Source organism: Gracilinanus agilis, chromosome 4 (assembly GCF_016433145.1).
Source record: "Gracilinanus agilis isolate LMUSP501 chromosome 4, AgileGrace, whole genome shotgun sequence".
In the NCBI taxonomy this organism is placed as follows: Eukaryota; Metazoa; Chordata; class Mammalia; order Didelphimorphia; family Didelphidae; genus Gracilinanus; species Gracilinanus agilis.
This window is the reverse complement of record NC_058133.1, coordinates 450,462,742-450,534,830: the sequence shown is the minus strand read 5'-3', so window position 1 is coordinate 450,534,830 and position 72,089 is coordinate 450,462,742.

Genomic DNA, 72,089 nt, shown 5'->3' with positions numbered 1-72,089 from the left:
TTTAAAGACTTCCACAACTTGACTTTAACTTAATTTTCCAGACTCTTTGGATATTGTTCCTCCTACACTCTGCAATATAAACAATCTACTTTATCTTTTTTCTTAGATTAAGCTCCATCTCCTATCTCTATGTCTTGGTACCCACCATCCCCAGTGCTACTGAATGCATTCACTTTACCTTTACCTCAAAAAATTCTCTGCCTTCAGGATGCAACTCAATCATTAACTTCTACATGATTCTTTCATTATCTTCTCTGATTGCTAGTGGTCTTCCAAACTATTTTGCATTTAGCTGCTTTGCATTCATTAAACAAAATATTTGCAAAGCACTTAAGATAGTGCCTAATACACAGTGCTCAAAATAAATGCTTGTTCTCTTCCATTTCTTTTATTTCTAATTATTCTCTTTACAGTTATTCTGTGTATAACTACATATGTCCTCATTTTCCTCATACTCTTTTGCCTGACACTAGGTAATGAATTAATAAATGTGTTGGTTGTCTGATCAATTGTAGTATAGAGGAAAAGCAAGTTAACACGTTTATTGTCTATACTTTCTAATTGTTTCGTGTATGTCTTTTAATAGCTCTAATTTATTTTATTTATATATAAAATTTATAGAATTATTAGTATTTTCTCTCTCTCAGTAAATCATTAGTTCCTTGAGTGAGGTAACAACTATTTTTTGTCTTTTTAACTAGCATTTACCATTTTGCCTGGAACATAGCATAATAGGAACTTTAAGCTTATTGATTTGACTTGTTATAGTCATTTTCATTTCTTTTGTTTTATTAATTATACATTTTTACTAGTTAAAATGGTTTGTTTTCTGATCTGGAAAGTTTGATTATATATATACACATACATACACATATATGTATATATTGTTTCTGTATTTACTAGGAAAAAATTAATTCTCTGATACAGAACAGGGGTGTTACATTATGAATGGACAAAGAAAGAGAATAAATGAAGCTTGATGATGATGATGATGATGATGATGAAAATTTAGGAAGAAGGAGGTAGAAAAAGAGATTAAAAATGTGAAATGAAGATGAAAGGCAGGGAAATCTTTGTTTACACCATCATCTAGCCAACAATCTTAAGTGATTGTAAGAGGTAAATTATAAATACCCCAGTAGGAAGTTCAGATGAAATTTAGATTGAGGAATTGAATGAGAAAAGAAAGGGGTCAAAAGAATTGAGATTAATTGAAAGGGCAAAGTATTCCAAAAAGCATAAATATTTATTTATTTTTCTGAACACACACATACACACATACACGCACACATGAATATGGACAAGCAGTAGATGCAAAAGAATCTTTGTCTTCATAAGTGTCATTGTCACTTTTTAATAATGTGTATCAAGAGTTAAACTCAAATATGCTGTTACAACTGACAGGAATAGATCTTGATAGAAATACAGTTGAATCAGTTCCATTTGAAGTCTATTTTTGACCTCATTTAACTTACAGGTGCTCTTGGATTAGATCTCATGCAAAGTTTTCACTAAGCTCTTTTTTCCACTTGGATGGTTTTCACTGTGTTGTGAGGTGATATTGGGAGTGCAGATGATGTTGAAAAACACTTTATAATGGTAAGTCTATAACAAGAAAAAATAGGAAAGAGGTAATGAGGGAACACATTTTGAGAGGTAAGAGAATGAAGTCAAATCCAATCACTTTCAAACCATTTGACAAAGCTTCTCTCAGCACTGAAATTGTTTAGTCATTATTTCTTGATGTATTTATAATATTTTTCAGAATAATAACTATACTGAAATAATATAATCCTTTGGTATATAATTACAAAGTTGGGCCTTGACAATTTGGAAGACAAAGTGAATGGCAGGTACTCCATGAAGTTTACTATAATGTCCCTTCTCACATTCTCCTCAGGTGAAATGCATATATCCATTCAGATATATTCATAAATATATGCATAAACTATGAAGATACACAATGTAAACATATATAATTTATTTCCCTCAGTCTATCAGTCAACTGGTTATTCATCAAGTATTATAGTTTGCTTTTTGTCAGTCATCCAAACTAAGTATTTTAAATAAAAATACAAGCAGAAAGAAAGACAGTTTCTGTTCTTATGGATGTTACATTAAAATGAGAGGGATAAAGAGTTGAAGGTACTTGAGGAGAAGTAAAGACAAGTAATGGAGGAGAATCAGGAACACAGCCTGGAGAAGAATGAAGATATGGATGGTCTAGAGATCATCCTTAAAACGGAGTTTCTGCAAGGAACCAAAGAAAGAGAGGTAGGGCACACAGTGGGAGGAGGTCACTTCCAATATGTGAAATCCAGGGCTTAATTTTTCTTCCAAATGGGGGCAATTCAAGAGCCTTATTGAGAAGGTCCAGTAAGGAGAGGGAGAAGTGTAGCATGGAAAGAGAATAAAATAATATAATTAAACAGTATGTCCAAGGGCATAATTTTGTATAGTAAATTAATTTGCCATAAATTTACACACATAAAAGACTGCCTAAATGAGATTCACATTCAAAGAAAATGACCTAGCCACCCAGAATAGGGGGGGGAAATAGAAAATAACGTAATATTGCCCAGATAATGGCATGCCCCAGAAAAAATATACTATTGAGCAAATTCCATCAGGATGTATATCTTAGGCAATGTAGATGAACAGTGTAGCTGAGCAAAACCCGAATATGGATACATAAGACTCAATCACAATTTGGAAATTGTTCAGTATTTTCAATGATTCCAAGCTTACCACTAATGAAACAACTAATCACTTTTTTTAAATGTCATTATTTCCTTGGTGATGTTATTTGACTATAAATTATAGAATAATATAATTTAAACATAATAAAAAATTTAAGAGACTCAAATGGCATTCATAAGTGTTATGATGGGAATAAGTAGGTTTAAAGGTATATATTATTCAAGATGATATGTACACGAAAATTGTATAAAAGTTATTATTAGGGATGGAAAAGGAAATGTGATGGTCATAAAATGAGAGAAAGGGATACAAAATTGGTAACTAACTTCTATCAGAAAAAATTAACAGAACCAAGGAATAGCTTCAGTTTCTATTCATTAAACATTAAGCCTCTTGAAAAATAATGACTACCTACTATCCACCCCAAAGCACAGTCCCTGGCACATAGAAGACACATAAATATTTACTAATTATTGATTAAGCCGGGAGAGGATATATACAAAACTATCATAAAGTTGCCCTCAAGACTTGAGACTGAATTTTAAGTTAACAGATAGAAGAATGGCAGTGTTAAGAAGTGATGTCATCTTCAAGAAAACAAGTTTATAGAGTCATATATTTGGAGCTAGAAAAAAACACATATATTCCATCTAGTCCAATGCCTTCACTTCACATATGAGGAAATTAAGGCCCAGAGTGACTGCATTGCCTACAGTAACACAAGTAGTAAATCAGAGGGTCCAAAATTCCTCCTCTGAAAATTTCTGTGTGAAATTCTGTGAAGTTGGGAAAGTCACTTAACTTCTCCAAGCAATTGTGTAAAACTAAATTCCTCAAAGTTGCTGCCATCTTTTATAAAAAAGAGGTTCTCATCCAAGAAATCCCCCCCAAATAAAATCAGAATTGAAAACACAGGCTCTATTCCAATTGTATTTGAAGAGAGGAAATGAAGAAACAATTTATGAAATGTCTTCCAGAAAAAAGAAAACAAGATGAAAAGACTTTATGTACTATATTTTAACTTTGCACAAAGAAAATTGCCCAGAAATATAGTGAATATATGGCATCATATGGTTCTAGAGAATTTGCAGAACCTCAACACAAAGTTACCTTAATTTTATCACATTAAGAAAAGCAAATCTTCATACATCAGAATTACAGTGAAGAAGGAAAAAAAGAATGCTCTGATAGAAAAGTCAATCATAATAATATATGATTACTCCTCTTTATACAAACCAAATGAAGGGAAACATGATATTCTGCTATCTCTCTGAAATTCTGACAAGTCATAGGCAACTGAGGAACCAAGGAAACCTACATTCATCAAATGCCTCCAAATCCTAGACTTTATGCTAGGTGTTACTTATAAAAAAGACAAAAGGGAAATAATCTCTCATCTCAAGAAACTCATATTTTTGTGGGAGAAACAAAATATGAATACTAGGTACTGATATACCAAAAACATGTAAATACACAGTGTCAGTTTGAAAGGGATGCACTAGCAGCTAGAAAGAGTAGGAAGGTCTCTTGGTAAAATTTTAGTTGAGTTTCCAAGAGGAAAAGGTAAAGAGGAACATTGGTGCAGCGTAACAATTTGGCCAAATCAATGTAACAGGCATTTAAATGTACTTGTTTTGTGTTAGACACTGTTCTGTATGCTAGAAATAGAGACATTAACAAAAAGAAAGAAAACAAGAAAGATCTAGCCCAAAAGATGCTAGCATTTAAATATAAGAAGATATATATATATAAGAGAAGACAGAAAAAGTTGGTTTGGTTAGGGGAGGAAGTACCATTCAGGGGAATGGGGAAAGAAGAAATCCAGAGAGCTAAAGATGGAGCAGGAGAAGAATTCAGATACAAATACAGTTTTCCTAAACACTTTACTTTAAATAAAAGTTTTGTGAGGAACTGACCAATTCATCTACTAGGGTGAGAAGACATTATGAATAAGATTGAGTTACTGAGGCAGGTGGAAAAAGCAACAATGAAGAGATCAAAGATACGTGTGAAATGACCTATTTTTATAAAGATTTTCACTGCAGCTCTTTTTTGTGGTGGCAAAGAATTGGAAACTGAAAGGATGTCCATCAATTGAAGAAAGGCTAGACAAGTTTTGTTATAAAATTGTAATAGAATACCATTGTGATTTAATAAATGAAAAACAGGATAATCATAAAAACAAAAACAATTTGGAAAGATTTACATGAAATGATGCAAAAATAAAGTAATCAGAACCATAATAATATTATACACAGAGACAGCAATACTGTATGATGACCAAATTGAACAACTATCAGCAATACAAGAATTCAAGATAATTCCAAGAGACTCATAACCAAAACAAACAAACAAACAAACAAAAAGAAAACAAAATGAAGCTAAAACAAAAACAAAAAACCTCTCCACCACCATAGAAGGAATTGATGGACTATAAGTGCAGGTTGAAGCATACCATTTTTCATTTTTATCTCCTTTGAATTTTTTCTTGTATAAGTGGTAAATCTTTTCTTTTACAGCATGAAAAATATGGAAGTATGTGTTGCATGAAATCCCATGTATAAACTTTATCATATTACAAGTCATCTCAGAGTGGTAGGAGGAGAGAGAAGGAGGGAGAGAGCATGGATCACAGGATGTCAGAAAATGATTATTAAAAATTATACTAAAATTTCATTGATGTGAAAAAGTAATGATGTTGATGATGGATAAAATAAAATAATTTAATTGATATTAGTTAGCATGGATATATGTGATCATGGCACAAAAATATATAATCCATTTATGTGAAGATTTTCCTCAGTCTTCCAACTTTTCCCAGAGATACACTGAAAAGGTAGCTGAAGCAGGTATCCCAGGTTTGAGGAGTCCTCACTCATTTCTTTGCTTTATTTAGGACTCAAATCACAAAAGATAGGTTAGTACATCAATTAATGAAGGAGGTAAAGTTCTGTCATTCAGTTTAAAACTTCAGAGTACTATGTATTTCTAAAGAACATTATCCTATGACATTTCTACATATAACCTCATTTTAGGTTTCCATTTTATTTTAAGTTAAATTATTGGCAGTTCAAGTGCCCTGGGTTTCTAATTGATATAATTGGATTAAAAATGAAAAAGTAGTTTAAAAGGAATAATTTATTTTAATGTTTAATAGACAAAACATTGTTCTGACATTTTACCTGAGTTTAAATTCAACCTCAGACACTTAATAGCTGTGTAAGTCTGGGGAAGTCACTTAAAACCTTTTTATTTTAACAGCATCTACCAGTTATGAAGATGAAAGGAGATAGAATTTTAGGTTTTTAGCAAGTGTCTGGCATGTAGTATGTGTTATATAAAATGCTTATTCCCTAACATTCCATTGCCCAATCAAGAGAATGTGAGCATAGGATGTAGAACTAAATAGAGACTAAATTATTTCTTCAAAAATGAAATCAATGAAAAAAATTAAAACAATAAATATATTCAGGAAAATGGTATCAATTAGTCAACAGAATTAATTAATGTAACTATTCCATAGAGATTTATCTCAGAAAATCTATACTAAATAATAGAGAACAGGATTAATGGATTGATACTGAAATTGTAAAAGACTAGAAATTAAACAAATTAATCAATACAAAATAATTCTAAAATAAAAAAAGATTGCTATTAGAAGAGTATTAGATGAACTTGAAAAAATGTAAAAAAATATTAAATTATATAAGACTGACAAATTTAAATGCTAAAAAATGTTATAAACCTGACAAAAAAGAAAAGAAAATTATAAAGATAATGGTGGAACAAGATGAATTCATTATAGAAAGGAAATCTAGAGCGTTGACAAAAACTTCCTTATGTAATTATATGCCAATGAGAACAGAATTTTTTAAAAATATGAAGATTTGTGTTAACATATATATGTATATTTATATGTACGTGTGTAAATATATACGTAGTGGTTATATATGGTGACATATATGTACATATATGTGTATAATAGGTATATAATGATGTGCATATAGCCCTAATTAACAAAGTATGTACTCAATATCTTACATAATCCAGTAAAATAAAGAGTTGATCATAGCATAAATATATGAATAAAGGAGGGGAAATATCTGATTCAGATTGATTTAAAATTTTTTCTAATTCTGAAAAATCTAATTATATATATATGTATGTATGAAAATTATTATAAAATGAATAATCAAATCAATTTATCAAATATTTTATGAGAATAATGTTTCTGATATCAAATGAAGGAAAGAAAAGAGAACCATAGGCCAAAGTCACTAATACATCTATTTTATTTTATTTTATTTTATTTTATTTATTTTTTTAAAACCTTACCTTCTGTCTTGGAATCAATACTGTGAATTGGCTCCAAGGCAGAAGAATGGTAAGAGCTAGACAATGGGGGTCAAGTGACTTGCTCAGGGTCACACAGCTGGGAAGTGTCTGAGGTCAGATTTGAACCTAGGACCTCCCATCTCTAGGCTTAGCTTTCAATCCACTGAGCTGCCCAGGTGCCCCTAATATATCTATTTTAAAAATGCTTTTTCTATTAAGGTTTTCAAGATGGAAGCAGAGTAAACAAACACTGAAGAAGTGTGAGAGGAGTAAAAGAGATGGAATCTTACATTAAATGGAGAAAGAAAGGCTTCTCCACCTTAGCACTCTCTCTCTCTCTTTCTGTCTCTCTTTCTGTCTCTCTTTCTGTCTCTCTTTCTGTCTCTGTCTGTCTCTGTCTCTGTCTCTTTCTCTGTTTCTGTCTCTGTCTCTGTCTCTGTCTCTCTCTCTCTCTCTCTCTCTCTCTCTCTCTCTCTCTCTCTTTCCTCTCTCTCTCTCACACACACACACATACACTCAGAATTTTATCTACAAATACAAAACATAAACATCAATAAATTGAACGCAAAGTTTTTCAAGTGTTATGGTATACTCATAAAACACAGATAAAGTTAAAGAAAATGACCAAAACAATAATTAATACATTAACATAGTAGAATAAAATTATTAGCACCTACATGCATTATTAGAAGTAAAAAAAATATTGAAAGTAATTACAAAATGCTCAAATTTGTCAATAAATCAATTTATGAATATTTCTATTAATTTCATTAAACATATTTAAATAAATATAACAAAGAGAAATATCATGTCCCTTAGTTATAACATAGCAATATTATTAACATAACAAAATAAAATAACTTCCCCCTTTCCCAGGTCCACCAAATTAGCAAGAATTTGATCTATTGCACTTTAAAAAGGGGGGGGGGGAAAGCAAAATTCATTTTGAAGAAGTAAAGGTCTATCCTCCAAAGGGCAATAAAAGAGCCAAACTATGTGTAAATGAAAAACATTACTAGAACTAAAAATAAAGCATTAAATTATAATGATTCAATGCTAGTTTTAAAAAGTAGAAAATAGGTCAACCCATTGGCATCATTAACTAAAACCAGGAAAATATAAAAAGTCATAGTCAAGTATTGAGAAACCCAACATAAATTACTTGGAAAAGGATTATTTATTGACAAGAACTGCTTGGTAAATTTGAAAGCAGTTTTGTCAGAAATTAAATTTAGACTAGCATCTTACATGATTTATCACAATACATTCTAAACGGATTTAAGACTTGAATATAAAAATTCATATTATAAACAATTAGAGGATACTTTCCTAAGCATTCTTAACCAATAAAGACATAAAAATGATCATTGGAAGGCAAATTCATTTTAATTAAATCCAAGTTTTAAATAAAAATCTTTTGTACTAAGATGAAAGCAGAATAAGGATGTAAATTGTGAGTAAGTAAAAGCCTTTTACCAAATATCCCTGATAATATCTGATATCACATATGTGTAATTGATACAAATTTAGAAGACACATAGTTACCTATGGGGGAGAAATGTATTTTTAAAAATAACAAATTATAAATGTTCCAATGAAAACATGCTAATATAAGAAACATTAATTAAAATAACCCCAAAGTGCCACTTACTAGTCAGCAATCACATAAGCATTCATTTAATAAAAATCCAAAAATAGAAGAAATTCAATGACAAAGAATTTTTAGAAAGACAGGCACACTACTATACAACTGGTAAAACTGAGAATTGAACCAACTTAATCTGAAAAATTATTTGTAATCATTTAAAAATAATTTTTATTATAAAAATGTTTCATATTACCAATTACATGTAATAAAAATGTTCATGTTTTATAAATTATATGATCAAAATTATCTCTCTTTCTTCCTTCTCTTGCCCTCCTATAGTTTGAAAACAATTTAATCTGTGTCATATATTTGTTATCATTTTTCCACATTGTTTATTTTTGTAAAAGAATACTCACATAAAACAAAAAACCCCAAATCAAAACCCAAATAAATTAATGTGGGACATCCTATGCTTTGATCTACATTAAGATTCCAACAGTTCTTTCTCCAAGGATGGAAAGTATTATTTGTCATGAGTGCCTTAGACTTGTCCTGGATCATTGTATTACTCAGATTAACTAAATCTATAATAGCTGATCATCACACAATATTCTTTCTGAAACCATCCTGTTCAACATTTTTTACAACATCCATAACCATCATATCCCACAATTTGTTTTGCCATTCTCCAATTAATGGTCATCTCATCAGTTTCCAATTCTTTGCCACTGAGAAAAGAACTGCTATAATTATTTTTCTTCAAGTAGGTCCTTCATCCTTTTTTTTTAATAATTTCTTTTGGATGTAGACCTAATAATGGTATTACTACTTCAAGGAGTATGCACAGTCATAGCATACTTTGGGTAGGGTTTCAAATTGTCATCCAGAATGGTAGAACTATTTCACAATTCCATCAGTAATGCATTAGAGTTCCAATTTTGCCAAGTCTGCTCCAACATTTATCCTTTACCTTTACTTTCATGTTGGTCAATCTAATAGATGTGAGGAGGTACCTCAGATTTGTTTTAACATGCATTTCTATAATCAAGAGGGATTTAGAACTTTTTTCATATGATTATTGATAGCTTTGATTTCTTCATCTGAAAACTGCTTATTTTTATCCTTTGAACATTTGTCAATCAGTATGGCTTGCGTATTTTACTTAGTTCTCTATATATTTGCCAAATGAGACCTTTATCAGAGAAATTTGTTATAAAATCTTCCCCCATTTTGTTGTTTCTCTTCTAATTATGGACACACTGGGATTTGTTTGTGCAAAGCCTTTTTAATTTAACATTGTCATAATCATTTATTTTATGTCCTGTGATGTTCTCTATCTCTTGTTTGGTCATAAATTCTTCCCTTCTCCAGACATCTGACAGGTAAAATATTCCATGTTCCCCTAATTTATTTATAATATCAACTTTTATGTCTAAATAATATACCAATTTTGCCCTTATCTTGGTAAGGATGTGAGATGTTGGTCCATAGCAATTTTTACTATGCCATTTCCCAGTTTTCCCAGCAATTTTTGTCAAATACTGAGTTATTAACCCCAAATATGGTAATTTTGGTTTTATCAAGCACTAGATTACTAAGGTCATTTAACCCTAATCTATTCCATTGATCCACCATTCTATTTCTTAGACAATACCATGCTATTGTAATGATTACTGTTTTATATTTCAGTTTGAGATCTGGTATAGTGAGGTCACCATACTTCATGATTTTTTTTTCTATTAACTCCCTTGCTATCCTTGATCTTTTCTTCTTCTGGATGAATTTCTGTGTTTGTACTGGCATACAGATTTCCAAGTATTTTATGTTGTCTAGAGTTGTTTTAAATGGAATTTTTCTTTCTATCTCTTGCTGCTGGGCTTTTTTGGAAATATACATGAATGCCAGTGATTTATGTGAGTTTATTTTAGAGCCTGAAATTTTGCTAGTAATTATTTCAAGTAGTTCTTTTTAGTTTATTCTCTAGGGTGTGTTGTATTTAAGTATTCTATTTCCACTTTTGTTCATCTGAGCAATTAATTATTTTTAGCATTCACCCATTTCAGCTAAATTTTCAGATTTGTTATCATATCATTGTTCAAAGTATTACCTAGTACTTGTGTTAATTTCATCTTCATTGATGGTTAATTCATTCTTTCAATATTTGATAATGAAAATTTATTTTTCTTCTTTCCTTTTTTAATCAAATTAGCCACTGATCAATTTTATTTGATTTTTTTAGAAAACCAATTCCTAGTCTTATTTATTAGTTTAATAGTTTTCTTACTTAAAATTGTATTAATTTCTCCAGTCATTTTTTAGGATTTTCGATTTAGCCTTTAGGTGGGGATTTTTAATTTGTTTTATTTCTAGTTTTTCAGTTGTATGCCCATTTCATATGGTCTATTTTATTGATATAGGCTTTCAGAGGTATAAATTTCCCCAAAGTACTGCTTTGGCTCTGTCTCATTGGTTTTGATATATTATCTCTTCACTGTACTCTTTTAATGAAATCATTAATTTTTTCTATAATTTGTTCTTTGGCCCACCTCTTTTTAGAATTAGATTAGTTTCTAATTAATTTTTAATTTGTCTTTTCATGAATCTTTATTGCTTATAATTTTTATTGTATTATGATCTGAAAAGGATACATTTATCATGTCTACTTTTTTGCATTTGGTTGTGAAATTGTTGATCTTTGTGTACCTACCACATACTACTGAAAAGAAGGTATCTTCTTTTTATTCCCATTCATATTTCCCCAGAGAGCTATTAAATCTAACTTTTCTAAAATTTCGTTCAATTTCTTTATTTCATGTTTTTTAAATAGATTTATCTAGTTCTGAGAAAGGAAGATTGAGGTCCCCCACTAGTATAGTTTTACTATTTCCTCCTTAAGCTAATTGAATTTCTCCCTTAAAAATTTGAAGGCTATATCATTTGGTGCATATGTTAAGTATTGATATTACTTCATTGTCTTAGGTACCTTTTATCACAATGTGATTTTCTTCCTTGTCTCTATTAATTACGTCTATTTTTGCTTTATCATTGAGATCATTGTCCCTCCTCCTGCTTTTCTTTTCAGAGTTGAACCCCAATAGATTCTGCTCTATCTCCTTATCTTTACTCTGTTTGTATCTACCAGCCTCACATGTGTTTCTTATAAACAACTTATTATAGGATTCTGATATTTAATCCACTCTGCTATCCACTTCTGCTATATGGATGAGATGAATTTGTCCAATTTACATTAACAGTTATGATTACCTTCTGTCTATCCCCCTTCATCTTGTTTTCCTCTTTGGAATTTGAACTCTCTCATTTCATTGTCTCCCTCCATACAAGTGTTTTGCCTATAATCACCTGACCCTTTCCCTGTGCCTTACATTACTCCCCAACCCACCATCATCCTTCTCATTCCCCTCCTAATTATCTAGAGGGATAGATGGAATTTTATCCCCGAAAGAGCCTGGTTCTTATACCCTTTCTGAGTCAATTATGTTGAGAGTAAGTTTTAAGCATTACCTGTAACCATCTTCATTCTCCTCTCTACTCTAATAGGTTTTTAATGCCTCCTTAAGGGATATAATTTACTCTATTTTATCTCCTGTTGGTTGGAGAATGGTTGAAAATCTACATAAGGCAAATGTAATGAATTGTAGAATCAGAGGATCCTATGTGAGATGTTGGGCAAGTCACAATCTCTCTGATCATTATTTCCTTATCTATAAAATTAACGGACTGGACTAATGAACTCTGACATCCTCTTCAGCCCAAAATATATGACCTATAATCTTTAGAAAAATGTTCTTTATAGCCACTGGAGATTCAGAGACTAAAATAAACAATATCTACTCTTAAGAAGCTAAAAATTCTACTGGGAAGATGAAATAAGCACAAATTTAATAAAAATGTAAATTGAGGAGGAAAAGGCAACTAATAATTTGGTGGATCAGCAACGGCTTCATAGATGAGGTGACTTCTGAGGTGAGCCTTGATTCTATGAGGCAAAGTTAAGGATGGAATAAAATATTGGCATAGAAATAGAAAACACTGGAACACTTCTTGGTCATGTACTAATAAAAAATTTTAATCCATTAATTAAATGAAATGATTCACCACATGCTCAAAATATGGAAAATTTTATTTTGAATCATAGCATTAACTTAAAATTTAGATGACTGAATCTATCAATCATCACTCTATCAACAAGAATTTTTTAGATCCTTCCAATTTTCTGGCAACTCTCCTTGGTTGTGGAAAATCAAAGAAAGCAAATGTAAAAGGCTATTCTTTCAGAGTGCTAGTTGGGAGGCAGTGTGTGCATATGAAATTATTTGTAATATGAATATATGCATAACATGGTCAGTAAAAAGAGTAGCAGTTTTAGATTTAGACAAACTGGCTTTAAATCCCAACTCTGGTTCCAACTATCTCTTGGGAAAAAACATTTAACCTTTCTGATTCTCACTTTTCTAATATTTAATGAAAGGGATTTGGATTAGATGACTTCTAAAGTCCCTTCCAGATCTACATCTATGATTCTATACATAGAATAAGTTCAAAATATGCAAGAAGTATTTGGATAAGGAAAGGTTTAGCAGTTTAGAGAATCGAGAAAGATTTTGTGTAGAAGATGGTATCTGAACCGAGTCTTGAAATTAGATATAATGGTAGTTAAAATTTCTATAGTACCTACTATGTGCCAATCACTCTACTAAGTGCTTTATATTTATTATATCATTTGATCCTTACAACATCACTGAGAGATAGGTGCTATTATTAGCCTCATTTTTCATATGAGGAAACAGAGTCAAACAAAGATTAAGTAATTGGCCCAGGATGACACAACTAGTGAAAGCCTGAAGTCCAATTTGAATGAAAATCTTCCTGATTCCTGATTCCAAGCCAAGTGTGTTCTAGCTATCCACTGAGTCACCTGGAGGCAGATGCAAAGAAAGAATACTTAATTTGCTTCTAATTGTTTTTCCCCAGATTTTAATAAAGAATAATTTCAACATATTTTTGTTTTAAATTTTGAAATTTGAATTTTCACCTTATCTATCTCTTTTTCTCTCTCACCTCCCTCTTCACTAAGACAGTAAACAAACCGATAAAGATTTTACATATGAAATTATGCAAAATGTTTTCCATATTAGTTATTTTGTGGAAGAAAACTCAAACAAAAAAATGAAAATGTGAAATACAGTATAGTTTGGCCTGCATTCAGTCTCCATCAGTTCCTTATCTGAGGGTAAATGGCATTTTTCATCATGAATTCTTTGGGATTTTCTTTGACCATTATATGGCTGAAAATAGCTGTCATTCACATTTGTTCATCATACAATATTATTGTTATTATTTACAATGTTCTCCTAGTTCTCACCTCACTCTGCATCAGTTTGTGTATGTCCAGTTTTTTTTCCCTAAAATCATCCTGCTTTTTCCTTTTTCACTATTTCCTAGGGTACAATAGTATTCTATTACAATCATCTATCAAAACAGCCATTTTCCATTTAATAGCCATCTTCTCATTTTCCAATTCTTTGGCATCATAACACAAGCAGCTATAAATATTTTTGTATATATAAGTCATTTCATTTTTTATCTCTTTGGGATATAGATTTAGTAATAATGTTGCTGAGTCAAAGAATATTTACTTATTTTTAACCCTTTGGACAGCAGCAAATTGTTCTCCAGAATTGTTGAAACAGTTCATAACTCTGTCACCAATTCATTAGTGTCTCAACTTTCACACATCCTCTATAACTTTTGTCATTGTCTTTTCCTATCACTCTGAAATTTATGAGGTGGTACCTCAAAGTTATTTTAATTTTTTTTTATTTAATTTAATTTTTTAATTCTTTTTAAACTTTTATTTTGAATATCTTCCCATAGTTACATGTTTCATGTTCTTTCCCTCTCCCCCAAACCTCCCTAACCCCCCTTAGCCAACACACAATTCCAATGGATTTTACATGTATCATTGATCAAGACCTAATTCCATATTATTGATAGTTGGACTAGAGTTATTGTTTAGTGTCTGCATCCCCAATAATATGCCCATCAGCCCATGTGTTCAAGCAGTTGTTTTTCTTCTGTGTTTCTATTCCCACATTTCTTCCTCTGAATGTGGCTAGTTTTCTTTCTCATAAGTCCCTCAGCCTTGCTCTGGATCATTTAATTGCTTCTAGTAGAGAAGCCCATTAAGTTCGATTGTACCACAGTGTATCAGTCTCTGTGTACAATGTTCTCCTGGATCTGGGTAGTTCTTGGGTATTGCTTGCCATTATTATTATGCTGTTTTTCTTTCTCAGTCAGAAGTCTGGGTAAGGCAGGCACCCTCTCTATGGAGCAGTGGAGCAGTTTTTGCCTGAGTCACAGAGCAGTGCTGCCCCTCTCAGCTTTATCCTCATGCCCACGGACTGCACTCTTTAGGCTCCTGGGGACTCAAGTCTAGCTGTTCTCAGGGTCAAGCCTCTTGGTGGTCCCCTTGCTTGCTCCTCTGCCCAAGGCTCCTTTAAGAGTCTCAGTGCACTGCTTCCACAGTCAGATACCCCTCCATGCTAGATCCCTGCCCAAAGTCCCTGCTGCTCAAGGTCTGCATTCAAAGTCTGAGTTCTTTAGCCTTTTGGGGTCTTAAGTCTTGCTGTTCTCAGGAGCAGGCAGGCCCTGGTGACCCCAGGTAGCTGCCAAGAACTTAATGAATGCCTCAGCTTGCTCTAACTCTTATGTGCTGGCTTTGGCATTGTAGGTGGTGTGTGTGTATGTGGGTGGCTTGATCAGCTCACACTTTAGTGAGAGCTATTTCACTCCCTTATAGCATGGAAATGCCCAAATCCCACATACCTTCAATGCTGCACCCTATTGTGGGGTCCCTTCCTTCATCTGGATTTGGTTTTTGTGTCCTTTTGAGGTGTCATTGTGTAGTTGGGTTAGGAGAGATGAGCGCCCTGCTTTTACTCTGCAGCCATCTTAACCCAGAAGTCCCTCTAATTTTCATTTTTAATAACATTTTAATAATATTTCACATAACTATAGGTAGTTTTGATTACTTTATCTGAGAACTGCTTGCTCATTCCCTTTGATCATTTATCACTTGGGGAATAACTTGTATTCTTATTCACTTGGCTCATTTCTCTAGATAGCTGAGAAATTGAGTCTTTATTAGAGAAAGTTTTAAAGGATTTTATTTTTTTACCATTATTATTACTGTGTATTGTCCTCCATACTATTTTGACTCTCTTTATCCTACTCTTTCTTTCCTGTCCATCCTTAAAAGTGTGTTGTTTTTGACTACTACCTCCCAGACATGTTTATTAGACAGGTATTGGGATATAAATTATGTTTGTGTTTCTTAAGAAAAAATAACATTCTTACATGCCTCCCTGCCTTGAGACAACATATCTCTCAGATCTACATATGACTTGTACTAGGTTTTATGTTAGATGTGATTAAGTAGATAACTTTGTTCAGTAGTCCCCTAAGTTCTGATAGCTGGGAAGGTGTTAACCAGAGAGGTCAATATTCTTCAAAGCCTTTTGTAAATGTATTGGAAAAAATCTCCCAAAAAAGGTATAAACAAAACAACAATTTCCTATTGAATAGCAATTTCTCCAACTGCTCCTCTTCATGATGATGTTATTATGCATTTCATATGAAGCTTTTTTAGTAAAGCCCTCATTACTGTACAGCTAATAAATTTAATTCAATTCAATGAATATTTATTGGTGTCTGCTATGTCCAAATCACCATGATAGATGCTAGTGATAAACAGGCAAAAGCAAGATATTGTTTACTCTTGCAGAGTTTATAATCTGTTGAGAATGTGAAAGAGATTGATCTAAACACCTTCACCCCACAATAGATTGCTATAAAAAAGGTATGTTTCCAAGATAATGAGGCACACTGAATCTCCACCATGATATCTCTGGGAAGATTTAATCAATCGACAAGAATTGCATGGAACAGAAAGCTGAGCAATAACTAATCTGCACTGTTGGAGGAAGTACCTATATTGATGAAAAGAGCAATCATTCAAAACAATGAAATACAAAAATTAATGACGTTCAATGAAACTAATTAATAATAGGGCAATTTTGGGGATCTAGGAATGTAGTTTTTAGAACTAGCTCATGCAACTCTTATAGGTTAGCTTCACTTTTATGCAATTCCCTTATCTGTAAAATGAGGATATAGGACACTGCAGTTCTGAAATTCTTTGATTCTGTGATTCTATTCATTAGATAGTTAAAAAGATTCAGTATATACAAGGTCAAGTACTGAAATGTGTATGTACTTGATGAGGTTCATCACCTTCTTTAAAGGAGAACTTATACTAAAATGTTCTGACTTTTCAAGGGCTGCAATTCAATCAAAATTGCTCAAGAAAGCATTGTCTGTCTCAATCTAGAGCCTGTATAGCCATTAAACTTCATTCCTTTGATCTTAACTATAATCTTAGAAAAACCCGCCATCAATTCTGCTAGAGTAGCTGCAGAAACTTTTATTCTCTGAGTGACTAGGTCACTTTTTATTGTTATCCTTCCACTTTCTTGGATTCATAATATGTTTCTGCAAAGGAGATAAATTAAATGCATTGTAACTATCCAAGAGAGGGAAATGAGCATTTTCCTAAGATTTTCATGTAACATTTTCCTAGCTTCTTTTCCAGCTCAGCAACATTCATTAAGTTAAATGGATTTTCTTTTACATACTTCCAGTTAGTCAATTACTCAGAAAGCTAGAGGTTTTATTAAAATATTAAGAGAAAGAAAATACAGAAATAGAGACAAGACAGAAAATTATTTAATGCTCATGTTGGAATCCTCATCAAAAATCATATTACAAATATGAATACTGTAAACATAAGAAAAGTTTTTTTTTAAATAATCACAACATTTTCCAACTGAAAGAGCTGAGTTTGAAAAAAAAGAACAAACAAATGAAAAGAAGTGAAAAGCCCAAACATAAAGGAAATATGCAAATGGTGAAAGTATATATACATATGTATATATACACACACACACATATTTGTGTGTGTGTGTATATATATAACTCCATCTGTCTATCTAAATATGTCTTTTGTTTATTCTGCTTACCTTTACTACCTTACCATATTTCACAAAAACACCCTCATGGAGAGACATTATTTAAATAAAAAATACATTGATTAGATTTGCTGGTTGTCTTTTTCAGAGACAATGTATCAATGTATTTTTTAATCTGAAAATATATTTAATGTTTCAGAACCCTGAATCTCTCACTTCTGCAAAGAATTAGACAGTTAATTTTATTCTCATGCCTGTTTTTTTTTTGGAGATTATGTTGTGTGTTTTTTAAATTTTGCAGTATTCTTTTTCCACTATGTATTTTGTAGTTATTGTGTTACCATGAAAATTGCAGCTATAAGTATTTTTGTGTACAAAGAGATTTTTATTTTTATTACTTTTTCAATGACTACCCCAGAGTTAATGCTTATTAGAAATTCAGAGTATAAAAGTATGTATATTTTAGTCATTTTATTTGGACAGTTGCAAAAAACTGTCAAAATGGTTGTACCAATTCTCTTCTCCAATAATGTACCAGTGTGGGAGGAAAAACAATTCCACCTACTTTCCCACATTCACCACAACCTGGCTTTCTCTGACTACAGTCTAAATGGCTATACTCAATGTAAGCTAGACATCTGCCATGAGCCTAAAAATTTCCAGTGCCCTGCTGTGCAACACCATGTAGAGGGCAGAGACAGGAGGGTATGTCAGTGGTCATCCAGGAAGCATGCAGCCTGTTCTCTTCCATGTTTGGTGCTGGCTCACCTTCTCTGTGAGCATGGCTAGGTGACCTAAATGGTAGCCATAGAATAGCAAGCTAAGTGAAGAAGCAAGGAAAGTAAGCTCTCTCTTTCTTTTCACCCTTTTCCTCCTATCTCCTTCGAACTAAATAAAAATAATTTACTCTACAGCCAGTCTCATTTGCCCATCACTGGTCTAGAGAATAAGTTGTGGTTCACTCAGATTGTAGTGGTTAAGCCAATCTAGAGAATGACCTTTTGTGATACACTTGAGGCACTAGAAAGTGGATGGTCACTCTAAGCATCATTAAGCCTGAGTCCTTAAATAATCTCATGATAATCCTTGATAATTCTTAGCACTGACAAGTATTTTCATGTCAGAAACATATATATGAAAATGACACTGAGCATCTGTTATACTAATGTATTGAATGAATCACTGGTCTTTTTATGACTTAGCTAAAATTATATGTTATCACCCCTATTAGAATATGAGATGTTCAAATTAAGAAAAGTATTTATAACAAAAACCTCTTAAAAAGGTCTAATTACTCAAATATACAAGGAGCTAAATCAATTGTACAAAAAAAATCAAGCCATTCCCCAATTGATAAATGGGCAAAGGACATGAATAGGCAAATTTCAGATAATGAAAACAAAACTATCAATAAGCACATGAAAAAGTGTTCTAAATCTGTTATAATGAGAGAAATGCAAATCAAAACAACTCTGAGGTACCACCTTACACCCAGCAGATTGGTTAACATGACAGCAAAGGAAAGTAATAAGTGGTGGAATAGATGTGGAAAAATTGTGACACTAATGCATTGCTGGTGGTGTTGTGAATTGGCCTAGCCATTCTGGAGGACAATTTGAAAATATGCTCAAAAGGTGTTAAAAGACTACCTGCCAGGAAGTAGCTGGGTAGCTCAGTGTATTGAGAGCCAGACCTAGAGATGGGAGGTCCTAGGTTCAAATCTGGCTTCGGACACTTCCCAACTGTGTGGCTCTGGGCAAGTAACTTAACCCTCATTGCCTAGCCCTTACCACTACTCTTTTTCCTTGAAACCAGTAAATAGTACTGATTCCAAGACAGAAGATAAGGGTTTAAAACAAAAACAAAAAAACTGTCTGCCTTTTGATCCAGCCATACCAATTCTGGGTTTATATTCCAAAGAGATCATAAGGGAAAAAACTTTTACAAAAATATTTATAGCCACTCTCTTTATGGTGGAAAAAAAAAGTGGAAAATGAGGGAATGCCCTTCAACTGGGGAATGGCTGAACAAATTGTGATTCGTTAGTGGTGGAATACTATTGCGCTAAAGGAAATAAACTGGAGGAATTTCATGTGAACTGGAAAGACCTCCAGGAATTGATGCAGAGTGAAAGGAGCAGAGCCAGAAGAACATTGTACACAGAGACAGATATACTGTGGAACAATTGAACATAATAGACTTCTCTACTAGCAGCAATGCAAAGACACAGCACATATTTGAGGTACTTGTGAGAAAGAACACTATTCACATCCAGAGAAAGAACTGTGGGAGCAGAAACACAGAAGAAAAACAATTGCTTGATCACATGGGTCAATGGGGATATGATTGAGGATGGAGACTCTAAATGACCATTCTACTGTAAATATTAATAAAATGAAAACAGGTCTTTATCATTGACACATGTAAAACCTAGTGGAATTACATGTTGGCTATGGGAGGGGGATGGGAAGAGGGGAGAGAAAGAACATGAAACATGTAACAATGGAAAAATATTCTAAATTAATAAATCAAATAAAATGAAAAAATGCGAGTTATTGTCTCATTTTTCAATTTAGATTTTCAGTGCTTAACATGTTTGTACATATTAAACACTTAATAAATGTTTTTATTTGTTCATTCACCTGAGAATATTTGAAATGAGGTTGAAGTACCATATATATAGCTGATCAACATTTTAAATATTTTTCAAAATTCCCCCTTTCCTCGTCACATTCACAGTCAAATTTGGAATAACCTTTTGATCAATAGAGTCGTTCTTCTTCTCTCTTTTCAGGCCTTAGGTAAAATCAGAATTCAAGATAGAGATTCCTTGGGGCACCTAGCTGTGCCATTAGATAGAGAGCCAGACTTGGAGAAAGAGATCCTAAGTTCAAATCTGGTTACAGATATATGCTAGCTGTGTGACCCTGGGCAAATCACTTAAACCCAATATCCTACCCCTTATCACTCTTCTGCTTTGGAAGTGATATGTAATATTGATTCTAAGACAAAAGGTAAAGTTTTATTAAAAAAAAAAAGAATAGAGCTTCCTTGAGGGCAAAGACTATTTCAGTTTTGTACTCAATAAATTTCCTGTCACATAATAGTTGCATAATAAATGTTTATTGAATTGAATAAAATTATTATAATATATCATCTCTTTTTATTATTTCCTTAATCAGCTATCATATATCTTAAACTATTCATATATTGGCAAGTTCAAAAATTTCTCCATCCTGAAAAATGTGTTGATTTTTCACATTCTTCTGACAACCGATTTTGTTCCTTCTTTCCTAGTCTAGCACTTACTGCTCTTCCTATTAATGTGAAATAATAATATAAGTACCTGCATTGAATTCATCATCCATTATATAAGTAAAACTATAGACGATGTTAAGTTTGTTATCTTTAATTTCAGTACTGTGGCTGAACAGTTTGTAGATAAATTCTTAGGACATGCATTAATTAGTATGAGTATTGTAACCTTGAAACTTGTCTTGTCATTTCTAAATAAAATCAGTACTTAGCATGTTGTTTCTAACATTCATCAACTGGCTAAGTAAAAAAAGCAAGCAGTTGACATATAGTAGTAGGCAGGGGATAAAAGATTTTTTTATCAAAAAAGATAATAGATATAAACCACCTTGCAAACTATAAAGTAATATATAAATGTCAGTTATCATTATCATCATCAATATTATTCTGGGAATTAGGGAAGCCCTAAATAATGAATAACGAAGTATCTATGAGAATATACCTATATACATAAGCATATGAATAGAAAACATATTAATAAATAAAAGCAGAAAGTCTAATGCTTCATGATACTAAAAACTAATATTTAAATATTTCTTCAAATTTTGAAAATCAGTTCTCTAGTTTATCTCATTTAAATCTCATAAAACCCCTTCTTAGGAAACAGCCATTTTACACATGAAAAAACAGAAGCTTAAAGAGGATAAAGGATTCTCCCAAACTTATATAGCTAGTAAGAGACCCTTTAAGGGCTGCTCATCCATCTTTCATGTCCAACTGGAAGTCAACTCTCATGAACCTGCAGTACTTGCAGGTGCCTCACCCCCAGTAAACCATCTGGACAAATGGACTAAGCCAGATTGAGGATAACTAATGTACCACAAGTGAGTTGGATGTGTCTACTCCATGTATGGGAAGATTTCCTCCACCCAACTGTGGAATGGATCTATGAGAGCAATTTTTTCCAATGGCAATGAAGGTGGTTGAAGCAGATGCTGTGAAGTGTTTAAAGTCTGATCAGATATCAAAGAAGACAAGGTCATCTTTTATCTTGCTATTAGATAACTAAGGAAAAGAGAGTGAGGCTGAACACTTTGTATAACTTTGCTTCACTTAAATTAATTTCCTGCACAATTCATGATATCATTCTGTGATGTCATTGCTCCTTTTTAAAAAGAACAATAATGAATGTTTATTGATTAATTTGGTACTCTAGTCACCATGTATGCACATAAGGAAGGGTTGGGACTTTTTGGAAACCAATGAGAGGTCTCAACTAGAAAACCTTCAGATAAAAAGTGTCTGCATTCTTCAGCTCCCAAAGTCTGAATTTACCTGAGCTCTTTGAAATGACATAAATTCTATGTGACCTAAGCAGAGTCAAACAAAAACTCAGGAAATGGAAAAGTTCACACTACTCTTTGTTTGGATTGATAAACCTTGGACTAAGTGAATTAATTATAGTAAATATCTTTCAAATATTTCAGAAATCTTAATAGATATTACTTGCTTTAACATGTCTTTTTATGAAATTGAAAGAGGAGCCAAAACAAATTTCACTGGCCCAGAGATATTCTCTTGGAGGATGAGTAATCATTCTAGAGATGAGAGAGCATGTTCAATCTCCACAGAAACCTAAGAAATAAGGCAATCATTATTCAGTTTATATATATATATATATACATATATATATATATATGGCCTATGGTTGACTTGGTATTAATCCACAGTAATGAAATGAACATGCCACAATAAAAGTGTGTCATTAGAGAGTTCTTCACAGTTTACAAAATATGTTTATAACATTCTCAAAGAGGTAGATAGAAGAAATGTAATTTTCTTTCATTTTCAAATAAAGTTCAGCTAACTAAGGTGATTTGGCCATTGTCACACAGCAAGTGACCAGGCTAGGACTCAAATCCAGATTTTCTGATATCAAAATTCTTTCCATATACTTTGTTCTTTTTGTTTTTGAACATCTGCTGCTGAATTAAATGGCCTTTTATATTTTATTTTATGTTTTTGTTTTTCCACTTACCTCTGAACATTTTCTTTTCTCTGTGATATTTCCAAAATGTGGCTTGTAGTTATCGAACCATATTTTACCCATTTTTAAATGTACTTTTAAAATACTTCTCCCTCCCCCCCACCCATAATGTTTGGGAATTATATCCTACAGCCATCTGAGCTGCCAAACTGTTATATAAGCTAAATTTTCCCTACCTGATTTTTCCTTTCAGCATCTTAAATCTGTCTTTTCTTTGGCCCTAAATCATAAGTTTCTGTTCTGATCCACAGAATTGTCATTGAAACAATTAATTTCTAGGCCATTTCGCTCCTAGCAAGTCATTCATTCAGTCACATATGATTCATAACTGTTTTAGCTACAAAGGTATTATAATTTAATTTCAGGTACTAAATTATTTAGCCCCACATTCTAATGCCATTAGTGAATTGTACCCACCTAAAAAGCAGTCCGCAGGCCAATGGAGTTGAAAAGAGAATCAATGCTTACTACTTGGCTGTCACATATTTGGGTCCCTGTGAAGTAAAAAAATAAGGTATAAATAATCACCTATGATCTTTTTTTTTTCAATGATTACTCCAAAAAGGGTGCCTGCCAAAAGTTGTGAACTTGAATATGAAAACATATTCTAGGAGATATTATGAATACGAGATGTCAATATGTGAAAACCATTCTATAGTAAACAAAGGAAACCAAAGATTTAGATATATTTCTCTTTCATCAATATCATGTTCATTTAAAATGTGTAGCAAACTTTGACAGGGAATTTTATTTATATGCAAGATTTATCTATTGCAAAAGAACACCAGTATATACTCCAATCCCAGTTCCTCTAAAACAAGAATTTAATTTAGTTTAGAATGATTCATATGGTTATTCTGACCATGGAGAGTTTGGGGGGGTCTAAGCAATTTGAGGGGTAAAAATTTAAAGGGTGACAAATATGGCAATTTTAAACCAATGGGGAAAAAGACAAAAGTCACCTGCTTTACCAATGCCACCTGCCTCTTTCTAGTCTTGCTTTGCAGTTGTTACATGATGAACAAGTCCATAATATGGTTTAATAGAATATGTTCATTATGACTCTGCCCACTGCTCAATGTAGTCCTCAGGATAAAATAAAGGAAAATAAGCTCCTGGGATGGGGGTTGAGTGGAAAATAGTGCTTGGAGCATACCTTAAGTAAACATTTTGACTAAGAGATCCAAATTTAAGGAGAAAAAAGGGAAATGATGATTTTGGGCTTTTCTTTCTAGCATTCTAGCTGGGCAATGGTAGCCATAGGTATTTAAAAAATGATAGGTGTATTTGGTTTCTAGTAATGGATTTCTTTCTGAAAATGTCTTTAGTAAATTAACTCATCATTTAATGAAATTATGTATTAATTTCTTTGGAAGATGAAAGTTCCTCTTAAACTCTAATTGCTGTTTTCCAAAGATTTGCTTCTATAAAATCCAGGCTTTCCAAACTTCCCTAAATTCAGGGTATGTCTAACAACAAAAATGTAACAAACTCTATTCTCTTCACCCAAACATTTCTAATAACCTGAATTTTTCCACACTCTATAAAGAGTTCAAAGGTTGGATAGAGATAAATATAAACAGAAATTAAAAGGGAACCAAATCTCTGTATAAATGGCATAATTGTAGCTGAGAAATTATAATGTACTGCTAACATTTTGCATAAGATAAACTTCATAATACAATAGATGCTGGGGCAAGAGAGATGTAAGATGCTATTATTTAATGATAACATAAAGAAAAATAATGACAATGACAATATCATTTGTATAGCCCTGGGCTTAAAGTGAGCTCATTATTTTGATATAATTGAGTTGATTAAATCTACAAAGTCACATCAGATAGAGAGGAAAGGACTGTGTTAGATTACATTGATCTACTACAACCTCCATATCCACTGGTAGTATATTACAATACAAGTCATTTGGCATCACTAGAAAATTGTTAGTATTGATCCTGACTTTTCCAGATTGATCATTTTTTTCCAGTGAAGTATTTTAGATTTTCTTCTATTTTTCACTTATTTTTATTTTATTTTGTTGTTCCTTCCTATCATGTTATTTCATTAGCTTCAATTTGTCCAATTCTAATTTTGGGAGAGCTTTTTCTTCCTTTGAGTTTTTGTGTTTTCCTTTCCATTTAGTTAATCCTATTATTTAGAAAGTTGTTTTCTTCACTGTTTTTTGTTTCCACCTCCATTTCCATTTGATCAATTCCATTGCTTAAGGTGTTTTCTTCATTGAATTTTTTTTCTCAGCTGTCAATTCTTTTATTTATTTATTTTTAAAAGTTCTTTTCAGGTTTTTTCTGAGTATTCTTTTGGGCCCTGAATCCTCACACACTTTCCTTTGAAACCTTACACTTTTCCTTTATGGCACTATTTTCCTCTTCAAAATCCATATTTTTGCCCTCCTTGTCACTAAAGTAAGTTTCTAAGGTTAAGAGGGCTCTTTTTTTTGTCTTTTGCTTATATTCTTAGTTGGTTTTTTTCCATGTTACCTTATCTATCTATTAAGGTTCTTCTCTTTTTCTGGGGTAGAGGGCACATGGCTCCAAACTTGTAGAATACTGTTCTCTGGAACTTGAGTTGGGCTGGCTGACCTTGTTCCTCACAGTGTGTCTGCCAAGAAATTGGATCTGCTAGCTTTCTCTGGGAAGGTTTGTAGCTGTTTTATTGAGCTAAATTCAGCATCCTGTGGGATCAATTCCCAGTTCTTATGTGGGATAGGTTGCTTCCCTTCCCTTGCCAAGTCTAGGCTCCCTACCTTGGAGTGAGCAGAGTACTTCATTGTAGTTCCAGTTTCCCCTCTCTGCTCCACTGTAGCCCCATGTTCCCAAAACACATGAGTTTATAGCAGTGATTCCCAAAGTGGGCGCCACCGCCCCCTGGTGGGTGCTGCAGCGATCCAGGGGAAAGGTGATGGCCACAGGTGCATTTATCATTCCTATTAATTGCTATTAAAATTAAAAAAATAATTTCCAGGGGCACTAAGTAATATTTTTCCTTTAAAGGGGGTGGTAGGCCAAAAAAGTTTGGAAACCACTGGTTTATAGGTTTCCTGCCTTTATCTGTGTGGAGTGGCTCTAGCTGTGTTCATTCTCATTCTGCAGCACAGTTGCTCCAGTATTTGACAGTTTTCCATAGATGTTGTGCTGTCTAGGCTTCCCTCTCCTCATGAGACATATTCTTCCAGCTTTCCTTTGTTTTGAGGTGATTTATTGCCTTTGTGTGTGTGTGTGTGTGTGTGTGTGTGTGTGTGTGTGTGTGTGTGTGTGTGTGTGTAGGGATTATGGAAGCAAAGCATTCTTTACTCCACGGTCTTCCTCCCAGGATGCAATTAATTCTTGGAAAATTATTATTGTTAAAAAGATAGGCTGGTAGAAAAGCAGTGGTAAAAATATGAAAGTTTATTTAAAGGATAAACTTTGCATTATAAAAAGCATTTAACTCCACCAATGCAATCCAGCCAGCTTCTCCTACTTCTAAGTATAATTCATTTCTTAGTTTAGGTGTCTAGCTTCAGATTACTGACTGACCAGCAACATGATCTATCTACCCCAAAATATATCATGATTCAAAGAAAATACAACTTTATTATTTTGAGTCTTGCTGTGTGGATACTTAAACCAAACTCTTGTTCACAAATCTCATTTAGTAGGGTTTGTGTCAGTTCAGGAAGATCTGGAGATATACATTATTTGTAAAGAATCCTTCAGTTTACACTTTGCCCTAGACAGCTCCATGATAGTAGCAAATACCTTAGGTTATAACAGTGTTGTTTTTTTGGACGTGTTGGAAAGTAATAATAAAACTTAACAAATTAACATGCTGTTATTTTAAATTTATCATAAATGATGTAATTAGTATAGCTATGGTAGATGATTATTTGGAGCACACTCTTTAAAGCCACATTATGTATCACTCAGTTAATGTTTCTGCTTATTTGTTTGCTTTTAAACAAACAATCATTACACTTGAGTCTTTATTCTTTGTACATCTCAGGCAATTCTAAGACTGTAAAAATCTAATGTTTAAAAATATACAATAGCAAAAATGTAAAATATGCCAGTATCTCAACAAATTAAGGATTTATTACTTTATCAGTGGTACTTTAGAATATACAGGATATGCCCAAAATATTAGAGCACCTTTAAGAATTCAGAATTATAAAAACTACAAACACAAAAATTTAAAGATTATTTATTTATGTGTTTTAAAATATTTGCCAAGTCATGAAAATTCTTTGAAATTAATTGAACAAGTAGAATAAGTTATAGAACAAAATTAAACTGGTAAAGACAAATACATTTAAAAGACTTAAGAATTTGGATCAAAAGAATCATTAAGATTCCAGAAAAACAGTGAAGTCTGTTACTATCTCTTTAGAGAGAAAGGCTCAAGATGCAAAATTCTATCTACATTTTTATAGCCAAGGTGGCCTTTGTTTTGCAGACCCACGTATATTTGTTTTTAAAATGTTTTTTATTTCACTTTTTCTGAGGAGGTAAGAAGTAAAGGTACTGAAAGAAAAAATTTAAAAGGTCATTGAAGTATTTATTAAGCAGAAGAGAATGGAAAGAAGGCCTGGTTGGAAACAGAGATGAATACAATAACTAGGGAAGTTAGAAGCTAAATATCTTATACTATTCAAAAGAAAAAGTGAACTCATCATAGAAGCTTAAAGTTTTATGTGCAATCAAATCTCTTTTTGTGTTTTGTTTATAAAGTAAAATTCATAGCAAAGGAAAAAGAGGTACTTGAGAATTACCTAAAAGAACTAGATTTTCTCACATAAATAAATGTTAAAGAATTAATATTGCTGAAAACTAAAAAAATACTTCCTAAAAATCAATAATCAAATTAAAGCATTTCCAATCAGACCATATTTTCTACATAACATTACTTTTCTAAACTTTTAAATACTTTATATTTTAATGCATGATAATGCTCTATTTTGTAATTTAGATGAAAATTAGGTGTCAAAGTAAATAAAAGTGATAGTTAAGGAACACAAATTAAATTAAGTTAAAATCCCATTTTTAAAGTGCCTGTCATAAACAAGGTATTAGAGATATAACAGAAAAGCTGAGAAAAGTCACAGGCTCCAAGAAGCTGATATTCTACTACGAGATGGAACATAAAGAAAGAAAAATTAATATAACATGATTTTATCACTAATGAATTGTAGAAGGGGAATCATTAAAGGTTTCTACTAGGAGGCAGCACCTAAATCAGGCAATTGTTAATAGGTCTGTTTGGCTGAATCAAAGATTTTGTGAAAGGGAGTCATTTATAAATCTGGCAAGTTAATCCGGAGCAAGATTATTCAGGAATTAAAAATGCCAAGGCTAGTCAGATATACAGTCTAAAAATTGTTCAACTATACTTATTGAAGATCTGCTGTTTAAAAGATATTTCCTAGGTAGAGGATTTCATGTATGACATGAATTATAGATGACAACCTAAAGTATCTAGGATAAAACTGATAATTACATGACCCTTTTAAAAATATTGTTGTCTTTGTTTTGTTTGATTCAAGAAGGCTCTCCTCCTGCCCAACCCTTAAAATAAGTCGTGGGACAAATGCATTCTGTATTAGTATCAACAGCACATAAGAGATGTATTTGCTCCATAGTGAAACTGCTTGATTCTTTCAATATTGTACATTGCACAAGTGACATAACTACTTTCCATCTTTCTTGTTACTTTAGACTATTCTGGTGTTCTTCTGATTTCAGAAGCCTTAAAATGAAAACAAAAAAAAATAAAAATAGCATTTTAGAAATAAAAAAACAAATTGAAATGAGGCATTAAATTTGGAATTAAAATATTTAAGTGCTGCAGATTACTATAAAATACCTTTGTCTTGAGTTATTACAATTAATATTACTCAAATGTGGAACTTTAAATCTTTGAAAATTCAAGATGATGTTTGTATTTACTAGGAACTTATTGTGCAGTAACCAAATGCTGTGTAATACATTGGACTGAGGATTTATTTTTCAGATCTTTTCTATGAACTAATTCAACTAAGCTTTTTAAAAAAATCAATCTCAGCTTGGTTTTGGAATTAGTCTATAGGAGAACAAGTAATATGAGAAAAATTTTCTAAGATTTTTCTTTGTGATTTGCTATTATAAAAGTATAATTTGCGACATTGTTTCTTTTCGAAGTTATTTTGATTTCTTAATATTCCAAAGGAACTTTAATTTTAAATTTAATTCTATTGTATTCAATGGAATTCAATGGAATGGAATCAATAAATAATTCCATTCTTTTCCTTTGACATCTTGGCAAAGGATCCAATACATATTATATATTATATACATAATGAGAAAATAATAGCATTTTAGGTAGAATTTCTTGCTTTAATTATCTTGAATTCCAGAGTCTAAGAAATCTAATTCAACTCAAAGTATTATTATAATTATGAAAACATACATTTCCACTGAAGTTCACCATCAAGACATATCATTATCTCTAGTTCTTTTTTTGTATAACCAGATCTGTATCTTATTTCTACTTCCAAGATCATATTAATTCAAAATCTTTTTGCAAAGAATAAGGTTTGTATTCTTTCATTCTCTGGTGAACTTCAGAAACCTTAATTCGAGGCAGAAACAGTCAATTCAGTAAGATTAATTTGTCTCATTTCAACTCACAAAACTATGCCAGGATCTAGCGTTTTGTATTATGTGCCTAGGAAAGAACTGTATTTGTGATCAAGCCTAAAAAATCCAAATCAGAATGGGTGGTAGAGAAAATTGCAATGATTTGCAATGATTATCCAATGCTTGTATTTTTGACAAGGATTATTGAAGTACTCTTCTCTCTATTCCAAATGTAGGATGATCTTCCTCTGAGGGAAGGTGAAAAGGAACAAAGAATTCTTCTCCTCTCCACAATTTAAATAGTTACAAAAAATGAAGTAAGTGCTCTTTAGGAAAACGAAAGCAATGCTGCGTCATGGAGGATGAGGACTGGGAAGAGGCATATCCCTTGGAACAGTGGACATAGGACCCTTCTCAGGATTTCAGAGAGTTGAAGAATATTAGAAAAAAGGAAATAGAAGAAAAAGAGAAGCTATTCAATTACAGCTTAAAAAACAAATCTGAGGCTCTTTCTAAAGGAATGGATTTTTTGTGTGTGTCTTTGAATGCTATGTTATTAAAAGGTATGTCTATGGGTACATTTGGAAAACAAATTTAAAGAAGAAAAGAAAAAAAGTTAGAGAGGAAAAGAGAGTTAAGGGGATTTCAAGGAAGGGGAAAATATATAGTTAGTGTTACCTTGTTCCAAATGTATGAAATGGTCATTTTTAGCTTGATAAAAGATTGGTAGTCTTCCCTGGGCACATTTTGAAGATATAATAGTGAGCCTCCTAAGACTTATCAAAATATGTGTTAACTACCCAATTCTGGTCATTTATGTGGACATAGATTATACTGCCAGAAGGAACCTAAGAAGTATTGTCCCTGGTTAGGATGTTTTGGGGCAAAAACATGTTTCTTACACTATTGCCCACTGAAAACAAAGGATTTAAGAAAGCAAAATTAATTAGGAAAATGGACAGGTGAACGTAGTACCTGGGAGGGGTCTGAAACTCCCTGGATCTACCTTTAAAAAAAAGGATGACAGTTTCTTGACCACTTATAGAGAATACCTCACAAATTATATTAAAAATTTGAATGGCCTGCCTAGGAAATTAGTAGAAATTCCTAGAGATGGAGTGACCACTTGTCAGGTACATATAATGCCGAGGCAGCTATGGGGCACAGAAGGCTGAGCACTGGACATTGGGCCAGGAAAGGCAAAGTTTAAATCCAGCCTCAGACAATTAATGCGCAGTGACCTTGGCTTCTCATCTAACTTCTGTCTGCCTCAGTTTCCTCACCAGTAAAATGGGGATAATAATGGCACATACCTCCCAGGATTGCTGTGAAGACCAAATGAGTTAATATTTGAAAAACATTTAACACAGTGCATGACACATTTTATATGTTTTTTGCTTGTGCCCTTTCCTCTCACATCTTCATCTTTGTTTTGGATTGTATAACAAGAGAGGTTTAAGCAAATCTCAAAACCTATGATCCTGTGAAGAATTCATCACATTTTTCATCAGCATGCTAATGCATAGTTATTACACTGCTATGTTTTGGTTAAAATTTACCTGTAAATCTGGCTATGGTCATACTTGACCTGAAATACAAAATATCAATCTCATTTGTCCATTTTGTTTTTAAAATACATATAATAAATTGTTTACTTTGAAGTTAGGGAGGAGGTAGAGAGAAAAAGGGAAGTTATATCTGCTTTTGTAGTTGGGAAAGACATATCTACTATGGAGGAGGCTGTAAGTTGTCTGATAAAAAATCTATCATTTCTAAATTTCCAAAAGAAAACTGTGAAAAATATCAGCAACATATAATATTGATAAAACTCAATTTTGCCTTTCCAAGTGAGAAGACTTAAAAGGGTTTCAATTTAGGCAATTCTAGCTCAATTAAGCCATTTTTGAGCAATAATACTCTCTAATAATTGACTGAAAAGCAGGCCTTCTTTTCCCTTCCCTTTATGAGGCAATGTTAGCAGGAAAAAAACAGATATACATATTCACTTGAGAATATTTGTAATTGCAAATCCATTCCATGAAGTCTACACAAACAATGAAATAATTCTTCTTCAAACATTGGAATTAATCACCAATCACTTGTGTGGATTATAGCAAACTGGATCTAGTTGTAAGCTTTACAAAAGTAATTTATTATTCCAGTATTGATTTTGTTGATGTGAAAATTAATATTCCTCCTTCTATGTGTTTCTATAACATGAAAGATTATCCTTTTAGGTCAGAGATACTTTGTTGACTAAATACATAAAGAGAAGAGTCATGTTTCTTTCCAGAAAACTCAGAAAATATAGTACATTAAGGAAATTCAATCCAGGCAGCCTCCAACTTATAAATAGGTTCTGTTTCAAAAGGTCATTTGTAAATGGGTTGTTTGGAGCTTTGAACATATTTTCCAATGGAAGTAATATTACTCATGTGGCTATATTGCCAATTCAGCCTATAAAAGACTTTTTTACAGAATCACAGAATTCCTCGAATTGGAATGGAATTCTAAACAAGTTTTTTTTTTCTTTTTTGATTTTTCCTTTTATAGCACTGAAACCCTTCACATTTCCATTACCCTTTACATGAGAGAAAAGTGAACTGTTGACATCAGGTTGGCTAAACAAGGTTTGAGGGGAAATGACAGACCTTAAAACCATTGGTGAGGTAGGAGGATGGGAAGCATGTGAAGACTTCTGCTTGTGGAATGGACAGATGAGATCAATTCTTTCCGAAGTCTTTGAAAGCAGATAAAGCAGATGCTATGAAGCACTTGAGGGCTTGGTTAGACATCAAAGATGCCAACGTCATCCACTGTGTCTCAAGCCTTCACCATCCATCTGGACTTTTATCTTGCCTCTGGACTTGAGTGATTGTGAAAGCGAGAGTGAGTCTGATGACTCTTCCCAACACTGCTTTGCTTAAATCCAATACATGTGGAAGTCAAGACATCATTTTATATCATTGATTTTCTTTGAAAATGAAGGATAAATTACAAACTTTTCTATGCTCTATAGTTTATTAGTCGTCCTATTAATTATTCTGACTAATATTTCAAAGACATCAGAGAATAAATTATGTTTCTATTATAGAAAATATTTTTTAAAATTGGAAAGAGCATTAGAACACTGAGGGAATAATGATCTGGTTGAAGAGCCAAGTTCAAATGGTAATTATGAAAAGTAGCATCAACTTGGAAGGGGATTACCATTATACTGTTTGGAGCCTAATAAAATATATTCAACATTTTAATAACATTTTTCAATGTTTATTAATTATTAAGAATATAAAGTTCATGTGTTTTAAATTTTAAGTGAATGTTGACCTACTGTATTCCTCCAAATCTAAAGAAGTTTTTATGGAAGATCCATAAATGAGAGGGATTGTCCCCAGGGTAATTTTAGTAGAATCACTGGCAAGTTAGAAAGTCGATGGAGGAATCAATCAGGATGGTAAAAAGCATACAATATGGCAATAAATAAGTTAGAAAACAAGTGATTTTTACCTCCACAGTTCTAGTTACTAGTTACTAAATAATACTATTTAATATTATTAATAGTATTTTGTAATTAATAGTATTTAATAATATTAAATTAATCTATTCTCTTAAAGAGCTCACCTTCCAATTTGGTGACACAAGTATAAATCAGAACAGGTATGAATACATGGTATAAATTCATGAAACTAAGAGCAACTATTGACATATAGAATATAATACATATATAGATATACACACCATATTGTTTTTCAGTATTTTGGTTTTTTTAATCATGACTGACTCTTCAAAATCCCATTTGGAGTTTTCTGGACAAAGATACTAGAATGGTTTGCCATTCCTTTTCTAGCTCGTTTCACAGATGAGGAAACTGAGACAAATGGAATTAAGTGATTTGCCCACGATTATACAGCTAGTAAGTGTCTGAGGCCAAATTTCATCCCCAGAGGATAAGTTTTCTAACTTCAGGCTCAGCATTCTATCTACTATTTGACCTAGTTAGCAATATATATTCTACTATATACTTTAAGTGGTATACTCTTTGTAGATGTTATTTATCTGATATATAATATGCTATATTACATATTATATTATATATCATATTATATGCCATATATATTTATAGATCATATATATTTATATAAAATGTATGTTTATAATATATAATAAATATAAATATAAAATAATAAATTATATTATATTACATATGCATTTTAAATGTTGACATATAAATATATATTTTCATACATATACAGATATATGGTTATGTATTATAGAACATAAATGGCATATTATATAGGGTATAGTATATATGTTTATATAAGTGTATTTATATATAAACACAGATATATGTATAGATAGATAGATATGGGTATTGATATGTCTTTTTTATTTATTTCATAAGTTACCATGGCCCCAAAATTCAAAATTAGGTGGTCAGGTTATATGCCAAATTAAAATCTTGAATAAAGACAGAATAAATTATATCATCAGAATAATCTATGGTAGTAAAAGAAGATAGTATTGTCATGCTGAATTATCAAAACATGACATTTGAACAGTCCAGGATCAACTGGCTTCTTCAAGATATCAAAAGAGAGTGATGTAGTATGGCAGGAAAAGTCCCTATTTTGAATTGATGGGAACACGAATTCCAGAAGCATGGATAATTTATAATCAGTGTTCTTGTAGAAAAACAATCAAAACAATGAGACAACATATCTACTTGATAGCTTACATTTCTGATTTTGGTTTTTAACATAGTAAATACCACATAATATATGACTTTGTATAGATTCTGAACTATTTTAATAAGATAAGATATTGTTTCATCTTGCCTAATTCATATCTCCCTAACATTTCCTTGGTAATTTCCTCTATTTCAGTCATCCTAACAAGTCCCCTCCTTACTAAATTTTTGGGGGTTTCTGGACCCTGAGAGATGAGATTTCATCTAATCTTTTATCTTCTTTTAAAAGATACTTTCCAAAATATATGCAAAACAACTTTTAATATTTTTTTACAAATTTTCTTTTTTACCCTCTTTTTTTTCCTTCCACCCATCCCACACCCTGAGATGTGGAGTAATGTGATATAGGTTCTACATGTGCAATAACACAATATATTTCCTCTTGAGACGTGTTGTGAAAGAAAACATTACCAAAAAAGAAAAGAAAAATAAATTTTAAAACATGTCTTTATTTGAATTTGAACTACAGTTTTTCCCCTCTAGAATAACAGAATATTTCATCAAAAATCGTTTGAGAATTGTCTTGTGTCATTATATTTCTCAGATTAGATAAGTCACTTGCAATTGATCATCATATATTATTGTTACCATGCACACTATTCTCCTGATTCTGCTCACTTCACTTTGAATCTATTCACGTAAGCCTTGCCAGGTTTTTTTCACACATGATTTCTTTTAGCACAATAGTATTCCATTACAATTATATAACTCAACTTGTTCAGTAAATTCCCAGTTAATGGGCATCTCCACAATTCCTAATGTTTTGCCACCACAAAAAGAATTGGTATCAATATTTTTTTTTACAAATAGATTCTTTTCCTTTTTAAAATTTCTTTGGAATAGTCTTAGTAGTGGTATTGGGGAAGGTAGGGTCACAAAGTATATGTAGTTTTATATTCTTTTGGGCAAGTTTCAAATTGCCCTTTAGAATGGTTCACAATTCAACCAATAGTTGCCCAATTTTCCCATATCATTTCCAAATATTTGTCATTTTCATTTTCTTTTGTCTTAGTCAATCTTATAGATGTGAGATGATACCTTATAGTTGTCTTAAGAGTATTTTTTCATATGGCTATTGATATCTTTGATTTCTTCATCTGAAAACTGCCTTTTTCATATCATCTGATGATTATGAATTAGTAAAAAAGTTGTATTCTTATCTTAGTTCATTACATATTTGAGAAATGAGGGTTTTATCAGAGATCTCTGCAGTGGATTTTTTCATAGTTAGCTTACTATGCATTTCCCTTCTCTCCATCTCTTTCTCTGTCTCTGTTTCTGCCTCTGTCTCTCCCTCCATCCATCTGTCTCTGTGCCTCCAACTCCCTCTGTTTCTCTCTGTCTTTGTCTCTTTCTTTGTTTGTCTGTCTGTCTCTCTGTCTGTCTGTCTCTCTCTCTCTCATCCTGTCCCAACATTGCCCAATCTGCCCTACTTTTACCACCTCTTACACTTCTCTTTCCCCCTTTTCCTTGTACTTCTCCTGTTGAGTAATAATAGGGTACCCTTAGTTCAAAATAAACCAGGGAGAAAGGAGTCATGAATAATTCTCACAGAGACACCTCTGTGTTCTGCTGAAGGCTATTTGAATAAACTAGGTGGATATCTCAGAATGAATTCTGGCCCCCAGGATTGCTTGGGCTTGTAGAGGAACCCTAGAAATGTTTTGGGTAAACCCTTTTCATAAACAATATTCTATGAGAAAGAAACTCCTCCTAAATATGATGTAATGCTTAGCACTCTACTCTCTATAAATTTTTTTCTCTAATATATATTAAATCAGAGCTATGTGAAGCTGCCCAACTTACCCAACTGCCCAACCTAGACCCAACTTACAGATTCATTTATTTCAGGGTTCTGACCCTAACAAGTATAGATTTCCAAACCAAATAAGTGTGCATATTATTCCATCTTTGAGTCAATTCCAATGAAAGAAAGGTTCAAGGGTTATCTGCTAGGATTATATCATACTCAGTTTTTCTGGGTATGGAATTCTTGGTTGTAATCCTAGATTCTTTGTTCTCTGAAATATCATATTCCAAACTGTTCAGTCCTATGATGTAGAATCTGTATAATCTTTTGTTGGCCTGACTATATCTTTATATTTGCACTGCTTGTGATGTTTGCTCCTTGACCTGGGAGTTCTACAGTTTGTCTTTTATATTCCTGGAAGTTTTCTTTTGGGGATGTCTTTCAGGTGTCAGTAAGTTCTTTCCATTTCCATTTTGCCTTCTTTTTCTAGGATAATGCAGTTTTACTTGATAATTTCTTGTGATATTTTTTCTAGATTCTCTTTTTTTATCATGGATAGCAGGTAGTCTAATAATTATTTTTAAAAATTTTAATAATAAATTTTATTTATTTGTGTATCGCATGCCAATACAATTTCTCAATATTCATTTTCTGATATTTTGCAATTGATGTGCTATCTGTCCCTTCCACTCCTCCCCAAGAAGGCAGTTAATAAATATAGGTTGTACATATATTATCATATAATAGATATTTCCATGTTCACCATATTTTGAATAAAGACACATAATAGTTGCCCTAAAGAAAAAGTCATGTAGAAAAAAACAAGAATGATATTACAATTTGAATTCATACACCATATGTTCCTCTTATGGCTGTGGATATCAGTTTTTGTCATGAATCTCAAGTAGTCCTGGATTCTTTCCTTGCTGAAATTCTTTAAATCATTCAAAGTTGATCATCATGTATTATTGTTGTTATTGTGTACAACCTTCTTCTTGTTCTGTGCACTTCACTTTAGATTGTGTCACCTAAGTCTTTCCAGGTGTTATTTTTTGTGAGCATCTTCTTTATTTCAATGATTCCTCAATTATCTCTCCTAAATCTGTTTTTCAGATCAGTTTTTTTTTCAAATGAGATAGTTGACATTTTTAATTATTCTTCTGATTTTTCCCTGATGCCTTATGAAGTCATTAGCTTCCAATTTCCCAATTTTAATTTTTAAAGAATTATTTCCTTCAATGAATACTCCTTCAATGAGTATCTGTACTTGCTTTCCCATTAGTCTTATTTTATTTTTTAAGTATTTACTTCTCCACAGTGGATTTTTGTGCTTCTTTTAACAAATTGTTGACTCCTTTTCATATTTATCTTGCATTACACTAATTTCTTTTCCCAATTTTATTTCTACAGCTACTGTTTGATTTTTAAAATCTTTTTTGAGTTCTTCTGAGAGGAATTTATCGGTTTTTTTCTCCTTTGAGACTTTGAATATGACTGATTTGATAGTCAATTCATCAGGGCTTTATTTATTTGTTTATTTTTACTTTTTCACAGTAACATATCAACCTGGATATACATCAACATACTTTTCCATTACCTTTAACTCTCATTCCCTTTACCCTTTACAAATTACAATACTAAGGATGATCATTTAATCATAGAGTCACTGAAATGGAAGAGTACTTAGAGGTTAGTAAATCTTTTTGTCTACAGAGGAAGAAATTGAAACCCAGATTGATAATGTGGCTTGCCTAGGGTCATACAGATTAAAGATCTGAGAAGGCAGGATTTGAACACAAGTCTTCCTAATATAAATCCCTTAATCTATTGTATCATACTGCCCCACTTTGAGCAATTATTGTTAGAGATTAAGAATAGGTCTATAGGGGCAGCTGGATGGCTCAGTGGATTGAGAGCCAGGCCAAGAGCCAGGATGTCCTAGGTTCATATCTGGCCTCAGAAACTTCCTGGCTGTGTGACCCTGGGCAAGTCACTTAACCCCCATTACTTATCCTCTAACAAATAAAATTAATATAGAAGGACATATATATATATATACATATATATATAAAGATATTAGGGCTTAAAAAAAAGAATAGGTCTATAGTTTCATTGTAAGGGATATTACCATGTAAGGAAATAGATTCCACCAATGAAGGTCATCATCTTTTCTGCAACTTACATTCTGATTTTCTGATACTAACATGAGTAGCCATAGTAGGAAGAGTAAAAGAATCAGTAGTAATAGTAGTAATAGAAGGAGGTAGAGGATTAGTAGTAGTAGTAATAGGTAGTAGTAGTAGGTAGTAGTACTAGGTAGTGTTGTGAGGGTTATTTAGTTATTAATTTAGTATTAGTGTTGGACCTAGCAGGAAGGGCTGGAGGATTCCAAGATGGAATGAAGAAGCAGGAAGTGGGCTTCTTGCTCTCTGAGAGAGACTCCATGGTGGTTGAGATATAACTGTTGCTAACCCTGGGAGAACTCAGAGTTAGGGAAAACTGCATCCAGATTCCCTGGGATCCTGAGAGGTGAAGGCTTTCAGCAGTGGACAACAGACCTGCAGAGCTGTACCAAGTGGGGAAGTGGTTTGTGATCTGGCGGACAGCATTGCAAACTCGCTCTCCCTACCTGGGTATCTTGGATCATGTGTCCTGGTGGAGTTGGCTCCTGGCATCCTGAGACAATCCTTGGATTTACTGTGAGATCCCAATTGAAAGCCATCCTCAGGCCCTTTAGCTGAGCTGAGCATACCTGGCTGGAACCAGGTTTGGAGGAGCTTTTTCCTTGTGACTTCAATACTGTTTCCTTTGGGCCCTGCCTGGCTTAGGTCAATAGAATAGTATAGTTAAGTCCCTCCCTTGACCTTGTGGTTTGTCCTTAGTTGTTAAAAGTAGAATCCCTAATACCCATCTTTGTTTATTTGTTTATTCAATTAAAACTGTTACAACTTTTACCTGTTGCCTGCTGATTACATAGGCCCTAACCTAGGTGAGCTAAGTGACTGTTGGCCAAACTGCCATTCTTGTGACAGTTAACAGCTTGGCAGTAAACCCTGGTCTTCCTATCCTGTTCGGTCCAGACCATCAGACATTCTTGTCTCTCTTTCAAACCAGTGTGAACCCACAAAACCATTTAGATTACATTCTTAATAATCCTCCATTACAGTAGTAGTAGTAGGTAGTAAGTAGTAGTAGTAGTGAAGAAGGTCACCTCAGAAAGCAAGTCCAGACACCCAGAAGTTCAGATTAATGGAACCAATATTTAATTAGAATTATATTTACTGACCAGAACAGCTTCCTAGTGAAACTATACCTGACTGAAATTACAATACAGTTTTTATAGGGTTCAAGATACAAAGCAAATGTTCATAAATTGAGACATAACCTTGAGGAAGAGCAGGCAAACCTTATGTTCTGGAAGCTATTTTGGTAGCAGCATGGAAATCATGGGACTTTCCATCCTATATCTTATCCTGGACTGTGAGGCACTAAAAGGAGGAAACTGACTGTTATTTTGAGATAACTGATCTTCACAGAAAAGCTCATTTCTGATTTCTACTTTTCTCCAGGGAAAAACAGGTTTTCTGGACGATCACTTAGTTTACTTCACTTCAGTAGGAGTAGTAGGAAGAGTAGTAGCAGGAGTAGAGTAGGACTAGTAGTGGTAGTAGTATCAGTAGGAGTAGTAGTGGTATTGGTGGTAGTAGTAGGAGTAGTAGGAGTAGGAGTAGGAGTAGAGTAGGAGTAGGAGTAGAGTAGGAGTAGGAGTAGAGTAGGAGTAGTAGTTGTAGTGGTGGTAGGAGTAGGAGGAGTAGTAGGAGTAGAGTACGAGTAGTAGTGGTAGTAGAAGTAAGAGTAGGAGTAGTAGGAGTAATAGTGGTAGTAGTGGTAGTAGTAGTAGGAGGAGGAGGAGGAGGAGTAGGAGTAGAGTAGGAGTATTAGTGGTAGTAGTTGGAGTAGGAGTAGTAGGAGTAGTAGTAGAAGTAATAGTAGGAGGAGGAGTTGTAGGTGTAGTAGGAGTAGTAGTGGTAGTAGTAGGAGAAGTAGGAGGAGTAGGAGTAGAGTAGAGTAGGAGTAGGAGTAGTAGGAGTAGAGTAGGAGTAGTAGTGGGAATAGTGGGAGTAGGAGGAGTAGGAGTAGGAGTAGTATCTTATCATCACTGGGTTCTGTGCATTTCTTAAACTAATCTGATTTATAAAAATCCATTCTGATTTACTAATAGTTGGTAATAATTGCATTATACCTCTTGAACTACATATTGCATTTTAACAAGTATTTTAAAATCATAATTTCTTAATTCAAAATAGTAATTCTAATGGTGGATATTTGGGGTACTGTATGGTACCAGCAGAAAAAGGATCTAACAGTAGGAAAGCAGAGAATTTTCCACTCAAATGTTCTCCCTATGTCTTTGAGAGTATAATATTTTTTGGGGGAAATGGTCACTTTTACAATCCTAGAAAAAATTATTAGCCCATTGGAAACTGCTTCACCATGAGTTGTTTACATCAATATTTTTTTTAATCATTTACTAAGTACCTACATTGTGATGGCCTCCTCTGTTGAAAATTCTTTAAGAAATCCTTGCTTTTTAGGGAAAGGTCTCTCTCTGCTTTCTCTTAAGAACAAGTGACTCTTACCTCCTACTCTGCTCTAATTTCCATTTCCCCTAGTAAAGTAGAACCATTTAATGGTGTCCCTTTTGTTTAACTTTGCTTTCCTTCAACACAAGGCAGGGTGCCTATTCTCTCATAAGCTGCCCATCTGTAATTTCTGGTTCTGCTAATGAAGCTGTAACAACACATCCACAAAGGCACATTCTCCCCCTCCATAGCCACCCCCAACCACAAACACACCAGGATTTATTATGAAGGTGTAGAATTCCCTGAGTGTTACTTTTGTGAAGAAGGTCAGATTGTGCAGAATACATGATGAAAATAGAGTGAAGTTATTTTTATACTGGCTCATTGTGGGGGGGAAAAAAAAGCATAGCCCCAGGAGGGCTAATCAAGACAGTCTCTAAATGTAGTGTTCTTGTAATGAAAAGTCTCACTACACTCAGCTCAGTTAGAGCTGCAACATAATGCATTTCTCCAATGGCATTGCAAATTCAGATCTGCACTCTTCAAAGTCAGAATCCTCCATTGCCAACACACGAGTTTAATTTCTGAGACATCCAACTGAAACCCTGATACCTCCGACTACCTTCTAGCCCTAATGATGTACTAATGAGAACACTGAAACAAGATAAGAAGCATGAGGAATGTGACTACTTCCTTATTTTTATGTGTGTTTACTTAGGTGAGAATTTAGAGGAAAACAGGAGTCCCATCTAAGTTTAAGAATTTGATTTGAGACTTAATATTTGTGAGTTTTGAGGTGCCTGTCCACAGTCCCTGCTTGGACAAGAACCCTAGCTTCAGCCTTCTCTAGAAGATAAAAAGGCACTTGGTGAGATGAGGGAGTGGATGAAACCCCTCTGGGTGTTAATTCTATGAAACAGTATTGTGATAGGGTGGGAATTGCTGAATAAAAGACATCCAGGAAAAGGCTTCCTGCTCAAAATTTACTTTTATTCAGAATTTTATTCTGGTTAACTCTTTTAAAGAAAAAGTTTCTATTAGAGATGTTCAGCTATATTCTAACTTAATATGAATCATTTTAATTAGATTATCAGAAAGATATTCAATTCCACTAATAATCCTCAAGAAATGAAAAAAAAATTGAAGTCAGAAAGTAGAAGAAAAACTTTGTAAGCAGGACCAGATTGCATGGCAGACGTGAGAAGACTGGTTGCTTTTCCATCTTGCAGAGGGTTCTAATGACACAAAGTATATCTTTGAATATCATGGCAACACACTGATAAAACATGATTTATAAAGAAAGGGCTAGGGAGTGACTTTTGGCTAAAATAGAGAGCCTGAAAGATTACTGGAAAACCAAGTTTTTTCCACATAATCTCCAAAAATAATCTAAAAAAGAGACACCTGGTAGAGGAATGTTCAAATATTTTTAGCATTCTGTAAGTACTTAGAAATTGATAGCAGGTTCCCCACTCCTAAAAAAAACAAAAAAAACAAAAACAAAAAATGAGTTATAAAAGCTTTGAGCTAAGAAAAGAGCAGGCCTAATGCAACTTTTACTGCTTTGGAGACCAGGCATCATTTTGATCATAATATTTTTAAGACATACATAGTTATACTTTTTTCCTATATGTTACTTTTATTTCCATCTATTTTCTTTCAGTCAAAGCCATTCCTACAACATTGTAGACTTCGCGTGATCTAGAAGTTCACTTTAAGAAAATGAAGATATCATAGAATCTAGAAATTATAAGAGACCTCAAAAGTAAATTAGTTCAACTTCTATCCAAAGCACTTACCTCAGAAATGAGACAGAAAAGCTAGGAAATTAATTCTAATTCTACTCAGTAGACCCTGGAGGAAAAATGGTGGCAGCAACCAAAAATTCCTTCAGATTTCCAAGGAAAAGGCTTATGTGTTAGCCTAATATGTCCAAGAGATTACCTCAATACAATAAGTATTTGTTAAATACCAGTCATTGTGCTAAACCCTGAAAATAGAAATACAAGAAGAAAGATAGTCTTTATTCTTGAGAAACTTAAAATCATTTGAAGAGACAATATGTAAAAATGAAGCTAAAACAGTGTTTGGGGTAAAAGGACAGAAAGTGTCTAACAGGCGAGACATGGTAAGAAAGTATAGAGATTTAAAGTAGTTCCAGGTGAGGAATTAAAATTTTTTTCTGGTTTAGCAGATTTGTTTTTTGTTTGTTTGTTTGTTTTAGTTTGTAAACAAATCTTCCTGGAGAAACCAGTTAAATGGAAGAAACAGTCAAAGGGCTTGGAAAGTATTTCCAATGATAGAAATCCAAAGCCATAGTAAACTTTCAGGGAGAAAAGTCTTCTGTTGAATATATACTCTAATTTCTACTTTAAAATGCCTGAGTTAACATGTTAATATTTATATTTTGATTCCCTATAATTCTCTAGTTACTGATTTCTGATAGTAACTCCAGTATAAAACTATCTTTAAATCTATACCCCTTCCTAGAAGAAATCATTGTTTCATACTTTATCATTAAGAAAACCTTTTAAAATCTCTTTCTGTGGCTATTTTTAATGTGAAAGATTAAGGTCTATTGTTGGTAATACTTAGCTCCTCTTTAATTTTTTTTTAAAATTGCATATGTATTAAAATATTGAGGTTATTCAGTCATGTCTGACTTCATGACTCCATTTGGGGTTTATTAGCAAAAATACTGGAGAGATTTACCATTTCTTTCTTTAGCTCATTTTACATATGAGGAACTGAGGCAGTGTTAAGTTACTTTCCTAAGGTCACACAGATTGCAGTTGTCTGAGATCAGATAGAACGCAGAAAGAATGTATGGAATATATTTGCCTCCAGACTAAGGACAGCTCCACCTAGCTGCCTATTCAAAACATATATTCACTTAATAGGAATGTACTGCTCCTCTTCACACATTCTAAACTGAAATATTTAGAAAAAATTGTAAAATTTGAAAATATTAATCCAAATCAGTGAAATAAAACTTTAAATATCATAATATTCGTTTTAAAAAGAATCCAAATCAGTGAAATAAAACTTTAAATATCATCCAAATCAGTGAAATTAATCCAAATGAGTGAAATAAAACTTTAAATATCATAATATTCATTTTAAAAAGAAATTATAGTGGGCAGCTGGGTAGCTCAGTGGAGTGAGAGTCAGGCCTAGAGACAGGAGGTCCTAGGTTCAAATCCCGCCTCAGACACTTCCCAGCTGTGTGACCCTGGGCAGGTCACTTGACCCCCATTGCCCACCCTTACCACTCTTCCACCTATGAGACAATACACCGAAATTAAGGGTTTAAAAAATTATAAAAAAAAGAAAGAAATTATGCAATAGCTAAAAATAATAGAACACAACAGTCCTCCTCAATTTTCAAGGTTTTAGTCTAATGTTCTCCCCCAATCCCAGGAACAGATGGCTCTGTGGCCTTTGAAATATTGTTTTCAATTAAGAAGCATTTTTTCAATTCTTCACACCCTTCCTCATGGGTGAGAATATACATATGTGTATATATTGTGGAAGGGCTTCAGATGGAGGATGGTATCTCTTCTTAGCACTACACAATAGACTGTCCTCTAAACAATTAAATATTTGGCCATGACAAAATGAGATACAAATCAAAATATAAAATGACCATCAATACTGTTCATTTTTTACTTTTGCTATAAAGGTTGTGGACTGTCAGGAATGGGGCAGAGGGTGCTGCTAATCACATAATTTTTTAATTGTTTAAATCATAATTTAGATCCTCATATTCCAGTTGTCCAAATGTCAACATGTGATGAACTAGTTGGAGGACAAGTAAAAGAGGACCAAAAATTGGTGATAATATATTGCATTTAAAGTAACATGCATGGTAGGTAATAGGAACACAAATCTATTAAAAAAAGGAGTTGCTCTCCCTTATCTACTTTTTTATTTATCTCTATGATAAGCAGCATGGGGTGGGAAGGGAATAAACTATTGAGCATAAATGAGGGAAAATGGCAATAATTTTTGTTCTGAACCACACTCATACTCCTGAGCTGATTTATTGGGCACACAAAATTTTAGTCTAGTATGTCTTTTGGAAACTAGAGAAAAGAGGACCCAACTTCATGCTTCTCCCGGAGTCTTCTTGTCTCTTTATACTCTACAGCAGTGATGGTAAACCTTCTAGAGATGGAGTGCTGGAGCACCTCCCAGCCCAAAATCTGTGGCTACCCCCTCCAGAAACCAAGTGCCACCACCTTCTGTCCCCACAGAGACTGGGTGCTGTGCCTAACCCCCCTCACTCCTCCCACTCCCTGCCACCCCTCTTACCCTAGACAGGGGAGGGAAGAAGAGTTCCCATTGGGCAATTGGGCAGAGAGGCAAGTGATGAGAGGTGCGGAGAGTGGCCCAAGAGCTCTACTTCCCTCCAGTTTTGTGCCATGCTCTGAGTTCTGCTCCCCTCAAACCTAGCTCCTCTCCAATACAGCCTCCTTACCACCCCAGCATCTTACCCAGATAGGGGAAGGAGGAAGCACACATATTTGGCTGCTGGGCAGAGGGGTGAGTAAAGTGAGGATTGTCCTCAGGCACACAGAAAAGTGCAGGGGAACAGCTCTGCCCTAGTCTCTCTGGCTTTCTAGTAATGAATTCTAGTGGACAACTGCAGGGGTATGCACAGAGGGCTCTGCATGCCATAGGCTCACCATCATTGCCCTACAGCATCAAAATAGGGAACAAAGAGTATTTTGTTCCATAGAAGTATGAAAATTAATGCATGAAAATATTTTGGCAGAGCCCATATGGATATTTAGCGGTCCAGGAAAGAAGATTTCTTCTTTTTAACTCATTGATCTTTACTATGCTATTCAGGGCTTTAGGAATAAGTTAGATTGGCAGAGGAGTGTTGAAAGGATAGAATGTAGAGAACAGTATTTTCCTCTATTGTCCAGCATAAAGAACATTTAAATGAAGATTTAAAAAAGGCAAGAGTGAATTGAGAGATTCTATAAATTCCCTCATTTTGCATCCTCCTTATTCAGATATTTATAATGATCATGCATCAAGAGGCAGTTCTTATTTACCTCAAGTATTGCTGTGGATCTATATACATGAAGTAATTTTCTAGTATCTGTAATGTGGTTGGCATCAATACAAGTAAATGAAAATAAACACATAATTCTGTTTTAGCTCTTGTAAATATTTAATCAATACCATTGGGAAAATAGCCATTTAATCAGTTTGTGAAGACAAATCATTCACAACAAACCCCAGGATGTTTCTGACTACATTCAGGTTAAAACAACCATCTTTTAAATAAAGCACCATTAAAAGAGATAATATTGAATACATTTTTAAAATGTATGTTCACCTGCTTATGACTACTACATCATTTCTTTGATTATTCTAAACATGTCTCTAGGATCAGAATTATTTAAAGTGCACTTAAGTCTCTCTAATAAGAAATTTTTCTATGTAGTACAACTTAAAAGGAAGTGGATGTTTTGCCTCCTTTGCTCTGACTTTTCTATGTGCAGAGCACAGAGTTGCCAGATGATATGGAGGGGAAATGGAGAAAATATAGACAATTTTTAACTTCCATGTGAAGATGAAACAAATAAGAGCTTCCTTTAAATGTGTATGCAGAAAAATAATTGGAGTTTGACCACATTGGTAAGAGACTTATCTCTCTTGGGAACTAAATAACGTGATTCTAACTTTGCAACTTGTACAATCATTTTGTACAATCACCTTGTCTGAAAATGACATAACAGTATCTGGTTGTCAGTAAAGGTGAAAACAATTTTATGAAATTATGTGGTCACCAATATTTATTATATCTCAAGTCAGAAATTTATTTACAAAATAGAAAGGAAACAATAAAGTAGAAAACTATGAAAGGGATAGAAAATTTATCTATCCTTTCTCAATCCAGGTAGAGATTAATTAGCTCTCAACCAGGAAGGCCAGTAGTGAGTAGTCACATGACCTCTTCCAAGATGGAAGCTAGTCTCTCTAGAATCTAAGAAAGGAGTCAGCCTTTCATTCACCCACAAAGTAGTCCAGGAGTCAGAGTTCAAGTTGAAGTCCAGCTCCAAGCACACAATCCAAGCCACAGTCTCCAGAGAAGTTCCCTTGAAGACTCTCTCCAGTCAGGAGACTATCTCCACAAGACTGACCCAATCTGCAGGATTCATGGCTTTTTATGTTGACTTCTCCTTCCTGCCCCTTTTCACAGGGACCAATGAGAGTTTCCCCAATTGTCTAGCACTGGCCAGGGAGCAGTGTTATGGGAACTAGTCCTCACCTTCTGGAGTGGTGATTACTTATCAAAAGGATACACAGATTCCTGGCTGTTTGAGTTTCTAAGGGTGTAAACTCTGATCATAGGATTCACAAGTTTGGGACTGAGTTAAAAGGGTGGAGCTCTCTAAGTAAGTAACTTGTGAGTTCTCTAAGTAATAAAGGATTCCCTTTCACAAGTGTAAACTCAGGGAGAACAAAGGATTCCCTTTTACAGCACCAAGAAGAGATCTTGGCTGAGACAATAAAAACAAAGATAAAGTGTATGTGACTTAAAAAAATATGTGACCTACTATACACACAATCTGAGTACAAAGAATAAAGAGAAGTTACCAGTATTGACAGTCAAGTCATGGCAATTGTTTTTCACTTTATAAACAAGGAGACTGAGGCATTATAATGAGTATTATCTCAAGAAATTGTACACTCTGTCCTCACCACAGAAGGAACTGCTCCATACCTTGATCATTCTCTTGTCTTATCTGGAATGCCTTACTCAGCTTTACATTTTGTTAAAGAGTCATTTCTCTACCAAATCAGTAAATAATAGGACTGGTTCATAGATTCCATACATCTTAGTGGCTTCCTATTACCTCTAATATCAAATATAAAACCATCTGTTTGTTTTTGAAAGCCCATTATAACCTTATTCCTTCCTACCTTTTCAAACTTCTTACTGTTTTCTATGTACTCTATAACCAAAGACACTGCTTCATTAATGTTCCTTACACATGACATATTATCATCTGCCTTGAATTATGTTTATCAGCTGCTTCACATTCCTAGAACTTTCTCCCTTCTTATCTCTACCTCCAGGCCCTCTTGCTTTTTTCAAAGTCCCAGCTAAAACTCCATCTTCTACAAGGAACATTTATTAAATTTTAGTCCTATCTCTTCTCTTACATTTTTTTTGCTTATGGCACTCTGTACCCATTTAGACTGCAAAGACTGTTCTATGCCTTTCTTTGCATCTTAGCACAGTTCCTGCATCATGATATGTATTTAATAAATGTTCATACCCTCTCTTAACATTGGATTTCCATGACTATGTAAGCTCTCAACTTCTCCTTTTAACCAGGAATAGTCCTAAGCTAGCTATAATGTAGTTATAGCTGAATTTAGAATCTTGTTTCTATATCTACAGTGAGAAAATCCTCACCTTCTGCTTCTAAAATACACACACTCTTTCCTTCAGATCATTGCATGTCATGCTAGGAGACCTTTCATGGAGTAGTTAATTTACAGCAGAATCTGGTGAGTATGAATCTCTCTCCATCATATTTTATTTTCTTTGGGAGACAAAAATGAAGATATAAATGGGTCATAAAATGCAATACATACCCTATTATATTATCTTTCATTCAACTCCATTCCCATTTTCAACTTCCTGAATAGTGTGCAGGAAAACACAGTCCTTCTAGACATTGAAGTTTAAAATCTTAGAGTCATCCTCAAGTCTACTTGATATTGGAAATTTGGGGACACTCAAACTGATTTTGAGGTCCCTGGTCTAAACTTCCTTTGAGCATTTAGGACTCTTTCAAAACTACATTTCCCATAATTCCTCTTGCTTAATACAGGTAGGCAGGAAGTGTGATTAAGTAGAGAGAGGTATAAGACCTGGGATGAGATTGGGACACTTCTCTTTCCTAGGAAGCAGCCAGAGTGTAAGCATGGTGGGCAATTTGAATTAGATCTTAGCAGGTACGTGGTTTTCTTAATTATCAATATGGATTACAATAAGCCCTTAATATTTTACTATTTACCCTTCTATATTAATTTTATTTGTTACACTACTTATTTTCTGTGCTTTCATATATCTAATCATTTGCTCAGTCTGATTGGATTGGGTCTGATTAAACATCCATCATGTTTCATATTTGCCACCATCTCTCTACTCATGCAGATATCCTAGTTTATATTCTTACCACTTCTTGTCTGGATTAAATAGTCCCCTTATGCATCCCTCTGCCTTTAGTCTCTTCCCACTCAAATCCATCCTTCACTTAATTTCCAAAAAGATTTTCCTAATAGAGAATTCTGATACTAACTAAAACTACTAACTATTGAGAATAGGATCAAATTAATTTATTTTTATCTCTGTCTCATCCTTTTGGAATTTTTATTTTATCTAAGTTTTACAAACAAATATATGTAATCACATATATGTCTACATATGTGCCTAAATATGTATCATATTTCCATGATCAAATATGCATCTCTTAGTATAAAGGTTCAAAAAAATTATTAGCAAGAAAATATTTTCTGGTTAACAAAAATCCAAAGGACTTATCTACCTTGAAAAAGAGTTTGGCAGTGGCAAGAACATTATATTCGAAATCCGAAAGTTTGGGTTAGTTATTTCCCTGCTCTGGCACATCTTCTACATTCATGATCATGAAACCTCATTATGGAACTTCTTTCTGCCCTCCAGCTTCCTGAAGCCATAGCTGTTGCTCATTGCTCTGCACATACACATGGTACTGACCCTGTCTCCAGGGGAAATGACCAAGCAGATATCACAGCAAAGCTAGAGGCCTTCGAAGGACCTGAACTCATTTTGGCATTGACAATCACTGATGATTTGGATCTATCCCTTTCCTATACTGACAAGGAAGTGGGACAATGGAAAAAAGAAATTTAAAGCCAAACAAGTTAATGGAGTATGGATATCATCAGACAGCAAATCTCTGCTTCCTAGAAATTTCTACACCCAAATTTGTCAATCCATTCATAAACATGGTCATTTCTGCACCCAAGGCATTGAGGACACTATTAAAAGAGTATGGGTAACATCTGAAATAACTACAATTGCCTCCAAAATATGTACAGCTTGCCCTACATGTCAGGCCTTCAATCAACATTCTTTTCACGGCAAAGCCTTTGGTGGACGTCCTCTTGCTTACACACCATTTGAACATTTACAAATTGATTTTATCTTTATGCCGAAAGCTGGACAGTATAAATTTTGCCTGGTCATAGTTGATCAGCTGACCAGGTGGCCTGAAGCCTTTCCTACTGCTTGGGCCACAGTAGCTTTTGTTGCCAAAGTCCTCCTAAAAGAAATTATTCCTCATTATGGACTTCCAGCACAGATTGATTTGGATAGAGGAACCCATTTTACAGATTTGGTCTTATCACAAATATAGTCATTTTGGGGGATAACTCCTAAATTTCATACACCTTAACATCCCCAGAGCTCTGGCCAAGTTGAATGGATGAATAAAGAACTTAAAACTATGATTGGCAAATTGTGCATGGAGACTCATCTAAAATGGCCTAAAATTCTCCATCTCTATTTTATCTCAGAAGTGGACCCAGAGATGATTTGCACATCTCACCATTTGAGATGTTATTTGGACATCCACATATTCAGGCTCAAGCATTTATCCCTGCCTATACTTCATTGTTAGGAGGGGATACAACCATTGCCACATACATCAAACAATTACAAACCAAATTGTGAGAGCTCCACAATTCTGGATCTGCTGTTCAATCAGGCCCCAAAGACATCTCGCTTCACAATCTAAACCCAGGTGATAGCATGTACATAAAGAACTTCAAATGCACTCAGTCAACTGAACCTGCTTATGATGGACCATTCCAGGTCCTATTGACTACACCAACGGCTATTAAAATTGGGGAGAAGGACTCATGGATATATTGTAGCCATGTAAAACGAGTACCTTCTGTTGATACTGAATAATTGAACTGTATTGAAATTGACTATTGATTGTATTTGTGACTTGCTACATCTGTACTTTGTATTTTTTCATTTTGTTATTGTTGTTGTTTCACTGTAGTTGAACATATGTGACCTCTATTGAATTGACTTGATTTGAAATTGAATAGATTTGTATTTTGTACTTTTTGTGAAATTTTTGTATTTTCTTAAATGTATTATTGCTTTTATAACTCCATTGTTTTACCTCATTTACACTCACACTACGGATCGCGGCTAAGCTAAGAGGAAATGCATCTAAATTCTTGGGTAAGAACCTTTATATTCTACCCCTCCTTAAGTGACATGAATTACAATATACATATGCATATTTTTTCTCATTGTCACTGATTATAGGAGATATACATATATATGTATACATATGTATTGAAATTTTAGCACATTTTTTATAATTGCATGTGCAATTTATGTATTCTAAGCACATGTTATCTAAATTGAAAGTTATTGATCATGAGATTAGTGTAGGTTTAGTATATCAATTTGTTCTAAAGGTAACTGCCTGCCCAAAAGCCTTAGACTACTGAAACTGCCAATGATGTTTAACTAATATGGGACTTAGTACATATGTCTCATTTGAAGAAATGGGATCAACAAAGGAGCACAGAGTTCATCTATACAGTGCCAAAGAACCATGAATATCTATATATTTTCAAAGAAACATGTATCTAACCTATAGGATGCCAAAAGAACACACAGGTCAAAAAGAGAAACTAATTCTACTAGGATCGGTAAGACTTCTATGCCAATTAAAAGGACTTGAACCTAATGTGAGGATCGAGGTTAGGAAGATTAACATAAAGATGTAGGACTCCTTGAACCACACTCCTTATGAAATTTATATGTTAAATACCTAACAATTGGCTGTTCTGGCTCCATATTATATCCCTGAGAAGAAATGACGAAAGAAGAAAAGAAGAAATGATGTAATATCAGACCAATAATAAAAATCTAGTCCTTTTTCTAAATTTCTTTCTACGGTATTTAAAGACCTAGTGTGATTTTCTTTTTTTTTTATTTAGAATTTTTTTCATATAAATTTTAGAATTGAATGTTTAGAATTTTCATCCACAACAGTTATTTGGCCTTTTTGTGCTAATTTTTCTGATTAATTTGATTGGTTATGATTCATATGCCTCCTGCCTTAGCCATATATCCCTCTGTGATTTAAATGTTTCTTTCTATCCTCCTCAGTGGGGAATGTGTTTTTATTTTATATGGAAAGACTCTAGGTTATTTTAGAAAAAGAAGTTTACTGCCTCCTGGAATCCAAATGGAGATGCCTGTGGAGACCACATGGAGAACACATGCTGATCCAGAAGCCTAAGAAAGCAAATGGATGTGCAAAATTTTTTTAGCTTTGGGGGTTTTTAAATTCATTTGTCTGGTTTAAAATTCATTTGTCTGAAAAAATCGATTTGTTTTGTTAAATTCATCTGTTTTGTTTAAATGCATTTGTTTTATGTGCATATATGTTTTGTTGCAAAAGAAGGGAACTGTCCCCTGAATATTTTTATAAAAGAAGCTCCATTTGATTTCTTTACATTGAAAAAAATTGTTACCATTCTCCCATTGTATTGATGTATATCCCCTTTATTCTATTGTACTTGTAAATTTATTTGTTTGTTATGATCCATTAGGGAGATTGGTCTCCCAAAGGATCACACGGGGGAATGTGCCATTTGGAATTATTATAAGCCCTGGGAGACTACAACTCCCAGCACTCCCTTTTACAACTTCCCTTGACAACTTCCATTTCATTTGTTGAAAGTGTCAGGGAAAGTATAAAAGGGAAAGTTTGGCACTTTTTTTCTCTCTCTCTACCCTGAGCTCTCACTAGCTCTCTCTACCCTGGAGGGTCTGTTTTTGGGCGGAGGCTCTCTGATCCTGAACTCTCTCTCTTGGCGCCTTTTCCCCTTTATATCTACCTCCTAGTTTTTCCTAGCCCTTCCCTTTTCTAATTAAAATAAAACCCAGCTATTCTAAACCCTAAAGTTGCTCTCTGATCTTTTTATTTGAGCCCCTGAAGGGCTCGGGTCAATTTCCCCCTGCTGGAGCTGGGAACACTACCTTCTTTTCCCTTCCTCTACCTTCCTCTCTCCTTTCTCCCATCAAACCTTCTTACCATTACTTACTTCACTCTCCCCCTCACAATATCCATGATCAGGAACCTTGAAATACTTTTATCTAATCATGATCTATCTTCAGAACTAGATGTACAAATGTAGCTCTGGATATGGAATCTTTCTACTTACTAATTGTAAAATCTTGATGAACTATGTAATAATTCTAGGCCTTAATGTTTCACATTTAAAATGAATAGAATGGACTGGATTGCTTTTAATGTGTCTTCAAGGTATAAATCTTTCATTTTATAATATTATAAATTCTCTAGGATTATAAATTACAGATGTTACACATGAATTGCAGAATGGGTTGGTAGAGGGATATTTATTCTATTACAGGAATTCCTTATACAGATGAAATCACAAATATACTACTCCAACCCCCAACCCACCAAAAATCACATTTAAAATGAAATGGGATTTTTAAATAAACTTTTTTTTTACCTCTTCTTGTCTGTACATACTTATAATAGTCTCCTAATTTCTCTTCTCCATAAAAATCTCCCAACCTCTCAATCCACCTACTATATAGCTAATAAAACACAGTTGCCACCATGCTTAAAAAGCTCCCTAGGCTTCCTATCACTTGTAGAATAGAAAACTAACTTCTCTTTTTTTGTCTTTAAAGTCTTCACAACTTGGCTTCAAACTGTATTTTCAGAACAATATCATATCATTTATTTATTACATAGTATAGCCAAACTAGTTGTATTGCTATGTCTCATATTTTATTAAGATATTATATCTGGATAATTTCTATATTTTACTAATAATTATATCTGTTTATAATAGCTTGTTGAATAGCACTGCTTGTTCTTTTTGCATTTCAGCAACAAGTATTCCAGTGAAATAAAGATTTAGTTACTTCCCTGACTTAAAAGCAACAGAGATCAAGAGAATGACCTTTATGAAACCCCACTTAATATTTGCTCAAGCATCTGGTCCTAAACCACTTTGAAAGTATTTTCCATTTTCTGTTTTTAGTTAGTTTCAGGGATTCAGATATGCTGTCCAGAGTTATCCTATCTCTTAGCTTATTTATCATGTTGCCATATAGAACTTCATCACAGGTTTACAGGAAGCCAAAAGAACTTATTCCTTGTGCACTCTAATTATATATTTTATCATCCATGATAAGCTCCACTGAAAAATGTAGAAGTTTTTTAACAATCTGTTTCTTAATCTATACCAATTATGTTGTCGTTTTTAAAGCTTACATGACATCCAATTTTTTTGAGTTTTCTTTCATTTTTAGATTATAGAAAACTGGCCAAAAAAATAACATTTTTTTTTCCTATTTGCCAAAGTTAAGCCACAGGTAAAGCACGTACTAATTAATGGGATGAGTCTTAAATGAAACAAGCAATGATTAAAACCTTCTTGCTCACTGGCATTCAGTTATATTTATAATTTATTTAAATATTTGAAATAATGTACTTAAAATAAATTGAACACTTATCAGCAATCTTATTTTCTCATGATTAGTATCCCATGTGGCAAAACCAAAGGATCACTAATGGACAACTCAAATCATCTATTGCTATGTACACAATAAGAATAGAACAAGAAGAAAGGCCACAGAAAATTGGATTTATCAAAGTACACAAGTGTAATTCCAGATGAGAGGATATACCTTGGTAGTCATCTTTTAGTTGGAGGTCATTCTTCTATATGCATAAATAATGGACCCATTGAACTTTTGAAGTATGATTTCATCCATTACTGATATAATTTTCTCAAAATTTGAGTCTTTAGAGTCAATAAAAATATTTAAAGTGCCATATTGCTCCCATTTCACAAAGTTAGTACTCTGCTCATATTCAAGTTGATTTATTCCTTGAATCTAGGGAAGGGGTAAGCATACCACAGCACAGGTCCAAATATGGTCTGGAACTTAATTATATAAAGCCAAGGAGCTAAGAATATTTATATATAGATATATATTTAAAATAAAGTTTCATTTAAATATGGAGGAACCATTTTTAAGTGCTGGGGATATAAAATAGATAGAGGGCAGAAATTGTCTCTCATGTCTACTTCTACCCTAGATGGTTAAAAAGTTATGGCTTCATTTTTGTGTCATATTCATTCTTTATTTCTCTATATTTCCCCATATGCAAAAATAAATGCTTCATATGAAATCATTTATTTTAAAGTCATATATATGTATATATATATATGTTCGCATATGCATGCATATAATACAGGTGCATATGTGTATATATGAAATAAGGTAGAGATTATAAAAAAGTTAGTGTTATAAAAGGAGATAATTTCAGGCAAAAAAAGGAGACTATGTAAAGACATTAAAGTGGGAGATGGAATATCATATATATCTATTGTAGAATTTGTGGTGAGTCATGTGTAATGAGCCTATAATGATTTCCTAAAGTCGATGTTGTGACAGGTTTTAAATGTTAGGCAGAATATTTGTATTTGTTACCAGAGACAATGGGGACCCAAAAGAATTTAATGCAGCACTGATCTTTAAAAAATATCAACCAAAAAAAAAACATATTTCTTCCTTTCTGCTTAAGACAAAAACATTTTTCTCATTCTTAATCACTGTATCTTATGTGAAAGATGGAAACAAGAATGTAATTATCCAATGAAAATCTAGCAAAAGATGATCCTTACTACAAGAGTATAACACAGACTGTTGATATCCCCAAACTCCTCACAATGGATTTCAACACTACACATGAAAATAATACAGAATGTTGCAAAGAACATTTAACTTGGAAAGAGAGAATCCTGAGTTTTTATCTTGTCCTTAACATAACTGATCATTGATACATAAATGAATAGAAAAGAACTCATTATATGCTAATTTAACTATAATTATGGTGGTGGGAAGGGTATGTGCACATATTATCACCCTTCCTAGATTGTGAATTCTTGATGTCAAGCTTTGGGTAGCATATTGATGCAATCCATGAAAGGCAGCATATGTAAGTCAGATTTTGGTGAGATTTTATCAGAACTGAAGGAAACTAGAATGTGAAGACATATAATTCAATTTGTATTTAAAATCCTAAACTTTTCTACATGCTATTGCCAATAATTATATGTATATATGAATGTATATGTATATGCATATATCTATTTATATAACTAATGCTTCAGTTGATATATGATGATGTTGGTGAGTTTCGAGACAATTTCTGAACAAATAAATGAAACTTATAGACTTGGTTCTTCATTTATTAAGCTTTTTATGATTTTAATATTTATGCATATCTGCCAGTTGCATAAGTCATTTCAAGGTAGCACAGAAACCAGTTAGAGATAACCTTTTATTTTTGCAATATAAAGAAGATCTTAAGACTGATATTTCTTAGTAGTTGAGGAAAGAATCTCTGAGGATTTAAAATTATAATAATAACTGCCAAAATTACCATTTATGAATGTTATTTTAATTTCCAAATAGTAAAGTTATGTCCTACAAATTTAAAAAAAATCCAAAGTCAAATTTAATCACTTCTGGTACAGCTGCTTAACATTTTACATATATAAAATTTAGAAAATAAAGACATTAAATAATCAGATATAATAAGAGAATAATATTAAGCATTCCTATAAATCATATTAGTGATTTCTGACTAAATCCAAAAATTATGTTTGAAAGTAAATAGAATTCTATTTTTACTTTGAAAAATTAAAATATCTTAATAATGACTTGCGTCTTTCTCTCACACATTCCCTTTCATATTTTTTTCTTCTTTCCTTGTAACAAAATGAATGCAACAATAAATAGTGAGATTTAGAGAAATCATGTCCATTGACTATGCCTGAAGTCATATGTAAAATTCTTACCTTTGGTACCACTCACATATTTAACTGATTTCTTCTTTAACCTGTGATCTGGAACTGAAATTGATATTTGTAATATTAGATTTAATGTGACTCTTTTTATTTAGTATATTTTTGAGAAGTTATCTTTTTGACAAGATGTTTGATTTAGTGGAAAACATGATGGATTTTAGGTCAGAAGTCCTGGATTTGAAGCTAAGCTCTATGATTACAAGTCATTCAGTCTCTCTAGATATCAATTTTCCCCTTAAAAATGAAGATATCGGGGTAGTTGGGTAGCTCAGTGGATTGAGAGTCAGGCCTAGAGCCCGGAGGTCCTGGGTTCAAATCCAGCCTCAGACACTTACCAGCTATGTGACCCTGGGCAAGTCACTTGACCCCCATTGCCCACCCTTACCATTCTTCCAACAACAAGCCAGTACACAGAAGTTAAGAGTTTAAAACAATTTTTTTAAATGAAGATATCACTAGCCCATTTCTCAGATTGCCTTTTGGGTAACATCATTTTTATCCCTTAAAGCAATGTATATATCAGCATAGCTTTAAAGCTTCACAGCACTGGTGAGATAATCTACTCAAACTCTTTTATTTGACAGGTAAGGAGAATAAGGCTAAAATGGATGAAGTTACTTTTCCAAGGTTAAACAAAATAAATTGTATTATTAAGATTGAGCCCATGGGCGGTGTCCTCAAATCTAAGATGCTTTCCCCCTTAGCACATAAAAATTATTTATTTTTATTATTGACTTAAACCTTTGAAAAATACTCTCCATATGGAGACTTTTGGGTTCTGGAGAATTTGGGTCAATATTAATGGGTAATAAAATAGAGAAAATCATGAAAAAATCCTCCATGTTAATAACTCAAATCTCTTAGCAGGAAATAAATTGTGACTAGTAATATGCAAATAGCTACTTATTCTCTTTTTCAAAAACTCTGATGTGAGTGTTGGACAAATGTTCAGAGAATCATCTTCTATATATAATCCTAGAAATATAGAAGACCACCATTTTAGGCCTGATGGCCACCTCAGAGTATATTTTGGCTCATCTTCACCATTGATGAGTATTCTATCTTCCAAACATCTGAAATAGGTATGGGTTGAAAGATTCCTATAATAAATATGGATTTTCCCCCACTAAATAATGAAGAAGTCAGTAAAGAAATCATAAATTGTTGAATATAAATTATAAAAGCCAAAGGCTAGAGTTGCTTAATTGCTTTCCTTTAAAGAAAATTTAATTCTGTTTGTGGAGCACATGTACTTCATGTCCTAGAAATAGGAATAATTTTTTTCTTTCAGTCTTCCCTGGAATTGAGTCTTTTCTCTTTTGTAATAATTTCTCCATCTCCAACTGAAAATGATTCATAAGCAATCATTCAAAAGGATGCTGAGAACAATTAATATCACTTAATTAACATTCAGCTAATCTAATGAATCAATTAATGAATGAATTGTCTAATAATGAGTTTTAATAAGACTAAATAATCCCTGACATTCATATAGTGAATTATATTGAGTACATATCTTTATGGTGGCCTACTTAGCAATAGGCTCTGGTTCTTAAGGAAACAAATGATTAAAAGAAAGCTACTTTACTTGGTATTTCTTTCATGATGAAAATAATGGAATAATGGGAAAAAATTTGAGATGCCCTTAAAGATGGCCAACTTAATTGATAAATACTATGTGTTTTTTGTCCATTCCACAGAAAGTCCATACCCATCTCTCTATTCCTCAGGCATCCCTATTTCCTGAGACACAACAATATCAAAATTAGGCTAATCATTTCTCCTACAATGGCCTCTAAACATTTTTTGTGAAAGGAAGAGTCAATTGATGAGGCAAACTTAATTGTCATCTTATATTTAAAAACTGCCATAGCCACGTAAGGTTTCACCAACCACTACCCTGATCAATCAGCAACCTTCAACATCAGGGTAATTTCAAGGGACTCTTGACCAAAAAGGCTATCTACCACCAAAGAAGTAGCTGACAGATTCTGAATGTAGATTGAAGCATATCATTTTTTCATTTTATTTCTTTCATGAGTTCTTTTAATATTGCTATGATTAATATTGATCTTGTTACAGATTATTGATATTAGTATCTGATTGATCTTTATCAATTGGGATAGATCAGTTTGAGTTGTTAGGGTCACCTGGTTGTAGATGATGGATGAATTTATTTATTATTCACTATCAAAAGAAACAGAGACAGGATAAAGGAGGTAGAGATAAAATAGCAAAGCTCTTATTTTAATTCTAAGATTTCTAAATATAACCCCCCCAATCTTATCCGCAGTCATTTGCTTCTTGTTCACCAAGGGTGAACCTCCTTATAACTATTCTAAACTGTCTACCTAAAACCCAAATCTATCTATCTAAAGTTATTCTAATATGTAAACTTCACATATTATTAATCACCTTAAATTATATATCAAAAGTCACAAGTTGCCTTCTCTGACTGGTCAATGTGGCAATGAAGTCAGTGGCTTCCTCTGACTCTTCCCAGCAAGGAGTCAGATCTCACATGGTTTCAGTGAGAGCCAAACAACTCCTACTGGCAGCTGCTTCTCTCTTCAGGAGAATAGCTCTCACATCAAACAAAACTCTTCCCACCTTCACAGATATTCTTGTAAGGTTTCAAAGTTAAGTTTAACCAAAATTACCAGCTGATAGTATCCAGAGAAAAGTCACCAACCACCTCTCCAGACAGTGAGTCTCCAGAAGTAGCCCAAAATACTCTAAGAGTCTTCCCAGCATCCCAATCTTCCTTAAAGTGACCACTGTAATTTTCCCCTGGCCATGCCTTATAGGGACAAGGAAAAAATCCTCTTCTCGTATTTATCTCTCTACTTCTAATTATATTATATAAATAATTAATAACTAATTAAATCTTAAAATTTATGAATGATATTTATCTTCTTTCACAACAGAATAGATATGGAAATATGTATAACACAGTAACACATACATAACCTACATTGTCTATCTTCTTTGGGAGGCAGGAGAGGAAGGAGAGAGTTAGAGAACATGGACTACAAAATGGCAGAAAACAATTATAAAAAAGTAATCTCCATAAAATTGGGGGAAATACAATAAAATAATTCTGATTCATGAGAAAAAGATTGAGGCAAGATCCTCAACTAACAAAAAGACTGTGGCTCAGATAATATTTAGCATTTTTAGCAAAAAAGTATTTTTAAATTAAGGTATCTAATGTGTTTTATAAGAATATTGTAAACTTAATAGAAAAATATATTTTAAACCTAAGTTTTATATTGATTAGAAAACTAAAAACTTTGTATGATTTGCATTATTGGGACATTGGCTTAATTGTGGTGGTCTGTAACCAAACAAAACCCTCAATATTTTTGAGTTATGCCTTTATATGACCCTGGCCAATTCATGAAACCTCTCAGTTTCTACAAGAGATGGTTAGGTTGAATAAGTCACATAGGCAGACCATCACCTCTGTGAAAATATAGCATATTTAAATATTAAATAAAATATGAACAAGTATAAAAAGAAGGGATATTATAGAACAATAGAGTTTGGGCTTTAGAATAAAGATAAGGATACAACTTCACTCTGACCCGAAGTGTGTGATCTTGGCCAATATGACTCCTGCAGATCACCAGGATATTTTTACTCATTGGCATAGACCAGTTGTGTATTTGTGGGAAGGGGATGTCACATCCTGAACTTACTACTGAAATTTAAAAAAATACAGATGTATCTCATAGACAAATGTCCATAGACAAACAATATATTTAATGTTTCTTATAAGAAATCACTATTTCTTCTCTGTTCAGTTGGAGAAAGGAGGTGAAATGTAAATGGTTAAAGTAGTCCTCCAAAGGAAGTTCAAGAAATTTTCCACCAGAATACTAAATTCAGGAATTCTCTCCAGTTCAGTATTAGAGAACCTAATATTTTTTTTTAATTTTAAACCCTTAACTTCTGTGTATTGACTTAAAGGTGGAAGAGTGGTAAGGGTAGGCAATGGGGGTCAAGTGACTTGCCCAGGGTCACACAGCTGGGAAGTGTCTGAGGCTGGATTTGAACCTAGGACCTCCCATCTCTAGGTCTGGCTCTCAATCCACTGAGCTACCCAGCTGCCCCGAGAACCTAATATTTTAACTTAATTTTCTCTAAAGACATATTGGTGCCACCAATATAAAAATATTTAAATAGTTAAGACTTCCATTTAATTTTAGTCATTTTATTTTCATTTTCTCCTTATACTTCACTAATTTAGGCAATGACTTTTGAGCCTAGTTCTCCCTTACTCAATTCACCTAGAAGTACAGCATAGCCCATTCCTATCCCTCCTTCTAAGAGCCTCATCATATGGATGGGAGACACACAATAGTCATTAATATGACTCTAGAACTGAAATGATCTTCCATCTCCAGCATCCTTAAGAGCAGAGACAAGTGTGTATTACTATTCTCCATTTCAGGATTTTCTTGACAAAGACACTTGGCTGGTTTGCCATTTTCTTCTTCAGCTGATTTGACAGAACTAGAAACTGAGGCAAATGGAGCTAAATTTCTCACTCTGGGTCACACAACTAGTAAGTATCTGAGGTTATTCCTTTTTAAAAGTTTATCTATTAATTGGTTAGATAGAAATGTAGTGCTTGGACCATTAAATTTGGGGAATGGTTTATTTTTGCTTAACAGATAAAAATAAGAAAGCTTCTCCCAAATAAAAAAACAAATGAACAGACAAAAAAACCCCTAAAAGTACTTGGAAACACTTGTGGAAGAGTGAAGTTCAAAATATATGTACATCATGTAGTTAGTTGGGAATGAGGAGTATAGATTAAGAACTGTTATGATACCCACAGCATATTCTGGAACAATGACAGAATAGGACAGAGAGTTATTTTATTCTCCAAATTTCATCCATAATATCTAAAAATTGTTCCTCTGAATGAATTTTAAAGCTTCAAAAATATTAAGAATCAGGGAGAAAAAACTGTACGATGTAAGACAATTTGAGAAGAAGCTAGAAACACTCTAAGTGTCTAATAACCGAGTAAACAGAAGGCAAGGACTAGAGTCAGCCATGTAGGCCTCAGTCTCAGCTTTAAAATCTTCTTGAGAGTTCCCAGCTGAGGAACCAAGAAAGGAAACAGACTCAGGAGAAACCTCAAGGGGGGAAAATATTGAAACTAATAACATTACTGAGGACATTGCAATATAGAAATCAGAATAAAGAAATCAAACACCATCATAGAGATCAGAAAATAACAACAGACTAAACCCTGAAACAATATCCCCCACATATAAGGAGAATAACATGACATGCATAAAATTTACAATGAAAAAATAGGCTGCTAAATATGAAAAAAAATTAAGAAGCAAAAAAAGTAAGAACCCAACTATAGGTAAAGATTAGTGTTCAAATTTCAAAGATAATAAAATCAAATCAACCACTTCTAAAATTTTAAAGAAAAATTTTAAATGGGCACAAGCCCAAAAAAGTTTTTGGAAAAGCTTTAAAAGACTTTAAAAACCAAATGAGAGAAGTCAAGAGAAAAAAAAATAAAAAAAAAAGAATTGCAATAAAATACAGAAAAATGAGAATGGTTAATTCATTAGAAAAAAGGGATCCAAAAACTCACTGAAAAAAATTCATTAACAATTAGAATTGGAAATGAGGAAACTGATAACTTCTTATGATAATAAGAAATAATAAAGCTAAGTAAAAATGGTAGAAAAAGATGAGGATACAAAACATTATAAAAGCAACTGACTGAGAAAACAGATTTAAAAAGTGACAATTTAAAATTTTTTCACCTATGTGAAAGTTATGAACAAAAAAATAGTTTAAATACTATACTTCAAGAAATTATTAAGGAAATTTCCCTGAGGTTTTGGGTAGTAAAAGATAAAGTAAGACTTGAACAAATTCACTGATTACCCCCATAAGATATCTCAATAGAAAAGCTCACAGGAATATTATAGCAAAAATTTCTAACTTCCATGTTAAAGAGAAAATATTACAATCAACAAGAGAAAGTAAATAAAATACTGTGCAGCTACCATAGGAAAACATAAGATTTAGCAGTCTCTACATTAAATCAGTGAAAAACATTGAATACAATATTTATAAAAAGACAAAACAAAGGATCTAGGTTTACAACAATAATAACCTACCCACAAAAGCTGAGTATGATTATAAAAGGGAGGAAATGATTATTTAATAAAATAAAAGACTTTCAAATTTTCTTGAATAAAAGAGCACAACTGAATGGAAACTGTGATCTATAATAATGAACAAAAACATAAGAAGATTATACGAAAGATGATTACAAAGGATTTAATAAGGCAAAACTGTTTACTTCGCAAATGTGAAAATGGTATATTTAAACCTTAAGAATGAGAGTATTAATTGGATGTTTTGAAGGAGCATCTACTGATAGAAGTTTTGAGGTCAAATTGAATATAATGAAATCAGTCATTAAATACAATTGAATTGAGACAGATAAAATGGAGTAATTATCACATGTATAAGAAGCATGAATGAAAGAAGTGTTACAATGAAGGGAAGGAGGGAATGGAAGGTTGATAATGCCAGCACCTTATTCTCTTAGGATCTGTGTAAAATAGGGAAGAATACATATATATAGAAGTATAAAATTCTTCTTAATACATAAGGAAATAGGAGGGGAGGAATAAAGATTAAAAGAAGAAATCTTAAAAGTGCAGTTAGAATTTTTTAAAAAGAAGGTAAGAGGATAAGACAAGAGAGGGAATAATAAGGGTCTTTTATAGTAACAAACAAAAGAGTAAAAGAGAGGTAAAGGAGGGACCGCTCCATAAGGGGTAAATAGATTAACAACTAGAAAGATAAGGACAAGAAGGTAACCTTAAAAAAGTGTGGTAGGAAAAAAAGGGAGGGAGAATAGGTAGAGATTAGGAAAGTAATGGTTAAATGAAAATTATATTTCTGGAGAAGAAAAAGACCAAAAAAGAGTAGCAAAGTGAGGAAAAATAGAATGGAGGGGAAAAACACAACTAATAATTATAACTTTGAATATGAATGAGATCAATTCACTCATAAAATGGAAATGGATAGGAAGATGGATCAAAAACCAAAATCCAACAGTATGTTGCCTACAAGAAACACATTCAAAAATGAAAGAAACAAAGTAAAAATAAAATGGAGCAAAATACTAAAAAAATACTTCAACTTATTAAAAAAATAGAGTAGCAAAAATGATCTCAGACAAAATTAAAGCTGAAATAGATATAATTAAAGGAAATAAAACAATAAAAAGTGAGATTTTTAAACCTTCCCCTCTCAGAACTACAATAATTTAACCAAAAAAATTAACAAAGAAAACATGGAGATGAATAAAATCTTAAATATTCTAGATATGATAGTATCTGGTGGGAACTGAATAGTAAAAGAAAGGAATATACCTTTTTTCTTGGCAGTTCATGGTATCTTTTAAAAAACAGAGAATATACATTAGAACACAAAGTTTTATATTTTGTGAAGAGTGAATCAAACTTTCTTTGTCTATCAATCAACAATTTGTAAGTTAATCAACCAAAACCTTAAAACACCCTACTTAACACTAAGTAAGAGAGTTCAGCAAGTCACTTATTAAAGTGGGTGACAACTCCAGGGGCCACTAACTACCCCCTGTGCCGTGCTATATTTTAAATCAACAACCACAATATTACCTTAGAATTCTCAAAATTAGTCAAACCCTAAATTTAATTTCTTACAATTTTATTGCAGATAAGCAAAATATTAAATTCATCATTTTGAGATCATAATGTAGTAAATTATATTGTATAAGAGACCCCTGAAACACAGAATGAAAGTTAATTGGAAATTAAATAACAATCTTAAAGAATTAGTGAGTTAAGGATGAAGTCTTAGGAAAAAACAATGTTTATTAAAGAAAATGAAAATTATGAGACAACATACCAGAACCCATGGGATATAGCAAAAATAATAATGAGAGAAAAATTTACATCTCTGAAAGTTTTTATAAAGAAAATAGAGAAAGAACAGATAAATGGATTAGGTAGACAATTGTAAAAACTAGAAAAAGAACAGTGCCAGGAGCATTCCCAACAGAGGAACAAGGGACCATCAACTCAGTACAGTTGATACAGTCATGTATTGATCCCTGGAACCCAAAAATCAGGCCACAGGATGGATGGTAAACACAATCCAACCCCTCCGTGGGACTCCTTTCTGATCTACATTTTTTTATTCTTAAAATTACTATAATCTATATTTTTAGGATAGCCTCAAGTTTTATAGGATAGATATAAAATTTCTTTGTAGAAATCCATTTATAGAACTTCCTTATAGAATTCCCTTGTATACTCTATAATCAACCAGCATTTAATGAATTAATAACTACACTTTCAGTGAATTAGCAGGAGCTTCTTCAATCTCTCTCTCTCAAGAGTTTGAAGGCCACAGCATGGCAAAACAAAAATACCTTTTTTGCCTCACCTTTCTCACGCTGAATTTAACCCTATGAAACCAAAATATTCTCACACTTTTGCTACTTTCCCACATTAGACTTGTCCCCCCAAATTTGGGGGTTCTCACACTCTAATCCACTTTTGAAATATGTTGAAGGTTCCTTTTATAAAAATAAAACTTAGAGTTTTGGTATGTGATATCCATGTTTCTGAGAGGGGTTCAAGCTGCATCACAGAATAAACTGTAGGATTAGGGTCAGATGGCAATGGATTCTCCCCAGTCCCAGATCAGAGGAGAAGCAGGCAAACTTGACTGGATGGGAGGGGTAAGAGCCTGTGGAGTACTCCTTCACCTCCCCCTCACCCTGTAAGCAGTTGGAAATCAGTTAACAGAACATTCTCAGACTGTTACAAAAAGTAACAAAAATCATAATTATAACAATTCATACAGAAAAAGCTTTTGACAAAATAAAACATTCACTCTTATTAAAAAACAAGTGAAAACAGGTATAAATCGATTTTTCCTCATTAATTTTGCCCATCAATTTGGAAATAAAGTCATAGCATATGAAAGTGATGTAATATTACTCTATTGTAAGTAATAGTGAATGTTATTTTTGAAAAAAGAATTCATGAAAAGACCTACATGAAATTGTGAGGAGTGAAAATAGCATTATATATAGCAACATAAATTTTTTTTATGATTTAAAAATTTTTTTAAACTTAATATCTTTTTATATACATCCTTCTATATTAATTTTATTTGTTACAGGGCTAGGCAATGGGGGTTAAGTGACTTGCTCATGGTCACACAGCTAGGAAGTATCTGACGCCAGATTTGAACCCAGGACCTCCTGTCTCTAGGCCTGGCTCTCAATTCATTGAGCCACCCAGCTTCCCCCTGATCAATAACTTGTGTATGTCCACCTCCAGAGAAAGAACTGATGAATAGGGGGAAAAAATTAAGTATGACATATATCTTTTTTGTCACATTTTGCCTTCTCTAGTGGGAGTAGGGAAGTGAGGAAAGATTTAGCAATATTTAAAAGTAGCAAACAAATTAATTAATTTAAAATCTAAAGGAAAATGTAAACAATATAGGAGCCAGTCAGCAATTTCAAAGAGCTTAAATTTCCTTCAATCTCAAATCTTTATATCTACAACTGAGCTTGTCTTTCTACTATTCTCAGCTCCAGGAAACATCTCAGGAACCCTTTCCTCCTCTTCTTTCCTCCCAGCAGCTCTAATTATTCTCTTCCATTTGCCTTCTTTGGTCAAGGAATCCAGTTCTTCTAGTCTCTTTTCAGTTCCACAGTTATATTTTGATCCATATCTCTTGAAGCCTCAGATCAGTTTCTCTTCCTGACTAGTGTATTAGGTAAATAATAACACTGGGATTTAGTAGAGGGAGAAGGGAATGAAGGAGGAATGAAGGGTTAAAGTAGGTTAACTTCCTGACCCACAGTAACACACTGGGAAATCTCACCCATCCCCACAAACACAGGATTTGGGGAATGAGTGATGACAGTTGAGACCAATTGTCATCCAGACCAACTCTGCCAGGGATTCCTATTAAACTATTGTAGTCACTCTGGGTTGTGGAAAAGGAACAAAAGGAAGTTATAAAACACAGATTAATAGTTTTATTATTTATTTATTATTTATTTCTTACTATTTATTATTTAACAGTTTAATAATGAGTTTAAGGGTAAGAAATGTAGGGAGAGGTCACACTAAAACTAAATATCTAAGGACAGAGTCCAGGGACTGGAAAAGTGGGACAAACACTCTACTGTCACTTAAAACAGGCTGTCAGATCAAGCTTGGCAGGTTAGGAGGAATTTGGATGTCTCACTACTGGATCCACTTCTGTTCCGTTGATGTTCACAGCCACTGGGAGTCACAGCAAGTAAATCCACAAAGGGGGTAAAGTCAAGGAGCTGAACTGGTTTGCTATGTTCACCAATCAAACCACATTCACTGCTCAACTTGATCTTTCCCAGGGTAGATAGTTTCATAGGAGACAGTTATTTTTCTGGGCTCTTCACCTTCAGCAGCTAAGGAAAACCCCTAACTTCCAGCAGTTGTGTCCAGAGAGTCCCTCAGAAAAAGAAGTCTCCTTCCACCATTCCATGCTTGGAACCTTCTCTGTCAGCCATCCAGCTAACTTATGCCTCTTGCTAAACTTTCCCTAATTCTCTTATAACACTAGTGACCCATCTTTTAAATACTTAGAAATGCAGATTCCACATTCCTGCAGCAGCATAAGACAAAAACAGTTATTATACTATTGTCCCACAATCCCAAAATGATTCTTTGATGTAGTGTTTCCCAGCAATCATCTCCAAAGTCCTGAAAACAACAATATTGAATTTGTCTCTGGGAAATAACACACTGCAGCTATCTTGCTTCTGAGATGCTTTCAAATGGGATCCTCTTGGTTCTTTTATTCTTGGAAGCTGTTTTCTCTCAGGATTTCAAGATTGTCACAAACAATTTTTCTAACAAATAATTTTTATGCCCTTTTCAATAAATAAAATGCATATAGAAAAAAATCAGATCTTATTTTTATTTACTTGATTATTACAAAATCAGAATATAAGCCTTAAATGTCTAAGCAAATATATTATTAAGAACAATGTGCTATTTTTGTTCTTATGATTTATTATATAGTGTTATTACTTATTGTATTATTATAAGTGAGTACTTTGGTAGCAAATGGTCATGCTAACAATTGACAGTGCTAATGTGGCAAACTATAAAAGAATCTAGGGATGAAATTTCTTTGACTACTTTCTTGAAGTTAGAAAATTTCCTAAAACTTTAGTTTTCAAAGTGTAATCATTAGTCCTGAATAGCATTTTCATTGTGAAAATCTGCTTGTTTAGGTCCCTTCCTTTTAGAAACCTCCTAAGGGCAAGATCTTTCCTAACTACTTGTTTTTATCAGTGGGAAGCATCATCTTTGCCTCCTCATTAGCCCCAGATTTAGCTTCCCAAGATAGCAATCTATTCTTTTCTTCACCTCAGATATAATTGCCCAGTTCCAGCTGTTTGAATAGCTCCTTATATATTGACTGTGATGATATTCAAAAGAAAGAACATGGAACATACATCCAACCTTTCCTTGGTTGTTAGGTTGCCAAGTGTAAGGGAGTGACAACACCCTTGGGCTTTCTTCTTTCTTGAAAAGCCATACTGGCCTGCTTGCTCTTTTCCTTCTATAAAATTCTCCTGCACAGTCTTTTTCCTATACCTAAAATGAGCTCTTATTCTCACTCTCTTTGTCTTGTCCTCATCTCATGGTGGCATGTAGCTCAGCTTCTGGATCTCTGCCATCAACTGCAACCTCTCCACAAACTCATCTGGGAACTATAAAATTCCATGCAACCATAAACCATAATGTTGAATGCTATTGTGATGAATCTAGCAATATTCCCCTTTAGGCAGTATTGACTAAAATGCACAAACCCATATTTCAAAGACTTGACCATTTCTCTGCTATCGTCTGATTAAAGAAATAATATGCCACAGTGGGTGGCATTTGGTTCTTGGATTTAGGAAAACCTCAGCTCAAATCTAGCCTCTGATAGTTACTAGTTGAAGTCCTTGGGAACATCTGTTATCTCTCATTTTCAGTTTCTTCAACTATAAAATGAAGATACTTTTTACTTCTCAATGACTTTGTGAGCATCATATATAGAGAGTATTTTTGAAAATTATAAGGCTCAAAGCACACATCTCAGTGATCGCATGACTAGACTTCACTTAGTATGACTTGACCTTCTTCTTTTTCTCTTAAAAAGCTAATATTATAGGTTCAAATCTGGCCTCAGGGGGTAGCTGGGTAGCTCAGTGGATTGAGAGTCAGGCCTAGAGATGGGAGGCCCTAGGTTCAAATCTGACCTCAGACACTTCCCAGCTGTGTGACCTTGGGCAAGTCACTTGACCCCCATTGCCCACCCTTGCCACTCTTCCACCTGTGAGCCAATGCATAGAAGTTAAGAGTTTGAAAAAGAAAAAGAAAATAAATAATAAAATAAATTAAAAAATCTGGCCTCAGACACTTCCTGGCTGTGTGACCCTGGGCAAGTCACTTGACCCCCTTTGCCTAGTCCTTACCACTCTTCTGCCTTGGAGCCAATACACAGTAATGACTCCAAGATGGAAGATAAGGGTTTTTTAAAAAAAGCTAATATTAGAGGCTATTTCATATAAACTCTAATTACCATTGGTTACATCTGGGTTTTATCAGGAGAGATAGATTGTTAACCTCTGTATTATAAAGGTTAAAATTAATGGTTGGATAATTATTATATGAAATTATGTGGTCGCCAGTATTTATTTTATCTTGAGTCAAAAATTTATTTACAAATATTTATAATAGAGTGGAAATAATAGAGAGAAATGCAAGGAGGATAGAGAAGCTATCTATCCTATCAATCTAAATGGTTTGCTCTTGGTCTGCTTAATCCAGGCAGAGATTAATTAGCTCTCAACCAGGAAGGCTGGTAGTGAGTAACCACACAGTGTCCTCCAAGATGGAAGCTGGTGTCTCCAGAAGCTAGGAAAGGAGTCAGCCTTTTACTCACCCAATGAAGTAGTCCAAGAGTCAGAGTCCAAGTAGAAGCTGAGCTCTGAGCCCACGATCCAGGGAAGCTCCTTTGAAGACTATCTAAGACTATCTTCAGAAGACAATCTCTTCAGACTATCTTCTCAAAGACAATCTGCCCAGAAGGAATTCTGAGCTTGCTTTTTATGGTGATTTCTTGTCCCCTCCCCTATTCACAGGGAACAATCACAGCTTCCAAACTGTCTAGCACTATCCAGGGGACAGTGTTTGTAGGATCCACTTCTTACCTTCTGAAGGTTAAGTTCTCATCAAAAAGATTCACAGATACCTGATTTGATTGAATTTCTAAGGGTGCCAATTCCCTAAAGTACCTTGCTAGCTTCTCACCTAGTACTAAGTAAAGTGTTTAATCTTTTGCTGATTCAGTTTAAAAGTTGACAAAAGGGGAGTTAATCCTGTCTTCAGTCTAGTAGGTACTAAGTAAGGGTACTTAATTTAGTGTTAACTCAGCTTAGACAATAGATTAAAGAATTCTCTTTCACAGTTACGTCCTTTCTGCTGTCCCATCTAAGATGGAAGATTTTTTTTTAATCTATCTTGGGAAGAAGGGGGAAATTATAGATCATAAATCTATTCTTAAAAAATATGCAAGATGATATCTAATACAATTCCCTGAATTCACAGATTTGAAAATTGAAATTTAGATAGATTCTATGGCTTACTCAAGGCAATATAAAGAGTAATTGAGATAGCTTGGACTTGAACAGAGCTCCATGAGCAATTAATGTTCATCCAATTTAGATCTAGTTTTAATTGTGTGGAAAGTGTTTTGTAGTTGTGTTCATGTAATACCTGTGTTTGTCTTGGCAAATAGATTCCTAAATATTTCATATTGTAAATACTTATATTTTAGATAATTGTTTCACCTTTGATTGTCACTCATTATCATATCATTTATTTTTATTATTTATCAGCCTTTCTTAAATGGTTGCCACATATAACAAGACAAAATTAAGCCTGGGAAGACAAAGAAAGCCAAAAAGATCCCTATTTCCAAGTGGTTCATATTTTAATAGGGCAGACACCATTCAGATAACCACATATAAATAAAATAAATAGAAAGGAGCTAGAAGTACTACATAGCATATAAAGTCTATGAAGTCCATCTCAAATGGGAAGGTGTTAGCATCTGGGGAGGACTTGGAAAAAACCTCCTACAGAAGGTGTCATTTGAGCTTGAATGTTATATAAAAGTCAGAGTAGAAAGTATCCCTTGGGGACAACTAGTATATAGGCACTCAATTGCAGCTGAAATATTTGAGGAATAGCATGTAGGCAATTATAAATTAATCATAGAATGTTTAGTAGAGAGTAAAGTTATAAAAGACCAAGTTATGAAGAATTTCAAATGCCGAACAGAGGATCAATTTTTTCCCTTTGAGGCAATAAGAATGGACCAAAATTTACTGTTAAAATATTGACAATTAATGTGATAAAACTTAATTTATTAATTAATCTTTGATAATAATTATTGTAGCGAGGACACCTTGGTGACTTGGTGTATTAAGAGACAGGCCTAGAGATAGGAGCTGCTAAGTTCAAATATGGCCTCAGACACTTCCTAGCTGTGTGACCCTGGGCAAGTCAATTGTCTAGCCCTTAATGCTCTTCTACCTTGGAACCAATGCACAGTATTGATTCTAAGATAGAAGGTAAGGGTTAAAAATAAAAATTATACTTGCCTTTCTTGTGTTTCTGTGGTTTAGAATATTTACAATTAAACTACTCTTCATATATCTAAATTTGTTTTGCAAGAATTCTTTGAGTTCCTCACTTTTGTTTAATTCATATTTTTTGTTGATCATTAGTCTGAGCTTGTTAGGCTTTGTTATTCTGAATTGCAGTTTGTAATCCTTTGTTTTCTTTTCTTTTAAAACATAGTATTCCATTCATTTCTCTTCTTGTGCCTGGAGAGTAATAATGACTTCTCTGAACTACTTTTTCTTCATATTTTAATTTTTTTTTCTGTATGCTTCCAACTTGGATTTTTTATTACTTAAATTGAACTACATATCTAATAGTTAATTCCACTCCCCGCCAAAAGACAATCTGAATTTGAGAAATTAAGAATTTGTTGTCTGTGTTCAAAATTCATATAGTTTTCTTACATTATCACCTATAGTATTTAATATATGTGTGTTTCATGTTGTGCCAGTATTTTGTGTTCAGTTCTTTTAGTCACGTCCAACTCTTCAAGTCTCCATTAGATTTATTCTTGACAAAGGTATTAGAGTGGTTTGCCATTTCCTTCTCCAGTTCTTTTTTACAAAAGAAGAAACTGAGGGACATAGAGTTAAGTGTTTGCTCAGGGTCACACAGCTACTAATTATCTGATACCATATTGGAACTTAGGTCTTTCT